The sequence below is a fragment of the Hordeum vulgare genome, chromosome 3H, assembly GCF_904849725.1.
Source record: "Hordeum vulgare subsp. vulgare chromosome 3H, MorexV3_pseudomolecules_assembly, whole genome shotgun sequence".
Taxonomy (NCBI): Eukaryota; Viridiplantae; Streptophyta; class Magnoliopsida; order Poales; family Poaceae; genus Hordeum; species Hordeum vulgare.
The window spans coordinates 196,190,915-196,263,003 of record NC_058520.1 but is presented as its reverse complement, the minus strand read 5'-3'; the positions used below and the strand labels follow the sequence as shown (position 1 = coordinate 196,263,003).

The 72,089-nt window shown below is 44.6% G+C and overlaps 1 protein-coding gene and 1 long non-coding RNA gene across 3 annotated transcripts; one reads left to right on the top strand and one right to left on the bottom strand.

The window, feature by feature from the left end:
* The first annotated feature begins 40,949 nt into the window (after positions 1-40,949).
* On the top strand, positions 40,950-44,804 carry LOC123443498. 2 transcript variants are annotated; one of them, XR_006630685.1, is made up of 8 exons: positions 40,950-41,738; positions 42,154-42,254; positions 42,340-42,963; positions 43,036-43,319; positions 43,406-43,609; positions 43,709-44,005; positions 44,088-44,168; positions 44,262-44,804. It is a non-coding gene; the product is annotated as an uncharacterized LOC123443498 (long non-coding RNA). The 2 variants fall into 2 exon arrangements; XR_006630684.1 differs by having other exon boundaries at positions 40,951-41,738; positions 43,047-43,319.
* A 3,786-nt stretch (positions 44,805-48,590) lies between these two features.
* Positions 48,591-50,659, bottom strand: LOC123443497 (phosphatidylinositol 4-kinase gamma 1-like). The gene is made up of 2 exons (XM_045119882.1): positions 50,109-50,659; positions 48,591-49,997 (listed from the first exon to the last, which is right to left on the bottom strand). The coding sequence occupies exon 2, from the start codon at positions 49,955-49,957 to the stop codon at positions 48,707-48,709; it is 1,251 nt and encodes a 416-aa protein (XP_044975817.1). The 5' UTR covers positions 49,958-49,997; positions 50,109-50,659; the 3' UTR covers positions 48,591-48,706.
* Positions 50,660-72,089: the final 21,430 nt, after the last annotated feature.

Sequence of the window (72,089 nt, the reverse complement as noted above, 5' to 3'; positions counted from 1 at the left end):
TGGAGGCGCCCCATCGCCTATCACGCCTCCCCATTGTGGAAGCGCATTCCATGGGGGCGCCTTCGACGTGTTTAGCATGTCCGCGTGCCCGGTCCGCTGGGCCGACCCATCTGCCTACCAGGCGCCCTCGGCGTAATATAGCCCCTCTCGTATACCCCCATTCCCCACATATTCTTTTTTTGAATATCATATAATTCTTAATGAAATCATATGAGCTCAAAATCAACTTATTCAAAATTATAGGAGTTTCTAAAATCACTACTTATCCAAATATATGCATTGCACATTTTTCTAGAGACCTTTCTTGTAGGGACTAAATCTAAAATTGAATTTTATCTATTCAAACCCCTCCTTGCAAAAATCCCATAGTATTCAAATCAATTCCAAATGGCGTGTTTCCAATTTCTAGATGACTCTAAAATCATTCTGTATTTTTCTAGCCTAGGTCAACATTTTCCTCATACATTATTTCTGCTAGGCCAGATTAATATCACCTATTTCCATTTAATCCATCTTAGTAAATTCATAGGGAATTCACACAAACTCAAAATCCTATGAAACCACTTCCTAATTTTTTCTAAAATCATTCCCTAATTGATAGGGACATCCACCTTTTTTATAAAAATGTTTTCTGTAGACTTCTCATAGAATCACCTATTCCTCCTTTTCCACCATTCAAAATTCTCCGGTGGTCCAAATCTCTCAAAACAAGCTTTAGGAATTTTTCTTATGACCAGAGATGTCCAAGAAAAATAAGACTCCTATTTATTGAACACTTTGTGTTTCTTCTTGCGGTGTGGCTTATCGTGGTTGTTTCCGACGATAATTGACAAAATAGACGTGCTGCTTGGACTGGACTAGGAGCTCATGAAGATCTCAAAGACGTTGCTAAACCAGGAAAGCAACTTTTTGACCATGTCTGAGTAACTCCTTTCATTCATGTCAATTAGTACCTCGTTCTGATGCATTGAATCATGTTGAGTCGGTGACCACCTTAGTGAGTTGTCTCCGGAAGCTCCTTGTTGCTACTTGCACGTGGGAATGACCCTACCTTCCTATGAGGGTTGTGCGTGTGGGAAGTAGTTAGGTTGCAGGTAGTACTACACATGGGATTGGGTACATGCATGAAGACGGTAAAAAGAGGTGATTTCAAATGTTTTGTGAAAACCCCTTCGAGTGCCACTAATGCTCTAGGGTGATGTGTTAAGCTAGGTAACCATGTGACGAGGGAGTGGTATACCGAGTCAGTTGTGTGAGTGGTTTTCTAAAAAAACGAATTAGATTTAAAATTTGTCGACCGTCCCAACCTTACATGTACAACCACAATAACCCTTATGAGACGGGGTTTTGCTGATTACTATGGCCAGTGCTAGTAGGGATCCCGCATTACTAGTGGCGGGAGTGACGTCCTCACTCTCGAGACGTGGTTGTGCCAGGATAAAGGGCGACCATGGGATGTTTTTACAGACACCGGGCACACCGTTGCGTGCCCTCGTGGATGATACACATGACGTATATCATGAGGGATTGTTACCAATGAGTGGACTCTTTGCTAGTATCGTCATGGGAAAGGTGATGTTTGTGTACTTACCTCAGGTATGATAAATATTGTGAGTTGTGTGCTAACACGGAAGTTTCCCAAATCGTGTAGGTAATGCGTGCAACCTGTGTAGAGTGTAAAACTATTCGAATAGTCGTATCCACTATCAAGGACAGTTGGGTGGTGCTGCTTAAACTACGTCCAGGAATTTTTGTACAAACCAAGTGTGTGTGCGAGAGAGTATGGTGGTAGTATGAATGATGAGCTAAGTCAGACGACTTGACATGATGGGTGAACATGGGATGTTTGACCCTCAGTTGACATTGATATATGTAACTTGATCGTATGGATATCGTTACTTGTTGATGCATGTCCTTTCACAAAAGCAAATGATGATCCAACGAATATTCATCTCATGTGATGAATAAAAATGTAGCTCCAAGTAACATACCGATGGATTGAGACGAAAGAGGGGATGCCTTCCCGAGGCATCCCTAAGCTTAGACGCTTGAGTCTTCCTAAAATATTACCTTGGGGTGCCTTGGGAATCCCCAAGATTAGGCTCTTGCCGCTTCTCATTCCTTTGCCCATCGAAATAATACCCAAAACTTGAAAACTTCGTGACATCCGTTAGTATAGGCAACATAATAAACACTTTTAGTTACTATTATAAACTGATTAATATTTTATTTTAGCATAAGGTACTGTATTCTAACTTATACATGGCTTATAACCCCTGATATAATCCATAGCATAATCAAAACAAGCAACCTATGCATGCAAAAGCAGAATCTGTTTAAATTAGAACATTGGGTAGTAATATATATAAAAGAAAACAGTCTATAGTAATATATTTAATTTCCATACTTCTATAACTACAAAAAATCTGAAAAACTAGGCCGTCCAAGGGAATTTGTATATCATTAATGTATAAAACATTCAATTTAAACAGACGTTCCACTAAAAGCAGAGAAATTCTGAACTAGGCGTCAAAGTTTGTGTTTTTGCACTATATCAATTCTACTCATCATGAAAATCACCCCAAAGCATTTACTTGGAACAAATACTAACTAAACATCAAAACACAATCATTACAGAGGCATTAATCATGATATCATACACTAACCGAAAGTAAAGGATTTTTTTAAAGATAACTATTGGGTTGCCTCCCAACAAGCGCTATTGTTTTACGCCCCTAGCTAGGCATATTGCATAGTCTCAAGTGTTGTCATATTTGACATTTAAACCATAAGTGGCCCTCATGATAGATTCATAAGGTCGTTTCATTATCTTTCTAGGGAAGTGTTCCATCCCTTCTTTAATGGGAATTGGAACCATATGTTCCCCTCTTTCATATCAATGATTGCATCTATAGTTCGTAAGAAAGGTCTTCCAACTATAGTAGGACAAGTAGGATTGCAATCAATATAAAGCACAATAAAATATACATGCACATAATTTTTATTTGCAATGATAAGCACATCATTAATTCTACCTAAGAGTTTCTTAATGGTAGAGCCCGCAAGATGCAAGTTAAGGGAACATTCTACAATATTAGTGAGCCCAAGCACATCACATAAAGCTTTAAGTATAGTTGAAACACTAGCACCAAGGTCACACAAAGCATTGCATAAATATTTATTTATCTTATTTTTTATAGTAGGTTCCCATTCATCATGCAATTCTCTAGGAATAGAAACTTCAAGCTCAAGTTTCTCATCATAAGCTTTTACCATAGCTTCCACAGTATGTTGAGTAAAAGCTTTATTTTGTTCATAAGCATTGGATGAGCTAATAATGGATTGCATCAAGGAAATACAATATACTAAAGAGAGATTATCCTAATTAAAGTCCTTGTAATCGAAGATAGTGGACACATCACTAGTTCAAGTTTTAACCTCTCCAAACCCACTTTTTTCAATTTTATCATTAGGATCATCACCCTCCAAGCAAACATGACACTCCTTAACTAAAGTTTACTCATATACAGTCCCTTTATCATTAATATTCAGAGAAGTAAACAAATATTCAAAAGGAGGAGCACCAATCATTTTAAGGTGTTCATCACGATTATGGTGAAAACCTAGTGTAAGAGCCCTTTCTAGGATTTCTGGCTTAGCTTTCAATTTAGCGGTCCTCTCCATACTATCATTGATTGAAACTTGGATAGATTTAATATTCGCATTAAAATCATGCTTGGGCAAAGTTTTACTTTTAAGATTTTCTACATCGAGAGCAATTCTATCCACATTTTTAGCGAAAGTATCAACAATATGCAATTTTTCCTCTACCATAGTATTGAAAACCTTTTGAGAATTAACGTATTCCTTAATTGTGTTCTATAGAAAAGAGGGTATGCTATTAGAATTTGTAGAAGAATTTCCATAGTTGTTGGAAAAATTACCTCTATAAGCATTGTTGTTAAAATTATTTTGAGAGACAAAGTTAACATCTATAGCATCAATATTTTGTGTAATCAAGGTATACAAAGGCATATAATTGGTGTCAACATGAGTATTTTTATTGGCAACCAAGTTCATAAGAGCATCCACTTTTCACTCAAAGTAGTGATTTCCTCAATAGAATTTACCTTCTTACCTGTTGGAGCTCATTCGGTATGCCATTGAGACTAGTAGACCATGATGTTATCTAGAAGTTTGGTGGCCTCTCCTAGGGTGACCTAGATGAAGGTACCACCTGCGACAGAATCTAGAAGACTTGTGGATGAAAAGTTTAGTCCCGCATAGAAATTTTGGATAATCATCCATAAGTTTAGACCATGAGTTGGACAATTTCTTATCATCAACTTCATTCTCTCCAAGCTTGAGCTACATTTTCATGTTCTTGCTGTTTAAAATTCATTATTTGATTCCTTAGGGAGATGATCTTAGCAGGAGGAAAATACTTGGCAATGAAAGCATCTTTACACTTATCCCATGTTCCAATACTATTACATGGCAAAGATGAAAACCAAGCTTTTGCTTTATATCTAAGCGAAAAAGGAAATAATTTTAATTTCACAATATCATTTTCCAGGTCCTTTTTCTTTTGCATATCACAAAGTTCCCATGACAAGAGGATCCTCATTAGAAGTTCCCGAAAATTGATCTTTCATGACAAGATTTAGCAGTGAAGCATTAATATCAAAAGCATCTGCACTAGTGGTGGGTGGTATAGGAGCACTGATAAAATAATTATTATAAGTAGTTTAAATTTCACACAACTTAGTAGTATCTTGAGATATGGTGACTACCAGAGCAAAGTAACAAGTGTAACAAGCAAACTAGAGAGCGAAGATGCAATCTAGTGACAAGCTAAGAAAGAAGATAAATATTTTTGTGTTTTTATTTATTATAGGAGATAAACTAAATATACAAGAAAATAAAAGAGGAACAAGTGAATGAAATTTTGTGTGGATTTACTTGATAGTTGGTGATGATATTCCCCGGCAACGGCGCCAGAAATCCTTCGTGATACTCGTGATGTGCTTTGGATTTTTCTTGAAGAGGAATGGGTAATCGCAGCACAAAGTGGGTGAGTATTTACCTCAGTTATGAAACCAAGGTTTATCGAACCAATAGAAATATCAATCCACAGGCGTCTTCTGCGGCTACTTCAAAAGAACAAACAGCTTGCAACCAACGCGGGCAAGAGGATTCTCAATCCCCTTGGTCTCGTTATGTGCAAGCGAACGAGGTGTGTAGATGATTGTAGATAATTGTAAAATGCAAAATAAAATAAAAGCAAATAAATGTTAGCAATGTATTGGAGGTTTTAGAAATATGTTTCGAATAGGCTCCGGGGCCATAGCTTTCCCTAGTGGCATCTCTCATGAAAATAAGCATATGATGGGTAAATACATTATTGTTGGGTAATTGATAGAAGAGCAGACACTTGTGCAATTTTCATGACAATGCTCATGTAAATATAGGCATCATGTCCATAAACAAATAGGACGATTCCTGCATGCACATATTACTATAACTTCACTTCAAGAGCGCTTCTATGCTTGCCTCTCTATGTATTAAGTTCATGACAAATGAAGTAATGCTTGGAGCAAGATGACATGATGTAGACAAAGTAAACTCAACTAATATCAATAAAACCCATTGTTTTACCCTTATTATTAGGAGAAACACAAAGAAGCAACGTGTCCCCTTCTATCACTGGGATATAAAAACTCACCAGGTAGAACCCACTACAATGCACCTCTCTCATCGAAGAAATATCAATCTAGTTGGCCAAACTATTTCAATAGATCGGAGAGAATTACGAAGCTATAATAATCATGCACATAAGAGTCATATTATATAATAGGAGACTCAAATATTTATCATGAATAATCTGAACATAAACCCACTATTCATCGGATTCCAACAAACACACCATACAAAAGAGTTACATCATATAGATCGAAGAAAAGATGCGATGATCATTGTATCAAAGATCAAAGAGAGAGAGACATGCCATCGAGGTACTACTATGTACCGGTAGGTGTGTGGCAAACAACTCACACATCATGATGAGGGTAGCAAGGTTGATGAAGATGCCCTCCATGATCGATCCCCCTCTGGCAGAGTGCTGGAATACAGCTCTAGATGGCCTCTCATCAGAACAGAGACTTGTTGTGGCGGAGAAATTGTTTTGGGACCTCCTCTGCAGTTTTTTAGGGTAAATAGGAATTTATTAGCAAGATAACGGGGTTGGGAGAGCCACGAGGCGGGAACAAGCCATCAGGTCGCTTCCCCCGAGGTCGCGGCCTGAAGGCTTGTAGGGGTCTCGTGTGCCTCTCGGGCTTCTTACGATGCTCCACAGTCTTCAATTGGTACATAAAAAATTCACAAATTTTTTCATGTCAATTAGTCTTTATTTGGCATTGGAACCTGAAAAGTTAAAAAATAAGCAAAAAATAGCAGCTGGCACTGGGCACTGGGTCAATAGGTTAGTGCTAAAATATAATAGAAATTGGTAGATAAGTGCCTAAAATGTGCTCTAAAATGATAACATAATTGTTTGCAACAATAAATAATTATAGATACGTCAGAGATGTATCAATATTTAAACCAAAGGACACATAGTCCCAGGACACACAGTCCTTTCCGTATTCTCCTTGAGCTAAGGTCACACAAACCTTGCCCAACACTCGTGGTAAGTCTTCAGGGCAGACTTCCAAACCCTCACAAACTCGTTCACCGACAATACACAATTTCCTCTTGGATGCTCTAGATCATGACACTTAACCATGTGGAAGATACATCTTCAAAGGTAATAAGCGTCGGTTCCACGCAGGAAATATCTCTTGAGTGATACTCAATTACTTTAGTTTTTTAGGTGCTTGGGTTTTGGGTTTTTCCTCACTGATGATTTTCTCTCAAAGTGCTCGGAGGATGGGTTTCTCTAAAATGACACTTCTTAAGTTCTCTCTTGGAGGAGTCAACCAGCCAGTGCTTATGGGGTGTGGCTATTTATAGCTAGGGTGCAACCCGACATGATATGACATAAATGCCCCCAATTATATAACCTTTATGTGGATAAGATATTTTGGGTGAGCTGGCGCTAGGCACAACAACGGTCGGATTTTTGAACAATGAAAGTCCTTGGGGCTATCATAATCCTCACTCTGGGCAATTCGCACTAGCAATACCCTAACTCCTCAGCGAGACCAATTTCCTCAGAGACCAAAAGAACATCGTCTCTGTCATTGAAGAGTTTGACTGAATTGTAAGAGATTTCCAAAGGCTTCACTCGAAGAATTGGATATGTATAGGCTTTGAGATGAGCATCACTTTGAAAATTTTCCTTAGTATTTCCTCGACCCCCTTTAACAGTATGGTGTTCCTATGACTCAAAAGAAAGGAAATCAAACTATAAAACATAAGTGTTCACACTCCATAGTCCTTGCATCAATATCTTCAAGGACACACCAATTTCCTCACTTTAAAAGTTTTCGGGAAAATAATAAAGTCATTCTTCGGATATATCAAACTCCCGACTGACTTTTAGAGCATGTGTGCACTCACAAACACATTAGTCCCTTAACCTATAACTCTTCAATACACCAAAATCCCTAAGGGGCACTAGATGCACTTACAATTTGTTGCTCTAAAGTTTCCTTATTATTGAAACTACCAATCTGCTTACAATAAGTTCTATTTTGCAAGAATCCTATTAACCAATCCATGCCTCCTTTGAATTTGTGCCAATGTAGTAAATTGAAGCATGTCATGTCTACTTGCAGGTAGTATGTTTGCCATTCTAGGAAATCCATGTTTAGCCATTTATTTCTTGCTGTGAACAAGCTTACCCAATGTTCCCGATTTTGGGCTCTCAAAATATTTCAACTCTGAAACTGTTTTGATGCTAGCCATGTTCATGTACATATTTTGATCATGCTCATGTGGAATGAAGTGAAGTCCATTATGTCAACTACCATGATGTACATTTTCATGCCATGAAATGTTCTGTAGAATTTATATATCTTGTTGTGAATATGCCCTCAGGTTAAAACTATTTGTGAAAAATTGTGATCTTCACTAAGTCCTAATCTGCTATATTTTCTAGACATGTTGTGAGCGTCCTAGCAATTAATCCATGACTCTTTTCACCATGATTCCTTTTGTTGAAATGAAATGCATATAACATACTACTATCCGATGTCTTGTTTGTGCATTTTAGATTCCTATAGATTGTTTTTTGATGATTGCAATTTGCTATGTTGCTGTTCTGCACAGATTATAACTAGAACTCGAGTTGATTATATTTGTTGAACCGTTGCTCCGATTTGAACATGTTTTACATTAAACTTGATTAGAATTTCATGTAGTTTTATAACTTGCATCCAATATTTAAATGTTTGTGGTTGTTGTTTGCATGCGTTTTACATTCATGACATATTATCTTGTGTTGATCATATATTTTAGGTCGTAGCTCCATTTTAAATGATCAATATATGTAATCGCCTAGATTGATGGGTAGAATCACATGGTGAATTTTATTTTCCTGTTTAATAAATAAAAAATATTGTTAGTTTAGATCTAGACCAAATGCTAAATTTGCATATGGGGTCGCTTTGGAAATGCTATAAGTTGTTTCCGACCTCATTAAAATGCCTAGATAAATAGTTTACTCATGCTTCACATGCTGCCATGATAACCAAAATTAATACTTGTTGAGTACATATACTAGAGTGCAATAAATAATTCAAATGTGGAGTTTCATCAATATGCAACCAGTTGCATATTGAACTTCACTTAATGCATAGTAGTTGATAGTTGTGCTTTTCCATGTCTGGCATATTTAAATGGACACACATCATCCTTGTTTGTGCATCATGTCAAGAATATGTTTTGGTGTTTACTATGTCATTTGTTTGTTTCCAGATTTGCTCCTCCTCGCTGAAGTTCCGAAAATATTTCGGAATGTGAGGATCCATTCGACTACGTTGGTTTGTCTTCTTCACAGATTCGTTCTTCTTCCAAGTGGGATCTCATGCAAGATGATCATTTCCTATAACTCCCTCAAATTTTTAATTTGGATTTTTCTGATGTTAATTATTTTTCAAGTGGTTTTCCAAAAAAATTGACAGAAACTCCAAATCAACTTTGGTTCTGGTCTTCAAATATTTATATTGGAGTTTCTTGCCTACAAAAATTCTCCTTGGCATTTTCATTATTTTATGTGAGTATACCTTGGAGGAATTATTTTCAATTATTTTGCTTGAGAGCCATATTTATCCTTGGCTTTCCCAACATTTCGAAACCTTCTTCTCTAAAGTTTCTATCTCTAACCTAGGATGGCAATCCAACTTTTCTCAATAGTGCCCAACTAGGAAAAATATTTTTCTTCATAAAATATTTTAAAAACTATTTCTGCCTTTTATTTTGGGGTCTCAAGATTTACTAAGGTGGTACCAGATTTCTTTTGATTTTGACCTCAATTTTTTACCACTAGTACACCTTAGTACCCACATCCCATTTATGCAAAAACTTTCCGGTCCATAGTTCAAAAGTTTCAAACTGCTTTCAAAAGAAAATTGGACTAGAAATCCTTTCCTTGCTGGTTACTCTTCGTGCCTTGCTTCAAAAATTCTGAGATACTTCAGGGAACCTCTAGTAGCCCCAGTAGATAAGCACTCCAAGTTTCAGCCCCAGGAAAATTATTATGAGCCCTCTCGCATTTCGACGAACACCTGGCATGCACTGTTGCATCTTAAGTTCACACTTTTAGAGTTTTCAGAAAAACTGCAGTGTCAATCTCAGCAATAGGAACAGTGGCACTTTCCACACTGTGCTTTCTTCCTATCCTCAGTGCCACACGATTGTGTGGCCACTTGTGGGTGTCAGTGGTGAGCTGGCACGCCGGCCTCGACCTCTTCCTGGCGGCCGAGTCGTTCGCTACACCCGCCAAAGAGCCTCGTCGTAACACAACAACGACCAGCACTTCCCAAACCTCTAGGAGATTATGCGTGGCCGTCCCCCACCCTACGCACGCTGTAGAGCTGTCGGCGTGGCCCGAGCAGCACAGGGCACGGTCTCTGCAGCCGCCGTGGCCACAAGCCGTTGTTCCGTCGAGCCAAGCCACCCGTGCGTCAACAACACGGGTTAGTGCAAAAATGGAACCCCGACACGTGCAGTTGGCTGCCTCACCCCCTTAAACCCTTGATAACCCTCGCCATTCCCGTAATCCGCACCGAAGATTAGCTCCATCACGGCAACCACCTCGAACCCCATATAAATAGGAGGCCCCGAGCAGCTAGGGAACACAACACCACTCCGACTCCTCTCAGAGCCACGCTCAAGCCAGCGGAGAGCCTCGGGGAGGTCTGCTTGCCCGACTCCGGTCCCGATTTACCCTCCATTTTATTTTCGTTTGGATATTTCGGAAGGACTACTGTTCGACTTACCTATTCTAGCCTAACCGGTTTTAACTTTTCTTATCATGATAACTATGATAATTAACTCTGTATATTAAATTACTGCATTCATCTTATCTTTTGTGCAAAATATTTGCGAGTAATTTTTGAAGTACTCACTGGCTTGTTGATGTGGCCAGATATGGATGAAGGAGACCTCATGGATGAAGAGTACGATAGAGAGTCCGACACGTAGAGGAGTACCTATCAGTCTTGTGATCATAGACACCGTCGTTGTATTATTTCACCGCTTACGCCACCATGAATAAATCGTCAAGCCTCACTCTGACGCTTGGCGCGTATATAGTAGTACTTATGACATGTCATTTCACTTTGATGTGACATGCCTACTTTATTGCGAACAGTAGAGTTATTCCATGACCGTTGTAATATATCCGTCCTTATGATACTAGGGATGTGTTGTAATAAACTGTAGAGCGACCTCCCCTCTACCCTGTTTATTATTAAGTACTACTGGTTTCTGTATAAAGATTGGTCTATCGGTGGGAAATATTTTTCTACGCTGGTGACATTCGTGGCTGTTCCAATAAAAATGTTTATTTGGAAACCGGTCCTGACAAACTTGGTATCAGAGCCAGGCTTACTGCAAGAAACCACTAGGTACGAGCGGTAACCGGGTTAGCTGTTTTTATTTTAGTATTCTGCATACTATAGATATTTTTTTGTTAGTCAACATAAATTTATGTTATGACTATCTCGATTTTTTTGTCAATTGTATAGATGGCTGGAAACGGTTGTCCGTCACATGTCTTCACCAACGAGCCGGTAGGATTTTTGCGACTCCACTCAGTTATTGCCAGGATCACGATTGGACCAACGACTCGCACCGAGTACACGTTCCACCGCCACAAGATCATCGACACTCTGACTCTGCATAAGGCCTCAGTGTATTTTATTGGTGGGAAAGTTGAGACCCGCCGTCTTCGCTTCGTCGGGAGAGCCATGCCTACGGAGAGGTAGGCTATGCAGATGGCTGCCACGGAGGCGATTGCCCTTCTTCGGGACACCCTTCCAGTGATGAATACTTGTCCTTATCACTACCTCCCGTTCCACGTTCCATACTGCAGTCACTATGCTTTAGCTTGCCTCGGAGGAGAGGATGATGAGGCCATTGGGATGCTGGTGCAGAACCTCATGGCCCTGGAGTCAGCCTTCGACGACTTAATGGATGACTTGGCAGCAGCTTGTATGGAGGCTCATGCACGTCCCCCTAACAGGTCTGAGCTTCTTCGTCCCGCACAACCCCGACCATGTCCTTCCTCCTCAACTTCATGCACCCTGTCAGCCTAGCCAGTTCATTGCCAGCTGCCTACACTCGAGGAGTTCAATCAAGTCATTGCTCCTACCCCCATCAGAGCTACCAAGCCTGCTATCCTAGTGCGTGCTTCGCCACCCCGCGCCGTCCGCCTAGAGCCCATGCAGGAGGAACTTGAGTCCCCAACACCTCGTCTAGGACTTACCCTGGGCCAGCCAATCTAGGTTCCTTCCACCTCCACCTAGAGATGGTGCAACGGTACGTCAGGACACTTGTATGATATATATGATACGTATGATTGTGTGCTCTTAGACTGAAGAGAAGTAGTCGTGTTGCATCATGTAGGATCAGGAGAAGTGCACTAGCTTTACTAACATGTCAGACATGCATGAGTATATCCTGAGTGATATATTGTATAATTATGCTCAATGTAAGATATGTACCGCAGTCCTTCTTCAAACACGATAGTTGTTTTATGAAAAATATTTGGTGTTTTCCCTTAGGTGAGAATTTTTTATTTTTCTTTAATACTTAGATTTCTCATTTGGTTTTTGCAACATTAACCCAGAATTGGGAAATGAGTCGTCCCCGGACACGCTCCATGCCAAGACTGCTGTAACATAATCAGACTGCTGAGACAGGTAATGACTTCACTCGAGGACAGTCAATCCAACAAGACAGCAACACAATGTTTTCGTAAGTTTGTCGCCTATATGAGCAGAGTCAACAACAGCATCAAGAAATGACGAGTCAACTCATGAATATGGAAAATCAACGTGGACCTCACCAGCAGCACTCCACATTGGTTGAGTTACAGAAGACTCGTCCACCGACTTTCTCACACACTGGTAAACCGATGGAAGGCGATGATTGGTGATGTGATATTGAGAGGAATCTCATTATTGCCTAATCTTCCGACCACGAGAAGGTGCTCTACGCACCTCATTATCTAACTGGAGTCGCAACCCCGTGGTGGGAAAATGTCCTCCGCGTGCATCCAAACGAGAACAACATCACGTGGGCTGAGTTCAAAGAAAGCTTTCATGGGGTGCACATTCCCAATAACGTCATGATGATCAAGAGAAGGGAGTTCGAGGACCTTAAGCAACAGAGTTCCACTGTAATGGAATACCTGGACCAATTTCATCAACTATATCGCTATGCAAGTGACGACTATAAGACAAAAGAGAACATAATGGAAAAATTCCTTGATGGACTCGCTCCTGCATTGAATTGCCAACTGGTTGTTCACACCTTCCCAGATTTGAAAACACTTGTGGACAAGGCCAATATGCTCGAAACCGAACGCCGCAGCCTGGACGACATTCACAAGCACTGTCATAATATTTTGGCACAAACTCGCAACACCAGGCACAAGACCGAGGACACGAAGAATTCAACTCCCCGTACTCCAACCCCCACTTTTATGCAAGGAACAAGGACTTTACTCCCCGCCCTGACATCAACTGTTTCGCCTGCGGAGAGGCTGGACACTATGCCAGACAGTGTCCAAAGACTGGAAATGGTGCGCAGAAGCGAAACAACTCCAACAATAAATCATCACCAAGACACATCAACTTCAATCCCAACAACAATCACAGGAAAGGTCATGTGAATCATGTGGACAAGGAGGATACTATGAATGCGTTGGAGATAGTACTCGGTAAGTTCCCTGTTAACAAAATTCCTGCCATGGCTTTATTTGATTCGGGAGCTTCCCGTTCGTTCATTTTGGAAAAGTTTGCCTTCAAACACAATTTTTCAGTCCTCCGTTTCAAAAATTTGATGACCATCAAGTCCCCGGGAGTACATCAAGTTACAGAAAAGTATTGCAAGAATATTACCATTGAAATTAAAGGTTTGACATTCTAGGCAAATATAATTGTGATAGAGAGCAACAATTTGGATGTCATTTTGGGAATGAATTGGCTGAATGCATACAAAGGATTTATTGGCTGTTTCAACCGGTTTGTAACGCTCTCCCATCATCTAGGAAAAATAGTAAAAGTTGCAACTTTGGAGAGGACCAAACCAAATCAATCCCGACTGAATAAAATTGACATCTCTGAGTGCAAGGATGTTCCGGTGGTTTGTGAATTTTGGACGTATTTGTTGGGGAACGTCGCATGGGAAACAAAAATTTTCCTACGCGCACGAAGACCTATCATGGTGATGTTCCTCTACAAGAGGGGATTTCCGATCTACGTACCCTTGTAGATCGCACAACAGAAGCGTTAGTGAAAGCGGTTGATGTAGTGGAACGTCTTCACGTCCCTCGATCCACCCCGCGAACAGTCCCACGAACCGTCCCGCGATCCGTCCCACGATCTAGTGCCGAACGGACGGCACCTCCGCATTCAGCACACGTACAAATCGACGATGATCTCGGCCTTCTTGATCCAGCAAGAGAGACGGAGAGGTAGATGAGTTCTCCGGCAGCGTGACGGCGCTCCGGACGTTGGTGATGATCTTATCTCGGCAGGGCTCCGCCCGAGCTCCGCAGAAACGCGATCTAGAGGTAAAACCGTGGAGATATGTGGTCGGGCTGCCTTGAAAAAGTTGTCTCAAATCAGCCCTAATTGCTCCATATATATAGGAGGAGGGAGGGGAGGCTTGCCTTGAGTCTCAAGGAGACCCAAGGGCTGCGCCACCAAGGGAGGAGGAGTCCTCCTCCAATCCTAGTCCAACTAGGATTGGAAAGTGGAGTCCTTCTCTCCTTTCCCACCTCCTTTTTTTTCTTTCTCTTTGATTTTCTATCCTTGGCGCATAGGGCCCTCTCGGGCTGTCCCACCAGCCCACCAAGGGCTGGTGTGCCACCCCCAAGGCCTATGGGCTTCCCCGGGGTGGGTTGCCCCCCCCCCCCCCCCCGTGAACACCCGGAACCCATTTGTCATTCTCGGTACATTCCCGGTAACTCCGAAAACCTTCCGGTAATCAAATGAGGTCATCCTATATATCAATCTTCGTTTCTGGACCATTCCGGAAACCCTCGTGACGTCCGTGATCTCATTCGGGACTCCGAACAACATTCGGTAACCAACCATATAACTCAGATACGCATAAAACAACGTCGATCCTTAAGTGTGCAGACCCTGCGGGTTCGAGAACTATGTAGACATGACCCGAGTGACTCCTCGGTCAATACCCAATAGCGGGACCTGGATGCCCATATTGGATCCCACATATTCTACGAAGATCTTATCGTTCGAACCTCAGTGCCAAGGATTCATATAATCCCGTATGTCATTCCCTTTGTCCTTCGGTATGTTACTTGCCCGAGATTCGATCGTCAGTATCCGCATACCTATTTCAATCTCGTTTACCGGCAAGTCCCTTTACTCGTTCCATAATACAAGATCCCGCAACTTACACTTAGTCACATTGCTTGCAAGGCTTGTGTGTGATGTTGTATTACCGAGTGGGCCCCGAGATACCTCTGCGTCACATGGAGTGACAAATCCCAGTCTCGATCCATACTAACTCAACGAACACCTTCGGAGATACCTGTAGAGCATCTTTATAGTCACCCAGTTACGTTGCGACGTTTGATACACACAAAGCATTCCTCCAGTGTCAATGAGTTATATGATCTCATGGTCATAGGAACAAATACTTGACACGCAGAAAACAGTAGCAACAAAATGACACGATCAACATGCTACGTCTATTAGTTTGGGTCTAGTCCATCACGTGATTATTCTAATGACGTGATCGAGTTATCAAGCAACAACACCTTGTACATAATCGGAAGACCCTCACTATCTTTGATCAACTGGCTAGCCAACTAGAGGCTTGCTAGGGACAGTGTTTTGTCTATGTATCCACACATGTATATAAGTCTTCATTCAATACAATTATAGCATGGATAATAAACGATTATCTTGATACAGGAATTATAATAATAACTATATTTATTATTGCCTCTAGGGAATGATTCCAACAGTCTCCCACTTGCACTAGAGTCAGTAATCTAGCCCTCACATCATCATGCGAATTACATTGTAATAAATCTAATACCCATACAGTTCTAGTGTTGATCATGCTTTGCCCGTGGAAGAGGTTTAGTCAGCGGGTCTGCTACATTCAGATCCGTGTGCACTTTGCATATATTTACGTCCTCCCCTTCGACGTAGTCGCGGATGAGGTTGAAGCGTCGTTTGATGTGTCTGGTCTTCTTGTGAAACCGTGGTTCCTTTGCTAAGGCAATGGCACCCGTGTTGTCACAGAACAAGGTTATTGGATTCAGTGCGCTTGGCACCACTCCAAGATCCGTCATGAACTGCTTCATCCAAACACCCTCCTTAGCCACCTCCAAGGCAGCCATGTACTCCGCTTCACATGTAGAATCTGCTACGACGCTTTGCTTGGAACTGCACCAGCTTACCGCGCCCCCATTAAGAATAAATACGTATCCGGTTTGCGACTTAGAGTCGTCCGGATCTGTGTCAAAACTTGCATCGATGTAACCCTTTACGGCGAGCTCTTCGTCACCTCCATACACGAGAAACATCTCCTTAGTCCTTTTCAGGTACTTCAGGATATTCTTGACCGTCGTCCAGTGATCCACTCCTGGATTACTCTGGAACCTGCCTGCCATACTTATGGCCAGGCTAACGTCTGGTCTAGTGCACAGCATTGCATACATGATAGATCCTATGGCTGAAGCATAGGGGACGGTGCTCATATGCTCTCTATCTTTATCAGTTGTTGGGCACTGAGTCTTACTCAATCTTGTACCTTGTAAAACTGGCAAGAACCCTTTCTTGGACTGTTCCATTTTGAACCTTTTCAAAACTTTATCAAGGTATGTGCTTTGTGAAAGTCCTATCAGGCGTTTCGATCTATCCCTATAGATCTTAATGCCTAGAATGTAAGCAGCTTCTCCTAGGTCCTTCATAGAGAAACTTTTATTCAAGTAATCCTTTATGCTCTCCAAAAACTCTACATTGTTTCCAATCAGCAATATGTCATCTACATATAATATTAGAAACGCCACAGAGCTCCCACTCACTTTCTTGTAAATACAAGATTCTCCAACCACTTGTATAAACCCAAATGCTTTGATCACCTCATCAAAGCGTTTGTTCCAACTCCGAGATGCTTGCACCAGTCCATAAATGGATCGCTGGAGCTTGCACACCTTGTTAGCATTCTTAGGATTGACAAGACCTTTGGGTTGCATCATATACAATTCTTCCTTAAGGAAACCGTTAAGGAACGCCGTTTTGACATCCATCTGCCAGATTTCATAATCGAAAAATGCAGCTATTGCTAACATGATTCTGACGGACTTAAGCATCGCTACGGGTGAGAATGTCTCATCGTAGTCAACTCCTTGAACTTGTGAAAAACCTTTTGCCACAAGTCGAGCTTTATAAACGGTCACATTGCCGTCAGCGTCCGTCTTCTTCTTAAAGATCCATTTGTTCTGAATTGCCTTGCGGCCCTCAGGTAGTACTTCCAAAGTCCACACTTTGTTTTCATACATGGATCCTATCTCGGACTTCATGGCCTCCAGCCATTTGTTGGAATCTGGGCCCACCATTGCTTCTTCATAATTTGCAGGTTCATTGTTGTCTAACAACATGATTGACAAAACGGGATTACATTACCACTCTGGAGCAGCACGTGGTCTCGTCGACCTGCGTGGTTCGATAGGAACTTGAACCGGAGTTTTATGATCATGATCGTTAACTTCCCCCTCAACCGGCGTCGCAACGATAGGGGTTTCCCCTTGCCCTGCGCCACCATCCAGCGGGATGAGAGGTTCGACAACCTCATCAAGTTCTATCTTCCTCCCACTCAATTCTCTCGAGAGAAACTCCTTCTCGAGAAAAGCTCCGTTTTTAGCAACAAACACTTTGCCCTCGGATTTGAGATAGAAGGTGTACCCAACTGTCTCTTTTGGGTAACCTATGAAGATGCACTTTTCCGCTTTGGGTTCCAGCTTTTCAGGCTGAAGCTTTTTGACATAAGCATCACATCCCCAAACTTTAAGAAACGACAACTTTGGCCTTTTGCCATACCACAGTTCGTATGGTGTCGTCTCAACGGATTTTGATGGTGCCCTATTTAAAGTAAATGCAGCTGTGTCTAATGCATAACCCCAAAACGATAACGGCAAATCGGTAAGAGACATCATAGATCGAACCATCTCTAATAAAGTACGATTACGACGTTCGGACACACCAGTACGCTGTGGTGTTCGAGGCGGTGTCAACTGTGAAACAATTCCACATTGTCTTAAGTGAGCACCAAACTCGAAACTCAAATATTCACCCCCATGATCAGACCGTAGGAACTTGATCTTCTTGTTACGATGATTTTCAACTTCACTCTGAAACTGCTTGAACTTTTCAAATGTTTCAGACTTGTGCTTCATTAAGTAGACATAACCATATCTACTCAAATCGTCAGTGAAGGTGAGAAAATAACGATATCCGCCGCGTGCCTCCACGCTCATCGGACCGCACACATCGGTATGTATGATTTCCAATAAGTCACTGGCACGCTCCATTGTTCCGGAGAACGGAGTTTTAGTCATCTTGCCCATGAGGCATGGTTCGCACGTGTCAAGTGAATCAAAGTCAAGTGACTCCAAAAGTCCATCGGTATGGAATTTCTTCATGCGCTTTACACCAATATGACCTAAGCGGCAGTGCCACAAAAACATGGCGCTATAATTGTTAACTCTAACTCTTTTGGTCTCAATGTTATGTATATGTGTATCACTCAAGATTCAATATGAACAATCCTCTCACATTGGGTGCATGACCATAAAAGATGTTACTCATAGAAATAGAACAACCATTATTCTCTGACTTAAAAGAGTAACCGGCTCGCAATAAACAAGATCCAGATATAATGTTCATGCTCAACGCAGGCACTAAATAACAATTATTCAAGTTCATGACTAATCCTGATGGTAACTGAAGTGAAACTGTGCCGACGGCGATTGCATCAACCTTGGAACCATTTCCTACGCGCATCGTCACCATCTTTCGCCAGCCTTCGCCTATTCCGCAGTTCCCGTTTCAAGTTGCAAATATGAGCAACAGAACCGGTATCGAATACCCAGGCACTACTGCGAGAGCCGGTTAAGTACACATCAATAACATGTATATCAAATATACCTGATTTTTCTTTGGCCGCCTTCTTATCAGCCAGATACTTGGGGCAGTTGCGCTTCCAGTGACCCATACCCTTGCAATAGTAGCACTCTGTTTCAGGCTTAGGTCCAGCTTTGGGTTTCTTCGCCGGATTGGCAACAGGCTTGCCGCTCTTCTTTGAATTGCCCTTCTTGCCTTTGCCGTTTCTCTTGAAACTAGTGGTCTTATTCACCATCAACACTTGATGCTCTTTACGGAGTTCAGACTGTGCGACTTTCAGCATCGGAAACAACTCGCCGGGTGACTTGTTCATCCCTTGCATGTTGTAGTTCAACACAAAGCCCTTATAGCTTGGCGGCAGTGATTGAAGAATTATGTCAGTGGTAGCCTCTTGCGGGAGTTCAATCCCCAGCTCAGCTAGACGGTTTGAGTACCCACACATTTTGAGCACATGTTCACTGACAGACGAATTCTCCTCCATCTTGCAAGCATAGAATTTATCGGAGGTCTCATACCTCTCGATCCGGGCATTCTTTTGAAATATAAACTTCAACTCCTGGAACATCTCATATGCTCCATGACGCTCAAAGCGACGTTGAAGTCCCGGTTCTAAGCCATACAAGACTGCACATTGAACTACTGAGTAGTCCTCCTTACGTGTTAACCAAGCGTTCTTAGCATCCTGGTCAGTCGTAGTGGGTGGTTCATCTCCTAGCGCAGCATTAAGGACATAATACTTCTTCCCAGCTTGTAGGATCAACTTAAGATTACGAGCCCAGTCTACAAAGTTGCTTCCATCATCTTTCAACTTAGCTTTCTCTAGGAACGTATTAAAATTCAGGGTGACTGTCGCGTGAGCCATGATCTACAACACAAATATATTAAAAGTGGACTTAGACTATGTTCAAGATAATTAGAGTTTAACTTAATCAAATTACTTGCTAAACTCCCACTCAAAAAGTACATCTCTCTAGTCATTTGAGTGGTTCATGACCCACTTACACTAGCTCAAGTCCGATCATCACGTGAGTTGAGTATAGTTTCAGTGGTAAGCATCCCTATGCTAATCATATCAACTATATGATTCATGATCGACCTTTCGGTCTCATGTGTTCCGAGGCCATGTCTTCACATGTTAGGCTCGTCAAGCTTAACCCGAGTGTTCCGCGTGTGCAACTGTTTTGCACCCGTTGTATGTGAACGTTGAGTTCATCACACCCGATCATCACGTGGTGTCTCGAAACGACGAACTGTAGCAACGGTGCACAGTCGGGGAGAACACAATTTCGTCTTGAAATTTTAGTGAGAGATCACCTCATAATGCTACCGCCGTTCTAAGCAAAATAAGGTGCATAAAAGGATTAACATCACATGCAATTCATAAGTGACATGATATGGCCATCATCACCTGCTCCTTGATCTCCATCACCAAAGCACCGGCACGATCTTCTTGTCACCGGCGCCACACCATGATCTCCATCAACGTGTCGCCATCGGGGTTGTCGTGCTACTCATGCTATTACTACTAAAGCTACATCCTAGCAAAATAGTAAACGCATCTGCAAGCACAAACGTTAGTTTAAAGACAATCCTATGGCTCCTGCCGGTCGCCGTACCATCGACATGCAAGTCGATATTATCTATTACAACATGATCATCTCATACATCCAATATATCACATCACATCGTTGGCCATATCACATCACAAGCATACCCTGCAAAAACAAGTTAGACGTCCTCTAATTTTGTTGTTGCATGTTTTACGTGGTGACCATGGGTATCTAGTAGGATCGCATCTTACTTACGCAAACACCACAACGGAGATATATGAATTTCTATTTAACCTTATACAAGGACCTCCTCGGTCAAATCCGATTCAACTAAAGTTGGAGAAACCGACACTTGCCAGTCATCTTTGAGCAATGGGGTTACTCGTAGCGATGAAACCAGTCTCTCGTAAGTGTACGAGTAATGTCGGTCCAAGCCGCTTCAATCCAACAATACCGCGGAATCAAGAAAAGACTAAGGAGGGCAGCAAAACGCACATCACCGCCCACAAAAACTTTTGTGTTCTACTCGAGAAGACATCTACGCATGAACCTAGCTCATGATGCCACTGTTGGGGAACGTCGCATGGGAAACAAAAATTTTCCTACGCGCACGAAGACCTATCATGGTGAAGTTCATCTACGAGAGGGGATTTCCGATCTACGTACCCTTGTAGATCGCACAGCAGACGCGTTAATGAACGCGGTTGATGTAGTGGAACGTCTTCACGTCCCTCGATCCGCCCCGCGAACCGTCCCACGAACCGTCCCGCGATCCGTCCCACGATCTAGTGCCGAACGGACGGCACCTCCGTGTTCAGCACACGTACAGCTCGACGATGATCTCGGCCTTCCTGATCCAGCAAGAGAGACGGAGAGGTAGATGAGTTCTCCGGCAGCGTGACGGCGCTCCGGAGGTTGGTGATGATCTTATCTCAGCAGGGCTCCGCCCGAGCTCCGCAGAAACGCGATCCAGAGGTAAAACCGTGGAGATATGTGGTCGGGCTGCCTTGAAAAATTGTCTCAAATCATCCCTAATTGCTCCATATATATAGGAGGAGGGAGGGGAGGCTTGCCTTGAGGCTCAAGGAGCCCCAAGGGCTGCGCCACCAAGGGAGGAGGAGTCCTCCTCCAATCCTAGTCCAACTAGGATTGGAAAGTGGAGTCCTTCTCTCCTTTCCCACCTCCTTTTTTTTTCTTTCTCTTTGATTTTCTATCCTTGGCGCATAGGGCCCTCTTGGGCTGTCCCACCAGCCCACCAAGGGCTGGTGCGCCACCCCCAAGGCCTATGGGCTTCTCCGGGGTGGGTTGCCCCCCCGGTGAACACCCAGAACCGATTCGTCATTCCCGGTAACTCCGAAAACTTTCCGGTAATCAAATGAGGTCATCCTATATATAAATCTTCGTTTCCGGACCATTCCGGAAACCCTCGTGACGTCCGTGATCTCATCTGGGACTCCGAACAATATTCGGTAACCAACCATATAACTCAAATACGCATAAAACAACGTCGAACCTTAAGTGTGCAGACCCTGGGGGTTCGAGAACTATGTACACATGACCCGAGTGACTCCTCGGTCAATACCCAATAGCGGGACCTGGATGCCCATATTGGATCCCACATATTCTACGAAGATCTTATCGTTTGAACCTCAGTGCCAAGGATTCATATAATCACGTATGTCATCCCCTTTGTCCTTCGGTATGTTACTTGCCCGAGATTCGATCGTCAGTATCCGCATACCTATTTCAATCTCGTTTACCGACAAGTCTCTTTACTCGTTCCGTAATACAAGATCCCGCAACTTACACTAAGTCACATTGCTTGCAAGGCTTGTGTGTGATGTTGTATTACCGAGTGGGCCCTGAGATACCTCTCCGTCACACGGAGTGACAAATCCCAGTCTCGATCCATACTAACTCAACGAACACCTTCGGAGATACCTGTAGAGCATCTTTATAGTCACCCAGTTACGTTGCGACGTTTGATACACACAAAGCATTCCTCCGGTGTCAGTGAGTTATATGATCTCATGGTCATAGGAACAAATACTTGACACGCAGAAAACAGTAGCAAGAAAATGACACGATCAACATGCTACGTCTATTAGTTTGGGTCTAGTCCATCACGTGATTCTTCTAATGACGTGATCCAGTTATCAAGCAACAACACCTTGTACATAATCAGAAGAACCTGACTATCTTTGATCAACTGGCTAGCCAACTAGAGGCTTGCTAGGGACAGTGTTTTGTCTATGTATCCACACATGTATATAAGTCTTCATTCAATACAATTATAGCATGGATAATAAACGATTATCTTGATACATGAATTATAATAATAACTATATTTATTATTGCCTCTAGGGCATAATTCCAACAGTATTTCCTGAAGAATTACCAGGTTTGCCACAAGACCGAGAGATAGAGTTTGTCATTGAACTTGCACCGGATACAGCCCCAATATACAAGAAGCCTTACTGTATGGCACCTACCAAATTGATCGAATTGAAGAAACAAATAAAGGAACTATTGGACAAAGGGTACATCAGCCCAACTTCTCGCCATGGGGATCGCAAGTACTATTTGCCAAGAAGAGAGATGGAACACTAAGGCTATGCGTCGATTATCGAGCTCTCAACATGGACACCATCAAGAACAAGTATCCTCTGCCCCGAATAAATAATTGAGTCGACTAACTAGCACAAGCAAAGGTCTTCTCGAAGATTGACTTGCGGTCAGGGTATCATCAGCTAAAGATATGCTCGGAAGATATTCCCAAAACAGCTTTTACATCCCGATACGGACTGTACGAATTTACTGTTATGCCTTTTGGAAAAACAAATACCCTGGCGTATTTCATACATCTAATGAACAAGGTCTTCATGAAGTACATGGATAATTTTGTCGTGGTATTCATCGAACACATACTTGTCTACTCCAAGAATCCCCAAGAGCATGCACAACAACTAAGGATTGTATTAGGTGAGCTGTGTAAGCATCAGTTGTACGCCAAATTCAGCAAATGTGAATTTTGGCTAAAAGAAGTTGGATTTTTGGGCCACGTGATGACCCAAGAAGGCATAGAAGTGGATCCCGAGAAGGCCGTATATGCATGGTCGCAACGAGCCAAAATGACAGATGTGCGGAGTTTCCTCGGAATGGCGGGAAATTACCAAAGGTTCATTCAAGGTTTCTCCACCATTGCCAAGCCCATGACCCAATTGCTCAAAAAGAACAAAAAGATTGAATGAACTGAAGCATGCGAGAATAGCTTCCAAGAGCCGAAGAAGAGACTGACAACTTCACCAGTGTTAATCGTCCCTGATCTACACAAGAATTTTGAAGTATACTATGACGCCTCAAGGAAAGACCTCAGATGTGTACTCATGCAAGAAGGAAAAGTCGTGGCTCACGATTCAAGGCATTTATGGCGACATGAAGAAAATTACCCCACTCATGATTTGGAATTGGTTGTTGTGATAAACGCGCTCAAGGAATTGAGACATTTCCTACTTGGAAATCATTGTGAGATATACAGAGATCACAAGAGTCTCAAGTATATTTTCACTCAGCAAAATTTCAACCTGCGGCAACACCGTTGGTTAGAATTGATTAAGGATTATGATGTGGGTATTCATTACCATACCGGTGAAGCCAACATGGTAGCCAATGCTCTCAGCAGGAACCTCACTCAAGACAATGGCACTATGCAAAGTTTAATACCCGAGTTCATCTAGGAGTTCGCTCGGCTAAACCTGCTTCTTGTTCTAGAAGACACTGTGGCACAACTAGAAGTACAACCCACTCTAGATGAATAGCAAGAAGGCTCAGAACAAGCACCCCAGTATTGAAGGCATAAAAAGAAAGGTGTGCTTAGGCAAGGCCCCCGACTTTATTATTGATGAACAAGGGATATTATGGTACTGCGACCAACTATGCATACCAGACCAAGAAGACCTCAAAGTTCAAATTTTGGAATAGGCTCACAACGTGCCTTATTCAATCCATCCAGGAGGTACAAAAATGTACAAGGAGCTACACACAAAATATTGGTGGCACGGAATGAAGAGGGATATCGCTTCTTTCATTGCATTCTGTGATTCTTGCCAGCGAGTCAAAGTAGAGCACCAGAAGACAACCAAATTATTATAGCCTATGAAGGTACCCAAATGGAAGTGGGATGAGGTCGGCATGGACTTTTTTGTCGGACTACCCCGGTCGCGACACAGACACGACGCTATATGGGTTATCAGTGATCGACTCACCAAGGTGGATCACTTCATTCGAGTAAAGACCACTTACTCCACCCAGAAGCTACAGAGGTTTTACTTCGCCCGTATTGTCTCCTTACATGGGATCCCGAAAACCATAGTTTTCGATCGAGGCACTCATGTTACATCAATGTTTTGGGATAGTTTACAGCAACCCTTGGGAACACAATTAGTGTTCAGCATAGCATATCACCCTCAAACTGGAGGAAAGACCGAGCGTGTGAACCAAATTCTTGAGGACAAGCTTAGGGCATGTGTACTAACATATGGGAACAGTTGGGAGGATAGTTTGTCTTACGCCGAGTTTTCTTACAGCAATAGCTACCGGGCAAGTCTGCAAATGTCACCTTTTGAAGCCTTGTACGGACGAAGGTGGCGTCGTAGACCACTAAGTTGGTCAGAGACCGGAGATAGCTGTATATTTGGCCCACAAATACTTCAAGAGGAAGAGGAAAAGGTAAAACTCATCAGGGACAGACCCAAGACAGCCCAAATCCGTCAAAAGAGCTATTACGATAAAAAACACCGTGATGTCGGCTTTGAGCCAAATGATTATGTGTGCCTCAAAGTATCACCAATAAGGGGATTACAAAGACTCAAGGTCAAAGGCAAGCTGGGACCCCGCTTCATCGGACCGTTCTGGATAAACGCTCGAAGAGGCCAGGTTGCCTATCGGCTTGACCTACCCGCAGAATTGTCACACGTACACGACTTCTTTCACATTTCTTAGCTAAGGAAGTGTGTGAGGAATCGAGACCAATAGGTATCCCACAACATCATAGAGGTGCAACCATACCTCTCTTACCACGAACACCCCGTAATAATACTAGATGAAGCAAAATGGAGGACACGTGAGAAGGTCACCAATCTAGCCAGGGTACAATGGAGTAACCATTCTGAGGATGAGGCGATTTGGTAAAGAGAAGACTTTCTATAGAAGGAACAATCGCAACTACTTGAGGACTGGCTCAAATCTCGGGGACGAGATTTTTCTTAAGGGGGTAGGTGTTGTAACACCCTCAAATTTGTTGCTTGAATAGTTTACTACTGTCTCGCTTTTATAGTACTTGAGTAGTTTACTACTATGTCGCTTTTATACATGACATCGTGATTCCGATTATGTCAGCAGCCATGGACTTGGAGTTGGAGAAACTCCGGGCCGAATTGGAGAAAGCCAAGCAGGAGGCCCCTGCTCATAAGATGGTGGCGGGGAAAACCGCCACCGAGCTGGACTCGCCGGAGATCGAGAGAGGCGGTCACAAGTCTAGAGTGTTTGAGGTCCTCCAAGATGCGAGTGCTAAAAACAAGGCCTTGGAACAAAAGTTTAAGGAGTAGGCGACCGAACTCTCCAAGTTGTCCTCCACACTCAAATTGGAGGGGGTAGAGAGGAGCTTCTTCAAATAAGAAGTGGGCCAGATCAAGAAGATTGCAGATGGTAAGCCATACTTGTTGTAAAGTGCCTTTGATGGAAATAGGTTTGACTTTATTGCACGGCTATGGCGTTCCCATGCGCCTTTATGGACCAACTATAGAGTGCAGCAGACGTGGGAAAGCACTACGGGTCCACGACGGGGACGTTGAGCACAGGCTTTTTTGGGCACAATTTGAAGCTCCCGATGCCAACCCCCTTCTTGTTAATCAAATGAAGCAGCTTATGGAGTTGCACAGGATGGCGGAGCCGGCCATGAAGGACCTCTGCATCCGGCTGTGGCCTACTGAGCCTCTTCCGAGTAGTTACTCCGGCTTGGTGCAGAAATTATACGATGTCGTGCCTCATCTTGAAGTCCTGAAGCGCTCTGTATGTATAGAGGGAGCTTGGATGGCTTTCGCAAGGACCATGATGCACTGGCCTGGGGTGAAGCCCCTTACAATGGAAACCGCTCCTCCGCCTGCTAGGAAGGAACATCAGCATCTAGAGCTTTATTTCTCTGCCGCAATGAAGGGTGCTCGGGCGATCGAATCCCAGTGCTCCAAAGATGTAATTAATGAGTAGGGATATTGTAGTGTGCCTTGGAACAATCAATACACTTTTGAATTATTTTTTGACTCATGTTTTGGCCGTTTAATATGCAATTTTCCTGTCGTCAGTTCAACCCCCATGTAGAGACTACAAAGGGTGTTTCGACATCCGAACTATGACCCTTAGCTGATGTATCGGTTCACGGAGGCGGTAGTGTGTGAAGGAAATGAGGCAATCGGACTATTCGGCTTTAGTGCTATCAATTAGCCTTAGGAGCTTGAATGAAGGGGCTAGCCCCCAATTTTGTGTGGTAGTCGGATGAACTGAATTTTTCAAATAGTTGCTGCCAGGTTTGCAATGGTACAAACCTCTGTGTATAACACAAAATAAAACCTCCATGGGTCTTTAGTTTTTAACTCGGATTGCAGTCTAGTTCTCGCTTATTATGACAGTCAGTTTTCGGCTTTCTCCACTCGGGTATTTTTAGCCAAGCTAGGTGGGAATACAATCGCAGTGGTTCTACCACTTTAGCCGAACTATCGGAACATAAGGGGGTAAGCACAGGAGCAGGGCAACCCAACTATCGACCCAAGACATAATTCAGAACCGATGCATATAAAGCAATATCCAAGAAACCAAACACTAAAAAAGGTAGTGATGGGATAGTGCTTGGGGCGGTCTTTATCCAAGCCCCCAGTCTATTAGCCAACTGCACTTGATACTTATTAAACAAATCTACCCTTTGGTGCTGATGAACAAAACATATATATATGTAAAGATATTGTAAAAGAAGTATATGAATAATATTTATTATAGTTCATGGCGCAAAGGCAGCTGTTACACGGAACTATTGTTCGGATCAACATATTTCAAGGCAACCTTTTCTCCATGGCCTATCATGGGTGACTTGACATCTGCCCTGCTTCGAGCTGCACAGTTTCTCCTATGCTTCTTAGAAATGAGGGGCAGTATCCTGTAAAGGTGGTTTATTGTCGGCAGGCGAACCTTGAATAGGGGGTCTTGAGAAGCTGTCGTGCTATCAGTGAGCTTGACGCTTGAGAGATCCTTAACGACATGTCGTTCTTGTCTGTGAAAACATGTGGTCCATAGTTCAACCGAACCGAAATTATGGTCCTTGGTTGTGGATCCCCAGAGCTACCCGTGGTATTTTGAGAATGAAATTGTGTCTACGAGGGACATACCTTAGGGGTGACCGGGATGTACCATGGGGAGTGTATCCCTATTTGTTTTGGGCCGGGTACGTCTTCGGGGGATATGATCGAGCTTGGGCTAGCTTGCCCGCTTGTCGTACCTCAGTGTTGAGCTTGTTGCCTGATGCTTCGGGGTTGTATTGGCACTCGGCTACCAAGGACGTTGTGTGCTCCTCGGTCCAGAGGGATTGCTTTGCATTGCCATTGACGGTGACAACACCTCTGGGTCTGGGCAACTTGAGCTTTACGTAAGTGTAATGAGGCACATCATTGAAGCGGGCGAAAGTTGTGCGACCGAGTAGGGCGTTCATACATCTCCATCGTATCTACTTTTCCAAACTCGTTTGCCCTTGTTTTGGACTCTAATTTGCATGATTTGAATGTAACTAACCTAGACTGGCGCTGTTTTCAGCAGAATTGCCTTGGTGTTATTTTTGTGCAGAAATCAAAGTTCTCCAAACGTCCTGAAAATTTACGGGGAGCAGTTTTGAAAAATATCAAAAATATCTGCGCCAAGTTCCACCTCAGGGGTGGGCTAGTGGGCCACAAGCCCCTGCTCCGCCACCACCCCCCTAGTGGCGGTGGGCAGGCTTGTGGGGCCCACACGGCTCTGCCGCCCCCAATGCCAGCTCTATAAGTTGCCTTTCGTCCCAGAAAAAATAAAAAAGAGAAGTTTTCGCCGCGTTTTCGATACGGAGGCTCCGCCACCACCTGTTCTTCATCTGGAGGGCAGATCTGGAGTCCGTCTTGGGTTCCGGAGAGGGGAAATCGTCGCCATCGTCATTATCAACGTTCTTCCCTCTCCAATTCCATGAAGCTCTTCGTCGTTTGTGAGTAATCTATTCGTAGGCTCGCTGGGCGGTGATGAGTAGGATGAGATCTATCATGTAATTGAGTTAATTTTGATGGGGATTGATCCCTAGTATCCACTATGTTCTGAGATTGATGTTGCTACTACTTTGCCATGCTTAATGCTTGTCACTAGGGCCCGAGTGCCATGATTTCAGATCTGAAATTATTATGTTGTCACCAATATATGTGTGTTTTAGATCCGATCTTGCAAGTTGTAGTTACCTACTATGTTTTATGATCCGGCAACCCCGGAGTGACAATAATCGGAACCACTCCCGGTGATGACCATAGTTTGAGGAGTTCATGTGTTCACCAAGTGCTAATGCGTTGGTCCGGTTCTTTATTAAAAGGACAACCTTAATATCCCGTAGTTTCCTTTTGGACCCCACAGCCACGGGAGGGATGGACAATAGATGTCATGCAAGTTATTTTCCCTAAGCACGTATGACGACACACGGAATGCATGCCTACATCACATTGACGAATGGGAGCTAGCCACATATCTCTCCGTGTTATAGTTGTTGCATGATGAATATCATCCAAACAAATCACCGACCCATTGCCTACGAGTTTGTCCTACTGCTGTTACTTGTCTTGCTCTGCTGCTGTTGCTATTGTTGTTACTTGTCTTGCTCTCCTGCTGCTACTACTGTTGCTACTGCTGTTACTTGTCTTGCTGTGCTGCTGCTACTACTGTTACTACTGCTGTTACTTGTCTTGCTCTACTACTACTGTTGCTATTATTGTCGCTTGCTACTGTTGCTACTTGCTACTGCTGTCACTAGTGTTGTTCCTTGCCACTGCTGTTACTCGTTACACTGCTGCTACCTGCTACAATTTTGGTTCGCTGGACGTTGATGGGAACTGACAACATCCATCAACATGACAACGGAGGCGCCATTGATACAATTGTTAGGAATAGTCTGTCGTCAACAGATCATTTCTGACACCGTTGTTATCATATTACTTTGCTATTACTACTGTGCTTGCAGATACTAATCTTTCAGGTGTGGTTGAATCTGACAAATTCAGCTGCTAATCTTGAGAGTATACTCTCACCTCCCGTCATGCAAACCAACAAATTTGGGTCGAATACTCTACCCTCGAAAACTGCTGCGAACCCACGCGTTGGTGGGCCATCAACAACATTCTTCTATTTCCGTTGCCGGGGAGTGCTAGCAGCATTCTTCTGGTGCCGTTGCAAGAGAAGGTTTGTTGTCATCAGGCGTGGTACCTACTATGGAAAGGGACGATGTCAAAGATTAAGTCCTTGCTGCGGAAGTTGTCGGGTGAGCCGAACACAAGCTCCAGCGTTACCATGCTAGAGCAGCAAGATTCAATACCTGGGATCACTCCTTTAAAGGTAGTATTGCTGGGTTTAATTCTTGATGGGTCTATGCCCATCTTTTTCATCGTATCTAAGTAAATCAGATTAAGGCTACTTCCTCCGTCCATAAGGACTCTGGTGAGGTGATACCCATCTATGATGGGGTCTAGGACAAGGGCGGCCACCCTCCATGATGGATACTGGTCGGGGATCCCTACGGTCGAAGGTAATCGGGCAAGGCGACAATGGGTTGCACTTTGAGGCTATGGGATCTATGGCGTGTACCTCCTGAAGGGCTCGCTTCCTGTCTTTCTTTGGTATATGAGTGACATATATCATGTTCACTCATTTCACTTTTGGGGTGAACTATTTCTGGTCCCAGTGTTCGGACCACGGGGCTCTTCATCGTCCTCGCTTCGTTGGCCCTTGCCTTGTTCCTCGACATTTAAGGCCTTGTCATCGGTGTCACCATTACGGTGGCTGAGTTTGATCTTGTTTCGCCTTGGCTTGTCGTTCCCATCCCAAACTTCAGAGGTACCGGGATCGTCCGCATTATGTCTGTGCCGAGCTACACAATTATCCTCGCCCGCGAAAAAGCGGGTCATGAGGAAAGTGAGGGCACACATTGTTCTCGGCCTATCTTGGCCGAGCTAGCGAGCCAGCCATTCGTCACGGATGGTGTGCCTAAAGGAGGCTATTGCATCAACATGTGGACATTACACTATGTGGTTCTTATTGTTAGGAACCTATTCCAGAATTCTCTAGCTGACTCGCCTGCCTTTTTGATGGCGTTGCTGAGGTCGGAGGAGTCTGGGGGCCGGACGCAGGTTCCTTGAAAAATACACAAGAAGGCTTACTCGAGCTCTTCCCAACTTCTGATAGAATCTTTGGGTAAGCTATTTTGACAGTGTTTTTCTGCCCCTTTTAGCTTTAAGGGTAGGTACTTGATGGCGTGTAGGGCATCTCCCCTAGCCATATGGATGTGGAGAAGGAAATCTTCTATCCACACGGCCGGCTCCGTAGTACCGTCATATTGCTCTATGTTTACGGGGTTAAACCCTTCCAGGAATTGGTGCTACATGACCTCATGTGTGAAGCACAGTCGGTGAGCAGCGCCTCTCACCCGGGCTATTATGTGCCGGAGATCGGCTGTTGGTTGTACCCGGTATGATTCCCGATCTCTCTTGCTGCGGTACACCAAGGTTGGTCTCCATCCCATCGGGTGGGAGAGTGCCTTATGGATCCATAGATGGATCTGTTGTGACCTGTTCTGTTGTCTAAGTCATGACGTAAGTCGTGTTTTCCCCTGGGATGTGTTGGAATTATGCCCTAGAGGCAATAATAAATGTAGTTATTATTATAATTCCTGTATCAAGATAATCGTTTATTATCCATGCTATAATTGTATTGAATGAAGACTCATTTACATGTGTGGATACATAGACAAAACACTGTCCCTAGCAAGCCTCTAGTTGGCTAGCCAGTTGATCAAAGATAGTCAGTGTTTTCTGATTATGAACAAGGTGTTGTTGCTTGATAACTGGATCACGTCATTAGGAGAATCACATGATGGACTAGACCCAAACTAATAGACGTAGCATGTTGATCGTGTCATTTTGTTGCTACTGTTTTCTGCGTGTCAAGTATTTGTTCCTATGACCATGAGATCATATAACTCACTAACACCGGAGGAATACTTTATGTGTATCAAACGTCGCAACGTAACTGGGTGACTATAAAGATGCTCTACAGGTATCTCCGAAGGTGTTCGTTGAGTTAGTATGGATCGAGACTGGGATTTGTCACTCCGTGTGACGGAGAGGTATCTCGGGGCCCACTCGGTAATACAACATCACACACAAGCCTTGAAAGCAATGTGACTTAGTGTAAGTTGCGGGATCTTTTATTACGGAACAAGTAAAGAGACTTGCCGGTAAACGAGGTTGAAATAGGTATGCGGATACTGACAATCGAATCTCGGGCAAGTAACATACCGAAGGACAAAGGGAATGACATACGGGATTATATGAATCCTTGGCACTGAGGTTCAAACGATAAGATCTTCATAGAATATGTAGGATCCAATATGGGCATCCAGGTTCCGCTATTGGATATTTACCGAGGAGTCTCTCGGGTCATGTGTACATAGTTCTCGAACCCCCAGGGTCTGCACACTTAAGGTTCGACGTTGTTTTATGCGTATTTGAGTTATATGGTTGGTTACCGAATGTTGTTCGGAGTCCCGGATGAGATCACGGACGTCACGAGGGTTTCCTGAATGGTCCGGAAACGAAGATTGATATATAGGATGACCTCATTTGATTACCGGAAGGTTTTCGGAGTTACCAGGAATGTACCGGGAATGACGAATGGGTTTCGGGAGTTCACCGGGGGGGCAACCCACCCCGGGGAAGCCCATAGGCCTTGGGGTGGCGCACCAGCCCTTAGTGGGCTGGTGGGACAGCCCAAGAAGGCCCTATGCGCCATAGGAAGAAAATCAAAGAGAAAAAAAGGAGGAGGTGGGAAAGGGAAGAAGGACTCCACCTTCCAAACCAAGTTGGATTCGGTTTGCAAGGGGAGACCTTCCCCCCTTGGCTCGGCCGAAACCCTTAGGGGTCGTTGGACCCCAAGGCAAGGCTCCCCCTCTTCCCCCTATATATACGGAGGTTTTAGGGCTGATTTGAGACGACTTATCTACGGCAGCCCGACACATACCTCCACGGTTTTTCCTCTAGATCGCGTTTCTGCGGAGCTCGGCGGAGCCCTGCCGAGACAAGATCATCACCAACCTCCGGAGCGTCGTCACGCTGCCGGAGAACTCTTCTACCTCTCAGTCTCTCTTGCTGGATCAAGAAGGCCGAGATCATCGTCGAGTTGTACGTGTGCTGAACGCGGAGGTGCCGTCCGTTCGGCACTAGATCGTGGGACTGATCGCGGGACGGTTCGCGGGGCGGATCGAGGGACGTGAGGACGTTCCACTACATCAACCGCGTTCACTAACGCTTCTGCTGTACGGTCTACAAGGGTACGTAGATCACACATCCCCTCTCATAGATGGACATCACCATGATAGGTCTTCGTGCGCGTAGGAAATTTTTTGTTTCCCATGCGACGTTCCCCAACAGTGGCATCATGAGCTAGGTTCATGCGTAGATGTCTTCTCGAGTAGAACACAAAAGTTTTTGTGGGCGGTGATGTGCGTTTTGCTGCCCTCCTTAGTCTTTTCTTGATTCCGCGGTATTGTTGGATTGAAGCGGCTTGGACCGACATTACTCGTACGCTTACGAGAGACTGGTTTCATCGCTACGAGTAACCCCGTTGCTCAAAGATGACTCGCAAGTGTCAGTTTCTCCAACTTTAGTTGAATCAGATTTGACGGAGGAGGTCCTTGGATGAGGTTAAATAGCAACTCATATATCTCCGTTGTGGTGTTTGCGTAAGTAAGATGCGATCCTACTAGATACCCATGGTCACGACGTAAAACATGCAACAACAAAATTAGAGGACGTCTAACTTGTTTTTGCAGGGTATGCTTGTGATGGGATATGGCCAACGATGTGATGTGATATATTGGATGTATGAGATGATCATGTTGTAATAGATAATATCGACTTGCACGTCGATGGTACGGCAACCGGCAGGAGCCATAGGGTTGTCACTATACTAACGTTTGTGCTTTTAGATGCGTTTACTATTTTGCTAGGATGTAGCTTTAGTAGTAATAGCATGAGTAGCACGACAACCCCGATGGCGACACGTTGATGGAGATCATGGTGTGGCGCCGGTGACAAGAAGATCGTGCCGGTGCTTTGGTGATGGAGATCAAGGAGCACGTGATGATGGCCATATCATGTCACTTATGAATTGCATGTGATGTTAATCCTTTTATGCACCTTATTTTGCTTAGAACGACGGTACAGCAGAACACTCGGGTTAAGCTTGACGAGCCTAGCATGTGCAGACATGGCCTCAGAACACATGAGACCGAAAGGTCGATCATGAATCATATAGATGATATGATTAGCATGGGTATGCTTACCACTGAAACTATACTCAACTCACGTGATGATCGGACTTGAGCTAGTGCAAGTGGATCATGAACCACTCAAATGACTAGAGAGATGTACTTGTACATATCTCTAGTCATTTGAGTGGTTCATGATCCACTTGCACTAGCTCAAGTCCGATCATCACGTGAGTTGAGTATAGTTTCAGTGGTAAGCATCCCTATGCTAATCATTTGAGTACATCTCAATAGTCATTTGAGTGGTTCATGATCCACTTACACTAGCTCAAGTCCGATCATCACGTGAGTTGAGTATAGTTTCAGTGGTAAGCATCCCCATGCTAATCATATCATCTATATGATTCATGATCAACCTTTCGGTCTCATGTGTTCTGAGGCCATGTCTGCACATGCTAGGCTCGCCAAGCTTAACCCGAGTGTTCCGCGTGCGCAACTGTTTTGCACCCGTTGTATGTGAACGTTGAGTCTATCACACCCGATCATCACGTGGTGTCTCGAAACGACGAACTGTAGCAACGATGCACAGCCGGTGAGAACACAATTTCGTCTTGAAATTTTAGTGAGAGATCACCTCATAATGCTACCGTCGTTCTAAGCAAAATAAGGTGCATAAAAGGATAAACATCACATGCAATTCATAAGTGACATGATATGGCCATCATCACGTGCTCCTTGATCTCCATCACCAAAGCACCAACACGATCTTCTTGTCACCGGCGCCACACCATGATCTCCATCAATGTGTCGCCATCGGGGTTGTCGTGCTACTCATGCTATTACTACTAAAGCTACATCCTAGCAAAATAGTAAACGCATCTGCAAGCACAAACGTTAGTATAAAGACAACCCTATGGCTCCTGCCGGTTGTCGTACCATCGACGTGCAAGTCGATATTATCTATTACAACATGATCATCTCATACATCCAATATATCACATCACATCGTTGGCCATATCATATCACAAGCATACCCTGCAAAAACAAGTTAGACGTCCTCTAATTTTTTTGTTGCATGTTTTACGTGGTGACCATGGGTATCTAGTAGGATCGCATCTTACATACGCAAACACCACAACGGAGATATATGAGTTGCTATTTAACCTCATCCAAGGACCTCCTCGGTCAAATCCGATTCAACTAAAGTTGGAGAAACTCACACTTGCTAGTCATCTTTGAGCAACGTGGTTACTCGTAGTGATGAAACCAGTCTCTCGTAAGCGTACGAGTAATGTCGGTCCAAGCCGCTTCAATCCAACAATACCGCGGAATCAAGAAAAGACTAAGGAGGGCAGCAAAATGCACATCACCGCCCACAAAAACTTTTGTGTTCTACTCGAGAAGACATCTACGCATGAACCTAGTTCATGATGCCACTGTTGGGGAACGTCGCATGGGAAACAAAAATATTCCTACGCGCACGAAGACCTATCATGGTGATGTCCATCTACGAGAGGGGATATTCGATCTACGTACCCTTGTAGACCGCACAGCAGAAGCGTTAAGAAACGCGGTTGATGTAGTGGAACGTCCTCACGTCCCTCGATCCGCCCCGCGAACCGTCGCGCGATCAGTCCCACGATCTAGTGCCGAACGGACGGCACCTCCGCGTTCAGCACACGTATAGCTCGACGATGATCTCGGCCTTCTTGATCCAGCAAGAGAGACGGAGAGGTAGATGAGTTCTCCGGCAGCATGACGACGCTCCGGAGGTTGGTGATGATCTTATCTCAGCAGGGCTCCGCCCGAGCTCCGCAGAAACGCGATCTAGAGGTCAAACCGTGAAGATATGTGGTCGGGCTGCCGTGGCAAAGTTGTGTCAAATCAGCCCTAAAACCTCCGTATATATAGGGGGAAGAGGGGGAGCCTTGCCTTGGGGTCCAAGGACCCCCAAGGGGTTCGGCCGAGCCAAGGGGGGCAACCCTCCCCTTCCAAACCAAGTCCAACTAGGTTTGGAAGGAGGAGTCCTTCCCCCTTTTCCCACCTCCTCTTTTTTTTCTTTCTTTTCTCTTTGATTTTCTTCCTATGGCGCATAGGGCCTTCTTGGGCTGTCCCACCAGCCCACTAAGGGCTGGTGCGCCACCCCCAAGGCCTATGGGCTTCCCCGGGGTGGGTTGCCCCCCCGGTGAACACCCGGAACCCATTCGTCATTCCCGGTAACTTCAAAAACCTTTCGATAATCAAATGAGGTCATCCTATATATCAATCTTCATTTCCGGACCATTTCGGAAACCCTCGTGACGTCCGTGATCTCATCCGGGACTCCGAACAACATTCGGTAACCAACCATATAACTCAAATACGCATAAAACAACGTCGAACCTTAAGTGTGCAGAACCTGCGGGTTCGAGAACTATGTAGACATGACCCGAGAGACTCCTCGGTCAATATCCAATAGCGGGACCTGGATGCCCATATTGGATCATACATATTCTACGAAGATCTTATCGTTTGAACCTCAGTGCCAAGGATTCATATAATCCCGTATGTCATTCCCTTTGTCCTTCGGTATGTTATTTGCCCGAGATTCGATCGTCAGTATCCGCATACCTATTTCAATCTCGTTTACCGGCAAGTCTCTTTACTCATTCCGTAATACAAGATCCCGCAACTTACACTAAGTCACATTGCTTGCAAGGCTTGTGTGTGATGTTGTATTACCGAGTGGGCGCCGAGATACCTCTCCGTCACACGGAGTGACAAATCACAGTCTCGATCCATACTAACTCAACGAACACCTTTGGAGATACCTGTAGAGCATCTTTATAGTCACCCTGTTACGTTGCGACGTTTGATACACACAAAGCATTCCTCCGGTGTCAGTGAGTTATATGATCTCATGGTCATAGGAACAAATACTTGACACGCAGAAAACAGTAGCAACAAAATGACACGATCAACATGCTACGTCTATTAGTTTGGGTCTAGTCCATCATGTGATTCTCCTAATGACGTGATCCAGTTATCAAGCAACAACACCTTGTTCATAATTAGAAGACCCTGACTATCTTTGATCAACTAGCTAGCCAACTAGAGGCTTGCTAGGGACAGTGTTTTGTCTATGTATCCACACATGTATATAAGTCTTTATTCAATACAATTATAGCATGGATAATAAACGATTATCTTGATACAGGAATCATAATAATAACTATATTTATTATTGCCTCTAGGGCATAATTCCAACAGGTAGGCCGTAAAAGTCCTTGTAATCCGCATCTGGACCGGTCCGAGTATAGCTTAGGTATGTTCCATCCGCGATTTTCAAGATTGGATCTAGTCAAGCGCCTCATTTAATATCGAGAAGATCGACATCTTGATATTTTTTGTATTTGACCTCCGTAGCTTCCGTGGGGGATGGGAGTTTGGCAATAGCTTTGTGCAGTTGTCCGGGCGTAGAGCTCGGATCTGGGCTCGAGGCCAACTCTTCAAAGAGGGAACCGAGATCATTGCCGGATAAGAGACCCGAAGTCAAGGCTTCGGGATTTCGGAGCTCATCGGGCAAAACTGTGATCTTAACAGGGGGAGATTGCTCCGGGTGTCAGTGGAGAACTCGAGGGTCCTAAAACTTATCTCCTGGTCGGGGACGATACATTCGATCTGGCCGAGGCGGCCGGTCGAGTCGGCTCGTAGGGTGAACCTGCCGAACGTAAGAACCTGCCCGAGGAGGAAGATGTCCCTGTTGCTGATTCATTCGCTTACGATTAAGCGGGCCATCAATCCTTCTAGTGATCCAACAACGGAACACTCAATGAAAGCACCAATGTCAGTGTCAAAACCGGCGGATCTCGGGTAGGGGGTCCCAAATTGTGGACCTTGGATCGATGGGTTGCAGGAGATGAAGGAGATAATATTTACCCAGGTTCGGGCTCTCTTGAGGAGGTAAAATCATACGCCGTGCTTGATTATATTGATGGTGTATGAGGATTACAGAGTTGATCTACCTCGAGATCGTATGAGCTAAACCATAGATGAATCAACTTGCCTATGCATATGAAACCCTCTCGTTTATATAGATACCATGGGTTCCTAGGGTTACATACAACTGACCTCCAGCAAGGGATACATGCGCCAATCTAGCCTACTAAACTTGGACGACACGCCAGTCTTTAGAGTTTTCCTTCCTGAATACAAAGTCGTCATCCAGTCCAGTCTTCAATAATACATCCCATACGGCCGGCCTCTAAAAGATGGGTCGGCCACCAGAGGACCTCTTAATCCAGGACTCCCCCACGCGTGGCTTATATAGAGTGCGCCACGACTGGCCGGGCCTCATTACAAGGGAAAATTAATGCAAATAACTACGGAAGTTACTAGAAATGACAGCTCTAACTTCACTTCATGTGATAGTTACTCGTAACACACGTCTTCACTTCACTTCATGTGATAGTTTAAGTATGTAGACGTTGTAGTCCCTTCGTTGCCAATGCCTTGCTGCAGTCCGAGTGTCGGGGCACATCCAACTGACACGACACGATCCGAGTGACCGCGTGCGGGATGAGTGAAGATACGCTTGCTCGAGTGAGGTAATGACTGCACTGGTGGCTTTTGGGATGCTGATATCCATGTAGGGTCTTGGGGAGGCCTAGGGATGCATGCCCATAGGACTACCATAATGTACAACCCCGTCATGCATTAAATTCCTCACTTCTCCTAATATTTGTGAGGAAATATGGAATCTCAATCCTTAGCAACAATCGATCATTTTTTGTAAAATCCTCAGCATAAATTTTAGCAAGTCTAATAAGTTTGTCAATGTTAATTTTTGAGAAATTGTTTGTTGAATCAAGACAAGACATGCGGTCCACTAACTCAGTGTTAACCTCATTGAATCGAAGGTTCATCTCAGCGATAGTTGCATCAATAGAAACATAGAATATCCTAACCATGAAATTTTGATGTCGAGATACCTTGTTCTTGTTGTGAACTGATTGACCCACAGCCCCAACAAGATCATCCATACTTGGCACATTAGTGCCATGTTCCACAGAGAGGGTTTCAGCTTGGTTGCACAATGACTCATACCCATTGTCCCTCATATCTTGCAAACCTTCTTTCACATCCAAGATCAAATGCATGGCCTCAATAACATCTTGATTCTTCCTCTGCAAAGCTTGTGATGGCATGTTTGTGGTCTTCAACAAGTTTATCAAGAATAGCATAATGAACACAAATTCAAAGCACTCCATCTTCGTGATCAAAACCTGAAGCTCAACCTTGACAAGTGTGTTCCCGATCATCGTCAACTATGATTGCTAACACATCCACCAATGCATCCCACATTTTGAAAATACGAAGCAAGGTTCTAAGATGTGAGCCCCAACGAGTAGCTCCTAGCCTAGCTAGGTTACTTTCTTGATGTAACACAATTCCACCTAAAATCTTACCATTCTCCATAAATTCTATCAAGTTATCATGATAGTTTGCAAGCAATGCATATTTTCTCTGCAAGATGAAGACACCCGAGTCACTATCAATGGAAGATAGTTGAAGAAGTCTCCAATGAATATATATCATTGAGCTACTGTGACGACAACAAGTGCAATTGATGGGTAAAACAATGGATGAAGAAAGCATATTGACTCTCATCTCTAATCAACTTTTGTAGACCATTGAATTCCACTCTCATATTCCAAGCTTTATCATAACCTTGTCCGTAAAGCCTAGAAATAAGCAACCCATGCTTATCAAACACACCAACCAAAGCTTCTTTAATTCCAGTGGATGTACACTCTAATATGTGCTTAATTGCAAGAAATCATTCTTTAAGCTCCCCATGATCATCCAAAAATGTGCACATTTAGGTAGTTACAAATTAGAACACAATCAAACAATAATGAAAACGTAAAAGAACAATGCAAATTCCAATGCATTACCTCAGAATCACTGCAATTTTCTCCTTTGTTGAGCAATCTCTAGCCTCGTCAAGAAGCACCAAAAATTGCTTAAGTCTAAGCTCATCCTTGATGACTTCTGTAACCTCCATTGCGCAACATTCAGAAAGGTCCTTCTGAATTTCTCAACATATCATAAGTGCATTTCCTTTACCTTTATCAAATGCCTCCTTCACATCATTCCTTTTGTCCTTGTACCAGTCCAAGAACTCCGTGAAATTGCCTTTGTTGATGGAATTGGAGGATTCATCATGTCCATGAAATGTTTCCCCTTGTGATATGAGATACCTTGCACAATCCAATGACGCACTCAAATGGATTTATAGGCTATGTCAACCTATTTATTGTAAACAGCTGGTAGCCACATTTTCCCTTTGATTATTGAAATCATCACACAATCCTTTACCAATGTTGTGGTAACTCGAAGGCCCACCAACATGTTTATGGAAATTTTCCAAAGCTGATTTCCAACGTTTGTAACCATCTAGTGTGAATACATCATTTCCAAATGTAACGGCTTTTGATTGTTTCTTGAAAAGGTAACAACAAAATCAGAAGGTAGCCTCCTTTTTCACACTATATCCAAACCAATCAAACCTATCTAGCCATTGTGGTTGAAAAGATCTCCAAATTTTGCCATCCAATTTGGCCTCAAATTTATGCCCCTCTTCTTTGTTTCTCCCTTTCAATACACAGGTTCTCCTAACTTCACTTCGAACTTCTGGGGCATAACTTTCTATTGGTATTCGATCTGTCGGATCACGAAAATTTGACTTGGATGAAATTCTTGTACAAGATGCCTAGGTGCTAGTTCGTTTATGCTCTCATTAGTCGGGGGATTAATACTCTCACTTGAGGGAGGATTAGCTCTCTCCATTTGAGTAGGAATATCTAAGTTTACAATGGGGGCGGGTTCGGGTTGTGTGCGTTCAGGTTTAGGTGGAACAGGGGGGTTGTTTGAACTACTAGCAAACCAATTGTGCAGATTTTTTTTCTTCATTTGCAAATCTACAATGAAAAATATTCATGGATTAGATGTTTATAACTAAAATATACCATTGAGATGAGTTGAACACTTAAATAAATATGTTAAAGAAGGGCAAACCTCTCGTGTGATGTGGCTTCTCGCATCCGCGCCTTAGTCTCTAGGAAGGGGCGACTAGCGCCCTGGATCTGGCAATCCGACGAGGGGGCGAAGGTGGGCTATTGGCCGACACACTTGAATGAGGGGTGACCATCGCCCTAGCTCTAGCAATCTGGTGAGGCATCGACCAGGGCGAGACCTACAACTTGGGAACAACCGAACGGGGCAGGGCGGGATGGTGGACAACAACAAGCCAAGGACATGGGAGGGAGGGAGGGACGAAAGTGCGCGGTGTCCGACGGAGAAGTGTGGGGCAGCCAGCTAGGGTTCCTGGACGAGGAGAAGTGAGAGGCGGCCGGTGGCGCGGCTACTGCCTAGCTGCCCTCGCTCGATGTTGTTGGCTATGAGCCCTACGACTAAACATGTGCAGGGATAATGCGGTAGCTGGGATTGGGTGGTGGGCTGGATTAGAGTGGTAGTAAAATTATTGTCACTTTTGCAGGGGGGATCGAACTCGTTGAAGCCCCCGGGTGGATTCGTCGTTGCGGTAGGTTGTGCAGAAGTTACCTTGGCCTGTGGCGTTTGGGGGGGCACCCAAACTCGATTTCTTCTACCTCTCGCGCATGAACAGAGGCTGGCGGTGCCTTTCCCCTCCGCTGAATCCCCATGTTTGATCTCCTTCATCCGTCCACCATTTTAGGGGATTTTTGGGGCAAAACGAAGAGGAGGGTATGCTCATCCAATCCCTCAAACTATTTTTTGCAATACCGTTGTATTTTTTACGTATTATTTGGCACTAGGTGCAACCTAGGTCTCCCTCTTTTTTCAAATTTGCTCAAGTTTGAAGATGTTCAGTATGATATGATGGAGTATATTGGTGTCTTGATGAATATATGAGAAGATTGTATGGATATGATGGGAGTGTTGTTAATCTTTATGGATGAATAATTTCTATGGCCTATGTTTTATTATTGTTCTATGTGTACTCAAATGATATGTGTATGAAATGTGGATGTTGAATGCATATGTTTGTAGAGTGCAAAATCTTTGTTATTGGGGTGTATGGAAATCCATCGTTTTTATTCCGGTGCCATATGTATTGATGTAGCTTTCATTAATATGTTTGCCATTTATATTGTGTTAGGATGGTAGATGATGAGGACAATGGGCGCGTGTATACGGGAGTTGACATTGCTTTCAACAAGGACCATCGTGCCCACGCTATCGAGCGTGGACAGTTAACAAGTGAAGCCATAATAATTTTATGTCATTCTTTCTTAAAGAAAATATTGTTCTAACATATTTGTTCAATTTTGACACACACTTACAGTCATGCGAATGAGGAGTCACACGTTAGCTTGCCAGATGGCATATGACATGTGCTATGAGCCCTTCTTCAAGTGTGTCGAGCTACTACAAGTTGTCCTTCAGTTCAAACGTGTTCCGCCGGTGATGAACCATCCAACCCTCACATCATTGCTTGATCATTGGCGGCCGGAGGCACACAACTTTCATCTCCCTTGTGGCGAGATGAATGTGACGCTCAAGGACTTTGCCATGATCACAAGGCTTCCCATCGACGGCCACACTCTCACTGAACGAGTGGACAAGAAGAACTGGCGACACAGGGTTATCTCTCTCATCGGGGACTGCTCTACCTTTCTTTCTGAACAGGGAAACACTCACAATAGGATAAACAGTGTTCCATTCGCCTGGCTCGAGACCCATAGGTCCTGATGCCCGCAAGGTCCGAACAAGGAGACAGTGAAGAAGTATGCCCAAGCGTAGGTGTGCCCGCAAGGTCCAAACAAGGAGAAAGTGGAGAAGTATGTGCAAGGTCCTTTTTGGAGATTGCTTAGGAGACGTTGCTCCTTAGATGTATCTTGACTTCTTGGACAACTCGGACGAGCATTACAACTGGGGGTCTGCTGGGATCGCCTACTTGTACCATCATGTAAGTGCAGTACTCATTAACTAATTATGCTAGTTCATCATAAACTTTGCTATGCTAACAAGGAATGAAAAGTTGGTTTGCAGCTCGACGATGCTTGTAGGAAAACAAGCCAGAAACCATGCATGGGTGGATGTATTTGGGGCCTATCTATTTGGATGTGGGAGCATTTTCTACTTGGACGTCGTGAAAGGGATCATGATTCACCGATACCGTTGGTAGGCCTTGACAATGTACAAGATGTTTTTCGACTCCCTACCGTGGCATTCTCATGGGATAAAGTTAAAATATTTTGGAGAAATAAGGAGTCCTTGTACAAGAGCTTCATCAATGAGATGGACAACCACAAATATCGTCTGGTATATATATCCATCATTTAACTTTCTATTAGCTTTCTATCAACTTTTCATGGAATACATCGGATCAAGTAACTACCTATTTACAGGTTAATTGGAGGACTTACGAGGCACAAAGGGGTTTTATGTTGGACCAGATGTGTACGAGGGACATCCATCTTTGGCGGATCAGGTGCCCCCAGATATGCATTTGCTGTCGAGTGGCATCTACAACATCGAGTGGCATTGAAATTTGGTAGGCGACGACTCACCCCACCGGTGAATTCAAGCACAACTAGATTCGAGCTCCACAAGTGAGACGCATAACCGAAGCTCTTTTAACCAATGCTTTGCTGCCTACATTTGTTTCTTATGCTTTGTTGTTTTTTGTTATATGCAATGTGAGACGACAGAGTAATCAGAGTGTGACTGAGTGGGGACAACACCATTCTAGTTATGTCTAGATGTGGATAGAGAGGCTAGGTTCCATAGAGAGTGCTATGGTATTGTCGGATATGAGGGAGTTCAAAGAGACACACCTGAAGTCGTATGAGAATGGAAGGCGATTTTGGTTGCGTTTGAGACCGAGGTGGACCAACACAGATCTCGTTGAAGCTCACGTAAAGACTGACTTGGAAGATGAGTACAACACCATGGTGAGAAGTACACAAGGTGAATATAGAGAGTATGCGCCAATGACTGATTGAGTGGTAAGTATTTTTAAACTATGTCGGGAATGGTAGTGATCTCATGTACATTATGCCCACTTTTGACCTTCTCTTGAATTTACAGACTTATGAGCTCAACAGAAGTATCATCGAAGGGTCAAACACTCTCATGGATCCCGAGACAACACTAAGGGACGCTATGAAAGTACGCACTCGGACTCCTTACCATATTGTTTAGTTCACAAATGTTTATCCTTGCATTCAAAAAATATGTATAACTTTGTAGTTGTCATTACAGTGCTCCATAACATGCTGTCGGAAGCTAGTCACCCTGCTTGATTGCGCAACCCCTGCCAACATTGATGTGCATGCTCCTGGAACATCGATGCCAGCAAGTGGAGCTCGCGCTTCTTCTAGCCATGCCGGTGGATCTTCTACGCATATCAAATCTGACGAAGAAGCGGAGGACTCGTAGGATGCGGGCCTGCAGGAGATGAATATCTCACAAATGATGGATGCACCACTGGTTTCCCAAGAGAAAAGGGTTTCTCACCCTCATATGGATCTACACTCCTCGAGTCCATTTCAGAAAATGGTGCCTCGTCGCTGCAAGAAAACCTGAACGAGGGGCGCCCAAAGAGAGGAAGAAAGTGATGCCGGCACTTGATAACAAAGTAGTGATGCGGGCACTTGATGGATAAGTACTTGGTGATGTCGAACTACTATTTGGTGACGTTGACTTTTTCTGTTTCGTCATGTCAAATTTGCAACTATTATTTAGCTCGTTGTTTAACTTTTATGGTGATGTTTAACTTTAATGTGAAATGGTGAAATTGAACTATATATTCCTCTCAATTATGATGCATATTTTCTGCTGTCAATTATTTATCCCTAGTTTTGAAAAATTAGTGTTGGTTTTAGATTTTTTTTGCTTTTATGGTTGTAGATGTGCATAATATTGTGCCAAGTCTATGGATCTGAAAGAGAATAGCGAAAATTAGCTTTGTGTTTAGGGTTTTTGTTATGGTTAGGTTAATGATAAGTTAATTCTAACAACTAGGATTATCATTTAATTGACGGTAATTATGAATTATCGAGCTATAGGATTCCTATTGTTTTTTGGTGTGAGAAGACCAAAGAGGTGGTGGACAACCTTGAACGTCTAGCCATCAAGGAAGTCATGGAAAAGTGGGTTAGAACTTTCAATGACGTGATTGCAGCTGGGAAGGAATTTCAGATGTTCTTTTTGTAAAGATGATGATTACCCAGAAGAGTTTTTACTGGAAAAAGAAAAAGACTCGCGTGAGCTATAGAGGATCGAAAAGATTTGTAGAGGTGATGTACCAAGGCAAATTGCATTTTGCGTGAATGAGGAAGAATTTAACCAACTCAACTTAACAAGGCCTGGCCAAATCATTGACTCGGAAATCTAGGAAGGAGTGTCGTCGATTCCAAGATAGACTGTTCGTTGGGCTTCAGTACGTGATGTGGAGGGTATCATGGATTGCGCTTGGGGAACATCCAATGATATTGAACTAGATCCTGTTGAAGCTTTCATTGGCCAAGATAATGGATGCATTGTGGACTGTTCCAAGACAAAATGTAATGGGAAGTTTGAACGCAGGAACAATAAGAGGGGTTGAAATCTATGAGATCATTATGTTATATGTATCATATATGTCATGTTTTTGTAGGCCAATTGAACTCATGTGGGATGAACCAACCTGCCAACCTTCACGAAGCATATGAGTGGGCCAAAGAAAATCACCATCGTAATATGAAGACTGACTTCACTCGATGGATTAAGAGCTGCAAGGAGGCAAATGCAGCTATCAGGTACTTTAATTCTTATCCCTTTCTTAAGTACCCTGAGAAAGTACAAGAAGAAAAGGCGAGAAAACTTTACGAGCTCCAAGAGAAGGAAGACAACTATATACACGACGTGGCAATGAAGATTGTAATTTCTATTTTCATCGATGAATACCCAGAGTTGGACTTAAAAAGGCCCGGACATGTCATTGGTTGTGCAATTAAACAAGGAAAGTCATCTATACCGAGCCGTGTTGCTCGTTGGGACTGGGTAAGCAAGATGAAGAAATTTGTTATTCATTGAACATGATCCATTGTTTTTCTAATGAATCTAGTGCCATTGCGTGATCAAGAAATTGCATGTGTTAGACTTTTCAGGGGTCTTACGCAATTTGAAGCGTAATGGGCTCATGTGTGTCATTTGAACTATTGGTTGTTGTATGTCTTTCGAACAAGCGTATTTTCATTTGGACTAATTGATGTGTAATTTTCATTGGACAAGTTGATGTGTAATTTTCATTTGGACTACTTGCTTTGTAATTTTCATTTAGACTACTAATGTGTAATTTTCATTTGAACTATTTGTTGTATAAACAACAAAAAATAGCCATTTTTCATACCCTACCACCATTGGCTAAGGCGGTAGGCCGCCATAACCCACTGCAACTGGCAATGACGGTAGACTACGGAACGCTTACGCAGATGGCCAGACATGTGTCTGACGGTGCACGCCACTCCCTACTAGCGCTGGCTATGGCAGTAGGCCGCCATAACCTACGGCCACCCAACCATATCTTGAACTCTTCTAAGCAACCAAACTTGATGCCTTTCTTCAAATGAGCATTCTCCTACTCATCATTGGGTTAAGGGTCACCGACCTTCGGTCATGGTGTTGGTTCAAGCAACCCCAATCTCATGCCACCATCAACAACGACCTTGTCGGAAGACTAAGATCACGAAACAATGGGGCACCTCTTTCCTTCCCCATTACCTTCTTGAAAATTCCATTTTCTTAGGAAGTGAGTATATACTCGTCCAATTCCTCCGTCGGACCCTCGTCATCCGAGTCATACCCATACATACAACTATAGGGGAGGCCGTGATCCATGTCTTGCTGGTATAGAACCACATCCAACTTACCAAGGGGATTATAATGAATCTCCTCAGCTTCCTCATAAGCATCAACATGGGCATCATCATCATCAACATCAGCAAAGTGAGCTTCAACATGAACCTCTTCCTCTTGAATTACCATGGCTCTAACATTCATCTCCACTTCATTCAGTGGTTGACTAGAAGAATTTGGGACATAAACCTCCACCCTCCATCATGTATTGGGGAGGAGGCACGTCGGTTCTAGTCAATTTGTAGAACAGGTAGCTCAACCTTGGTGGCAAATAATTCAAGTGATTTGTCTTGTGATTCAAGTACTTTATCCTTGTACACCTTCCAATGCAAGTTTGAGGTGATAGACGCACTCTTCAATCTAGACTTCAACCCCACTCCAACATCGTACCTTCCAATAAGTTTAACTTCATCATTTGGGTCAATTCAATGTAACACACTTCTAATGTTCACAACCACCTCCTCATAAGTTGGGCTTGAGTCAAAAACCATGGCTTCTTCCCTTTTGTCGGCATTGCCTTAAATAAATGTCTTCTTATCCAAGTAATGTACATTCACGAGTCTATCCATCTAAATACATTGTAAAAAAGGTCAATGATAGGCCGACAACATAATATGGACCAAATAACTACTAAACATTCATGGATCAGGAAAGATCTATGCATTAAATTCAAACAACAACACAAATAACAAAATATCGTTGCTTAACCCTAACTATTTACTAATGACATTGCCTGACCTTAACCCTAAACCTACAAAAAAATGCCTAACAATAACTATAGATTGGTTTTACAAACATGATGATTAGGCATACTACACATATTCAAGTATAAAAACAACCGTATCATCCCTCAAATCCATTGATTTCACACCAAAATGACCTAAATAGGGTAAAGAATCCCACCAAATGAGATGATTCGAACCAATCAAAAAGAAAAGAATGAGTGAGGTACCTTGAGTGATGAAATTGGGCTCGATCCACCGAAGAAAACTCAAGCAATGAAGATGAATTTGATGGAGGCAAGAATGAGAGAGAGAGAGAGAGAGAGAGAGAGATGGCATAGGAGCACGGCTCGGGGAAGAAGATTTGAGGGTGAATGGGTGGTCGTTGGGACCCACCAAACCTCCTCTCATTCATTTAATCAGACTGAGTATCCTACCACCATCCGTTGTGGCGGTAGTCATACACAACCTATTGTCGTCGTGTGTGACGGTAAGAACTTATCCAGATCAGCTGAGCAGACGGTGCCGTGTACGTTGACCGTGACCCTATCGTCGTAGGGAATGGTGTTAGTCTGTGTTAGCCTACCTTCACAACGGTTGACGATAGGAAAATGTTCACGTCCCAATATTTTTCGCACTTAGTGTTAGATTTGGCTGAGCTTTACCACAAGGGTTAAAATAGTGAATTTTACCGCTAAAGGCACCCAGCTACCGTCCGGCATGAGCAGTTATAACTGTCTTAAATAAGCAACCATTTTTGTTTAAAGAAAACAAAAGTCACCCAGCTAGTTCAATGAGTAACGTTTTGTTGTCCAATGCATTGCGTTGGCATCGGTACAACGTTTGGTCTCAGATTGCAGCTTCTTCGGAAGATGGTTCCAGAGCTGCATGCTCCCCATAGCATGTCACGGCACAAGCTCACGTATACGTACGGGCGGTACGGCCTCGCCAATGTACGCACACAGACATATACGAAGTAACTCTCAAGGCTCCTCTCTTGGTTAAATCACCACTAAACACGATGCATACATGGACACCCAGCGTGCAGATGGTATGTATGTTTCATCACATGCACGGTTGTCGGAGTTAGTTCAGCGTGACGCTAGCCCCGTGCTTTTTGTCCTCGAACGCGGGCGGCAGCAGCTGCTCGAACTTCTCCATGAACGCCGCCCACTCCTCGCCACCCAGCTCCCCGAATGACACGCGCTTCGGCGACTGGGTCTCGATGGAGTCCACGGCCTTCTTGCAAAGGGCCTCGAGCGCGCTCAGCCCCTCCTCCGCCGACGAGAACTCGCGGGTCATCATGTCGCCGATGTCAGCCAAGCAGAGCCCCGCCGCGGCCGCGCGCTGGAGGAAGACAGTGCACATGGTGAGGATTCGGATGGCCGGCTCCGTCAGGGACGGCAGCTCTTCCCGGAGCATCTCGGCATCCTTGAAAGGGTCCAGCGATGCGATGTAGTCGAGCTCGGCGCCGGAGAATGGTCGCGACGACTGCGGCCAGTGCAGCCACTCGAAGTACGGGTCGTCGAGTTCCTCCGGGAGGCAGAGGCCGTGGTCGATGGGCACGAGCTCCAGCGGCGCAGCCGACGTGCTTCCGTCCGCGGCGCAGCCGCTGGTGGGCGGATTCTTGACGAGGATGTTGCCGGCGTGGCGGTCGATATTGAGGAGGCGCACGTCGAGGATTCCGACGCGGTGCACGGAGGTCACGGAGAACCTAGACGGGCCGAGCTCGCCGGCGTCGTAGTGGTGCGCCACGAAGCGCTGGATGGACGCCACGGTTGTCTCCATCTCGGGGCGGGATATCTTGATCAGTGCCGTCGGCGCGACGCTGGCGAACCCGTCGTGGTCGAGGAGGTATGCGGCCACCTCCCGCAGCACGGCCTTGCTCTCGTAGCCGCCTCCGCCGTTGGTCGATGGAGATGAAGTGGCGTCGTCGAGCGGCTTGATCACCGCCACGTGCTCGCCGGACCGGCCGTCCTTGAGCATGAAAGCCCCGCCGAGGCCGCTCTGCGCTGGCACAAGCCGCGTCCCTGACGCGATGGCGCCCGCGGCCTCCGCGATGAGGTCGTGTACGCCGCGGGCGTGGCGACCCGCGACGATCTCGACACGGGGCATCTTCTTGTCGTCCTGGGTCTGGGCGTCGTCAGAGGCGGGTTCGGCCACGGTGGTGAAGCACGGGGAGGAGAGACACCGGCGCTGCGGTGACAGGGCATTCCGTTCCTGATTGTCGCGTTCGAGCAGCGACCGGTCGAGCTGGGTGACGGAGTTGGGTCGGTAGTGCCGGCCGCGGACGGTGGGCGGCTTGAGGTCGTGGCAGTGGCCGACCGCAATCGCCATCAGGTGATGGTGGTGGCAGTAGCCCGTGGCAAACGGCCGGCTACTCACAGATTCGATCCATGCATGAAACCAACTTGCTCAGATCATATAAGGCGCATGCGCACTGTAAATTAAATCAAATCAATGGCGACCGATGACAGAAACGACGTACCTCGGTTTGTGTTTCTGGCTTGTTACAACATGTCAATCGAGAGCTAGCTAGCAACTACATCCAGGTCGAGTCAGTAGCAGCCGTCGTAGCCGGGAAGGGACGACAGTGACGACGGCACGGCGGCGACGGCGGGGGCAGGCGAAGGCATTGGCAGTACGGAATTGATACTCTTTCCCTCCACGATCAGAGGAGAAGAGCCGTACCGAATGGATCGATCAAGGCAGCTTGCAGAGGGAGAAGGGGCGTGTGCTGCGCTTCCCCCGCCGGCCAGCCGGCCACCACCACCACCCACACCGTCCCTCGCCGCCGCCCTCTCCCGGCCCGATCTTTGATTAAAGTGTTAGCTATACACCAATCTACGCAGCTTTAGTTAATCCTTGTTCCTTCCCCTTCCTTTCTTATCTTCCCCTTCCCTCCGCTGCGTCTGGGGAAAGGAAAGGAAAGAGAAGGAGCTCTATTTTTGCAACCGGGGGAGCCTGGCGATGTATATAGATCGACCATCGTGCTGTTGGGTTTCTGTTTCGGCCATGGCTAAATTTGGCGATGGCTTACCCTGTTTGGCCCGTACGAGCTACCCAAGCCACGGACGCGGCGGCGGCACAACCGTTGTGAGGGTTTGAACTTGGAAGGTCGATGTCGCGATCGAGTCGAGCGGCGGCAGGAGACGGGGAGCCTGTGGTATGCCGGATCTTGTGGAAAGTTCCACAAGTTCTCAAGTATACTCCACCAATCTTCTTCCGTTACTATTTTAACCGGCCAATCAAGGTTCATTACTTCATTCTATTCTAATAATCGGGAATGTCTAATTTACGGACACCCGCTCGGCTCAACAAGAATATGAACTTTCAAGCAAAAAATGCATCAGAATTTTCAACCAAAACCAACAGACTTTCAACCAAATCAAACAAACTTTTCACTTACCAAATTTAGAGCATGTCTAACAGCGCCGGAAAAGTTGTGTTTTTTGCACACGCGCAACCGCTTCACGCGCTTCAGCGGAGACGAAAATCCACGCGTGTGACATAAGTGGTTCAGCGCGCGGCACGAAATGGCATCACACATCGCTTATTTCGTGTGCCCGCTCCCGCGCGGTGCACACTCGCGCGCCCGCGCCGCACCCTCTTCGACCGCGCCGCTTTTGACCCGCCCGCGCCCCCGCCGACGGATTCGCCCAATGGACGGTCGCGCCGACATTCCCCTCACCCCTCCGTATGCCCACAACCCGGCCGCCGCCTCTGCCGCTGGCGCAAACCCTAGCGCGGGGAGCTCTAGCTTCGCCTCCTCCGGTGCATGGCGCCACGAATGACCTCGGCGGTGGGTGGCGCCGCGACGGCACCCGCCGTGAAGCCACGTGCCCCCTTCTTGAAGCTCCCAAATGCGGCGGTGGCAAAGAATGGCAAGGTGTCCGGGAGGAAGAACAAGGCGGCGGATGGCTCCACTAGACGACCGAAGAAGAGACTTGCAGGGCGTGCAAAGGATGTATCGGCGATCGAAGCGCCTCCGAGCTCCCGATGATGATGTGGCGCGCAACGATGAAGAAGAGGAGGAAGAAATGTCTTCAGATGAGGAGGAAGAATCGAAGGAAGAGGAGGACGAAGATGAGGGAGATGCGGCATGATTGTTGATGTGCCATTTGTTTATGTGAATTTTTATGTCGTGAACTTGGTTGGGTGATTTTGAACTTGGTAGGATGATGATGTGATGTGGCATGTCTTCGAACTTTTATGTCATGATGAACTTGGTTGGATGATTTTAAACTATGCTATGTCTTGTTTTGATGTTTGAAATATCACCATATTGTCAAAAATGAATATATTGCAAGCGTCGGTGGTCGCACACGTTGTAATTTAGCGCGCCTGCTGGAGCGGCTAGCGCGGCTATTTTTTGCGGCGGCCGCTGAAGCCAATGCTCTCCAGCGCGTTAAAAGCCGCTATTTCGACGCTGTAAAATGCTTTTAGCGCGCGCGACGGTTGTGCGGTTGTTGGAGATGCTCTAACACGTTCAACTTTCGACCCAAAAATGAATTATTTTTTTGATAAAGGATGACCCGAATATTAAAGGGGTTAATCTAAGTTATGACGCCGCTCAATGGCCTTTCCTTGCAGCGGGATCGTGCGCACTGTATTCCCACTTGATCGCTGTCGCGCTACAATACGTCGTATTATTACGACACTATTTTTCTATAGGAGAGCTATATATCATGGTTTTTCAAATATTGGCGTGAGAGCTGCCAAATTTATTGATTAGAAAGAGGTATTACAAGAACACCTCCAAGAAGGAATGCACCGCAAAAGAGCGAGTGCCAAAAAAGAATAAAGGAAAACATGGTTTATTCAAGGGAAACCGGGCAAAAATCAAAGCAACGCCTAGGTAGGCTAGGACTAAAGCACCACAACGCATACAAGACGCGAGAAGGCCAACACCCCGCAACACACACGGCCGGGCACTCAGCGCTTTCGCCGCTACCAGAGTACACACCGAAAACCATCGTTTTATCCAGACTACCACGAGCATATGAGCAACTCTCGACAACACGGGAGAGGAACGATATGTCCGATAGAGCGAACCTATGCCGCTCCGATCCTTCGAGAATGGCTAACATAGCTTGCCTGGCGCTCCTTGCATGTGTGGGCGCTCGTGCTGCTCACCACGTTGATCAAGCGACCAACCCCACATGGATGCACCGCAAAAGCAACTCCCAGCTCTCCAAATCACTGCCCTCTCCTGATCAACCACATCACAGCCAACCTGATGCTCTCATCGCATGACATACCTCAAGGAAATGCTTCCAACAAAGTAATGACATTATAGATGCCACAATTACACACGGTTTTCACAGGGAGAAAGCTTAAGGTCGAGGTAGGGGTCAGATCTCTTTGATGACACCTCCGACAAGAAAAACCACACCCGGAGGCATTGTTCGTCACCAGCCGGACCGAAGTCGAGCAGAACTTTCGTCTGAAGATCCAAACACCCGTGTCCGGAGCAACATCCCTAGCACACCTCGTGTTGGAATTATGTGTCGTGCAACTATATTCAAATAATAGAAATTGCTAATATTCAGAATACCTCATTATGGAATTATACATGTATTTATACATGGAATTACTTTACATGATTATCGTGGAATTATTACTTGTTGGAACATACTTAAGTTATATACTTAAGGAAGCTGGTCGATTATCACTCGAATACAATATATTATTTATATTAGAAAGACTACCTGGGTACAGTGATAATCGGAAGGAGATAGATCGTATAGTTAGATTACAGCTCTAATGTTGATCTACGTAATTAGAGGAATTTACACTCTATTACGGCGCGTTGCTCACAAGCATGTGCTCCAGGGACATAACGGGTAGAATCCGTTAACGACAAATATGATTGTGGTTGGTAATTTGATCTCGACTCTATCCCGGAAACTAGTGGAAAATACTAGGAATCTTATATCTGTATAAGAGGAGGACTCTTTGTAAAGACAGTATAAGAAGGTCCCTACCCCCTAGCCTCAGATATGCGATTGTGAGCGGCACCACGGATAAGCGCAGAGGAATAGGGGCTAGACCACAAACCCTAAATTTCTAACATTGGCATCTAGAGCTAGGTTCGTTGGTCGACAACTGCGTTATCCGGCTGTCGCCTACGCAATCGCTAATCCGCTACGTACTCTATCACCGATCGACTCCGCTTCAAATCATGGATGTGCGCCACCACGTATCAACCCGTGTGGCACGTTTGCTCGCATTGTTTTGTCGCCGGTCGTCTAGATTGGGCTGCCGAGTCTATCCAACCAAGGTGCTTCCGCTCCGTGCCGCGTTGCTCGTGTGGTTGCAGGACGCGGGATGCTGATTGCCTAATACACCGAGTGTCTCCTGTTATTCTTGGTCCACGTACTGCCTTTGCTCCTGTATGGATCAAGGAGGAAATCCTTCACTATACGTGAACCGAGGAAGTCCATGCAAGAGTAGTAGGAGTACTACTGCTTGACGTGGGATCTGCTACTAGTGCAGATGTTTTCTCTCTGCCCACTGCTAAGTGCACCGGAAGATCATCATATTACTTTTCTTTGCACGGGAGACAAAGAAGAACTAGTGCAACGTTTAAGCCGGACAAGTTGGTCGGCCCTCTTGACCTCGCACGGAGGAAATCGAGGCATCATTGCTATGTACAAGCTATACAGGAATCAATCAGACTATCTATTATGAGCATCGTTGTCGATGCTTTGCTTCGGAATTGAGCCCACAAACAAAGCTTGTTGACGAATCCTCCACACGCGACGACTCGCCAAGCTGAACGAGCTAGCTGCTCGGAAATTGTATGTCATGGCCCATGTCTGCTGCCGCTGCTCCAAATTTCTTATCGTAGACTTGGCAAGTCGAACGAGCAACTGCTCGGAAACTGCAGGTCTCGCCCACGCCTGCTCCCGCTGCTGCCTACTTCATACATCATCAAGAACACCGACTGCACGGCCAACCGGGCGGCCAGAAGATCAACATGCAGCTGTACACGCATGCTACAAGGGAAGGGATGCTAATTATGAATCCCAATTATCTGTGAACTTATTTATTTTATCAGATTGTTGATGAAGGGACTAACTTGTTTGATTGCTAATCTACTGCATGTACGTCATAACAAGGAAAATACTTCTACTCCTTGGAAGAAGTTAAGGAGGACTCTGGATTAAATGTGTGGATGTGCTGTACAGAGTAAATGATTAGATATTGAAAATCCCAATGGTTGAATTATTATGTAGAAAATTATGCATAATCTAGAAGAGATTTCAGACAACTGTTATTATTGAGCATCACTTGTGTACGGAGGAATATAAGAGTCACTCCGAGGATAAGGAAATTTGTTTTCATTTGCCGGAAAATTGATGTGTTTTGGTATTGAAGGAAAATTATTGTCGGTGGAAATATTGTCCGGAAAATTACATGTAACCTGGAAAGGGATTTCAAAGAAGCATTATTATTGAGCATCATTTGTTTGTGGAGGAAGATGAGAGTCATTCTGAAGACAAGGAAAATAGCTCTTCATTTATCGGTATGCCTGACGATACTTTATGTGCACTATATTTATTTATTTGGGGCTATGTCTTATTGCTAGAATACAATAGCAATTGTATTTGGCATGCTAAAAGTTTTAAAGGAAATTATATATATATATTGTTGTGACAGCCCGATGCCGACGTTCCAGAAGATTCCCCCTTTATTCCGTTTTCATCGTGTGACTTATTTTATTTGTCGCATCATCACCGCATCATGCACATCATCAGCATTGCATCGACATCCCGTTGCCGTCCGTTTTCAAAACTTGCATCCGTTGTTAGTTGTCGGTTCCCGTCGTTGTCCGTTCTAAGCCCGACCTCACACGCACGCGCCCGCGGCATCGTCAAAACCCTGTTTAAAAAGTGTGTTGAAAACCTTCTCTGATCGAGGTGCAACTTGGCATGCGATCGTAATTAGTTATAGCTAGGCCGCCTGTCGAATTTCGTCGCGATCGGAGTTTGTCTGGTACCCGAACAGTCGACCGTAGCGGCACCGTATTCGGTCTATCGTCGGACGTGTGTCGGTGTTTTAAAATTCGTTGCCGCGCCGCCCGTTTTCCCTCTCGTCTCCGGTAAACTACTCTTCACAGCCACTCACCCGTTCCCGCGTGCGGAATCGTTCGATTCCGACCGCACGGTTGGATCCGGAACGCGATTCCGGTTAACCTAGCCTCCCTTTGCCTATAAATAGACCCCGTGCTTATTTTTAGACAACCCCCTCATCTGCCTCGGGATCCGTGCCACCAACCCCCGAAACCCTAGCCTCCCGCACCCTCTCTCCTCCCCCAGCCGCCGGGCCCGCCCGAGCTCGCGCGCGGCCCACCCGAAGCCCATCCGACCGCCACCCGTTCTGCCCCGAGCTCCCGAGCTCCCGTCCATGGCACCCGAGCCCGAGGCAGCAGCCCCGAGCTGCCGTGCCCCGCCGCCAGCGCCGCCGGCCGCGGCCAAGATGCTCCTTCGCCGCCGCCTTGTGCCCCAGCTCACCGGAGAGTCCGAGCGCCGCCTCCCCGTCACCGGAGGTTGCCCGCAGCCCGGAGCTATGCCACCGCCACCTCCCGTCGCCAGATCCGGGCCGGCAACCCCCGGATCCGGCCCCCTCCGGCCAGCCCGCTTCTTTGCGCTCCCTGGCGGCTCCCCCTCGCCGGAGGCCCTGTTGCCGGCCGCCGCAGCAGGTCCAACGCTGCCGTCTCCTCTGGATCGAGGAGAACGACACAGTGACGCCCGATCGCCAGCGGTTGGCCCTGTCCTGGGCCTCCCAGCGCCCCAGAGGCCCAGCTCCAGCGCGCCGCCTCCCTCCCACGGCCCAGCTGCCGCCTGGCCCAGTTGGCCCCGAGCCAGGCCGAGGCCTCCCGCTCCCTCCCGGCCAGGCCGGCCCAGGAGCGAGGTGAGATCCTCCCCCACCTGTGCTTTTTTTTGTTAGATTGCGTCTGTTAGGTCCATGTAGCTTAGGATTTCCTGAGATTATATTATTATTGAGGAAAATAGACATATATTCTATCGTACGTCTCTTTTATTCCGTAAATCAGATTGGAACGTGTAGTATATGGTTTTCGTGTAGTTTTACGCGTAGATTACGTTTGTGCAACTTGCATGCATGTTTGAATTAGTTTGACGTGCCGAGTGCCTAGTTTAGCATGCTGTCCTATTATGTTTTTGTCCCGTTTTAATTCTCGTGCGTGTCCGGATTGTTCAAACCCCGTAGGTTAAATGCCCATGTTTTAGGAACCATTTTTCCATGTATTTTAGAGCGGTCATTTGTATTTCTGCGTGTAGGGTTTGCCACTAGTTTATTTTCCCATGTATAGATTATTTTCTCCCATTTACGTGTGGCAATATTTTTGTTGCGCAACCCCACATGTTTTATATGTTTTCAGGGTTTCTGTGCAATTAGTTTTAGCTTTAGAGCAAGTTAGTTCGCGCGATATTTTGTTATGTTGCCCTCTTGTCTTTTTCGTAGGATTTATTCCGTGCTCCGTTTGATTAAGTTGTCAACTAGGGAGTTGTTCTTTGATGTTTAGTATAGCCCTGGTAATTTTGGTTGCAATAGAAATGCATGTTTAGGTGTGGTTTGCTTGCTCTCAAGTTGCTAGAAATAGTGCTGATTTTGGAGGTGCTGAAATATTTCTAAGTCTGAGATTTGTTATATTTTGTTGCTGTCTTGTCTTGCTTCTATCTTGTGATCTGTAGCTCTTTTGAGGTTGGTCCAATGGAGTTAGTTGTAAACCTTGTGTTTCTCTAGCATGATGTGAATTTTCATGATATTTGGAGTCCTGTAGCTTATGGTTTTGCTGTTGTCAATATGGCTTCAGATCGAAAACTGCACTTTCATGAGGTGTAATTTTCACTAAGTCTGAAACTGTGTGTGAGATGCCTTTTTGTGACTTCTTTTCCTAGTGATCCATGCTTCCATGCTAGTTGTTGTTAGTTGTTTGTGGTAGTGCTTCTTGCCCTCTTTCGTGACATGCCTTGGTTGATTATATTTGAGTTGTGTAGCTCGTGCTTGTGGGGTGTAGAGAATGCTATGTGGATGATTTTGGTAGATTGTAGTGATTTCTTGTTTTGCTCGTAGCTTTTGAACCGTAGCTCCGATTTGATCGTGTCCTATATGAAACTTGCTTAGAATCTCGTTTAGTTTCATTTTCTCTTGCTGGTTGTATGTTTTGAAGTGCTCGTGACCGTCGTTGCACACATATTGCATTCATGCCATCATATCTTGCGGTGTCCGTATCTTTTGATCCGTAGTTCCGTTGGAGATGTTCTCTATGTGTAAATTGCTTGTAACGACCCGTAGAATCACGTGAACCTATTTGTTTTGCTGTTAACAACTAATTAAATGTGTTAGTTCAGATCTAGACAGAATTGTAAATTAACTTGTGAGGTCGTTCCGGAGATGCTATATGTCATTTCCGACCTCATTTAAAATGTCTAGATAGGTAGCTTAATTGCGCTTCACCTATTGCCATGTTTAACCAAATGTAATATTGCCATGTATCTAATCGGGATAGAACTAAATAAATAAACGAGGAGTTTCATCAAATGCAACTCGTTGCATATTGAACTTCACTTAATGTGTAGTGTTTGATTGTGTGAATTGTCTTGCCGTGACTTGTTTGCATTCAGCCTGTCCATGCATCATATGTGTTGTGCATCTTGTGGTGAATATCGTGTGTTGATGCTTGTTCGGGTTTTCCCCGTCTCGATAGAGTTCCGCAAGCGTGTCGGATGTGAGGACCCGTTCGACTACATCGGTTCGTCTGCTTCACGGAGTCATTCTTCTTCCAAGCGGGATCTTAGGCAAGATGACCATTTCCCAGATACCATTACTATCATTGCCATGCTAATTTTACCGTTGCTGTCATTTCTGTCTCGTTGCCTACCACATGTTAAATATCAGCCTCTCAACATTGCCATGAAACCTTCAACCTGTTCAACCTAGCAAACCACTGATTGGCTACGTTACCGCTTGCTTAACCCTGTGTAGCATTGCTAGTTGCAGGTGCAGTTGCTTCCATGCGATAACATGGGTTCCTTGTTATATCACCATATTTAAATGCTATTTAATTTAATGCACCTATATACTTGGTAAAAGGTGGAAGGCTCGGCCTTTCTAGCCTGGTGTTTTGTTCCACCTTTGCCCCCTTAGTTTCGGCTACCGGTGTTATGTTCCATAAACGAGCGCTCCTAACACGATCGGGGTTGTTATGGGGACCCCCTTGATAATTCGTTTTAGATTAAAGCTGGTCTGGCAAGGCCCAACTTTGGTACTACATTTGCCTAAACACCTAATAAAATTGCATAGGGACTTTCCGGACCCCGAGGATAATTTAATCAACCCCCGGGCCAGTGCTCCTCATGAGTGTTGGTCCCACCTGAGCGATGTCCGGCGCCCCTCTGGTCACCCGGAGGTTTAGCGATCCCGACGTCTAGCTCATCCGTCGTGTCCTGAGAACGAGATAAGCGGCTCCCATCGGGATCGTCGACACGTCGGGCGGCCTTGCTGGATTAGTTTTACCTTTGACGAGATATCTTGTGCATCGGGATTCGGATGATGCTTTGGGTAATCTCAGAGTTGAGGTTTTCCACTAGGGAATCCGACGAGATCGCGAGCTTCGTGATTGAGGATTTCTATGCGGCTTTTGGTAATTTGTGATGGACTAGTTGGAGCACCCCTGCAGGGTTAAATCTTTGGGAAAGTTGTGCCCGTGGTTATGTGGCAACGTGGAAACTTTGTTTAACACTGGTTCTAGATAACTTGAAGTTAACTTAATTAAAATATGCCAACTGTGTGCGTAACCGTGACTGTCTCTTTCGTGAGTTCCTTCTCCGATCGAGGACACGGTGGGGTTATGTCTGACGTAGGTAGGTGTTTAGGATCATTCATTTGATCATCAGTAGTTCACGTCCGTTATGCGTAGATCTCCCCCCTCTTATTTCTTGTACTCGTAAGTTTAGCCACCAAGTATATGCTTAGCCGCTGCTGCAACCTCACCACTTATCCATGCCTCACCCATTAAGCTTTGCTAGTCTTGATACCTTTGGAAATGAGATTCTGAGTCCCCTGTGGCTCACAGATTACTACAACACCAGTTGGAGGTACATGTAAAGGTTACTTGACGCGAGCGCGTTGATTGTTCATTTGGAGTTGCTTCTTCTTCTTCTTCTTCTTCTTCTTCTTCATCGATCTAGGATGGGTTCGAGGCCGGCAGCCTGCGATAGCAAGGATGGACGTCGTTCTTCTTTTCTCGTTTGTTTTCATCCGTAGTCGGACCCTGCTCTTACTCTTGATGATTATGTAATGTACATATGTGACTCTGATGTAGCTTGTGGCGAGTGTAAGCCAATTCTATATATATATATATCTTCTTTTCAGTACATGTACTTGTAACGATATCCATTCTTGCGACATGATGAGATGCGCTTCTATCCCTGACGAGGCCTTCGTGCCAAATTGAGGATAGGGTCGCATCTTGGGCGTGACAAGTTGGTATCAGAGCAGTACCGACCTAGGAGCCCCCTTGATTGATCGAACTTGGCCGAGTCGAGTCTAGTGAAAAACTACTTTGAGTCTAGTTATATATCGGAGAGTAGGATTCTTTTTTCTCCTCTTCTATGCTCTGGGAATGAATCTTGACGTAATAATTTAATTCTACTCCTCTTCTCACTAAATTTTTTTTAGGATCACGCGGATATTTTTGGAATCTATATGATGCCGATGTGACGGAGTTCTGTCTTGGTGCCTCCTATCTGCTTTGAGTTTCAGGGGAGTTGTGCTCCAGGGGATTCTTGCGCACATCGCCATCATTCAGGTTTCTTGGTATCTCAGAATGAAGGATGTTCGTAATTGCTTCAATACTAGTAGTGGCGAGATAACCCCGATGTCTCCAGTACTGGTGCAGATTGTTCGGGAGTACTGCCATACTTTGTATCGTTGTGATCACGAGGGTCTGTTGTAGATGAAGGTCCGAGATTCTGGTTGTGTGTTGACGGATGTGATATAGGTGACGGGTTAGTATAGGAGTTGTGTGAATATTACTCCCAGTATCCGTGTACCAGATTGCATGACCAGATATTTCGGGAATTCATAGGTGGGAATTCAAGTAGTTACTTATAGGACGATCTTCCAATAAATTCGTGTTGCTTCGATGTCAAGTGGTGATTTCAGATCTTTTCTAAGAGGTGTTCTCATATTTTTATGAGAGTATTAATTCTTTTGCGCTATCAATTGTCTTATCAATTCCTTTCAACCGGAGTCATCGTATCAATTCCATTCAACTGGTGTGTTTCTCTCCAATTTTTGCAAGACCATTCTCTCATTTTGTCCGGAGTTCATCTCATGTGTCCCAGTTGTCTTTGTTTTTTCCCGCCCTCCCTCCCTTTTCTTCAGTGATTGGATTTCATCCAAGTGCATTTCATTTCTTTATAGCTTCCGTTGTCTGTCCTTTCTCTCTTACCCGGTGATTCGTTGTGAAGATTATCAGGAGCTTAGTGCTCATCTTTATTCAATCTTGTTATCTTTTCCGGCCAATCCAATTTAATTATCTGTGTCATCTTATCCATTCATCCTTGTAATTCTTTCCTATGTTGGAAATTCTTTCAGCCAATCTTGTTTATTAATTCCTCTCTCTTTCTATCTGGAGTGTTAAAGATATTTCAGAAGTTCTGATTTTCAATCCTTCAGTTACTTCGAGGTGCTAACCTCATCTAGTTTTCTTATACCGGTGCAATATCTCTCGTTCTAGCAATTGTTTCAACGGTGATTTCTTTGAGTGGGCCCATAACCCACAGGTTTTCCTAGGATCTTGTGTGGCTCTTGTAATCATCCGGAGATCTTTAATTCTTTTCAACTATGACGTAAGTTTGAATTTCATCAGTCATATCCCTTCTCCAAGATCTATTGGAATTTATTTCTCATATTGGCTCAACCTTTCATTCTTCATTATTCTGGAGTGTCTGAGTAGTTCTTGGTGTTGTTTCTCGTCATCATTCTCAGCTTGCTATCCGAAGGAGTGTTTCTCTCGAATCTTGGTTCATTCTCTTGAAGATTTATCTTTTCAGCTTGTGCCATCATCTTGAATTGTTCCAATCATGAGAATCCATTTCTGGCTATCCGGTGCATTTCTGAGTTGTTTTTATTCTCGATCCTCCGAAGGCCATCATCCAGATGATTTTGTTCATTCTCAGCTTGCAACTTTCATTCTCAAATTCTTCTCCATTGTTGTCTCTTCGTTCGTCTCTCATTTATTCCGGTGCCTTATTCAAGTTTTCTGTTAGGTGGCTCATGATCTTTTCATTCTCTTGTATATCCATTAATTCGTGGTGTTCCCATTCAATTGTGAATTCTTACCGGTGCTTCCTTCAATTTTGCTTCAAGTGGTGTTTTTCTCTCTGTTTCTCCAAGATTCATTTCTAGAGGAATAAGTTGTATGTTTAATCCTTTGCTTGTCATCAATTTAATTTGACGAAGGATGAGCATAACATAATTCTTATTCTTGTTCATAGTAACCTGAATTCTTCTTCCGGAGGGGCTCATGGTTTCAATTCTTTTCTCTAGTGCCTATCTTTCTTTTCCAGAGTTCCAAGTTCTTTTAAGTATCCCTTTGTGAAGCTTCATCTAAATCTTGGCAAGGTCATAATCTTATTCCTTCTACCTTCATATCTTTGCATCATTCATTTGTATATGGAGGTCCTTCATGGTGGTTCTTCAAGGTTTCGATCCATTATCAAATGTTCTTCAAGATTCTTGTTGGAGAACCTCAAGTATCCTTTCTCTTGCATTTATATGCGCAATTGTTCTTCCTTTATCCTTTGAGGTGGTACTATAGCATTCTTGTTAGTGTAGGAGCCTCGAAGAGTTTTCTTTCAGGAATGAGATAATTAAACCCACCAATTCTATGGTCATGAGATATTTCAACCCATGATTTCTTCATTGAGCTATCTTGGTTTGGGTTCACCTAAAGATTTTCCTATGGATTATTGCTATCATGGTGCTTGTCATTAATCCAAGTTCTCAATGTATCCTCTTGGTGTAAGAAATTGTTCATATCTTGTTTCTCCCAATCAACCCTTGTTTCTGTTAGTGGCTGGTTGTCACTTGATTAGTTTGAAAGGTTTCCATAAGCCCACTACTATCTTGTTCTTTTCATTGTTGTTTTTCCAACAACTCCGTCCAATTCTTCTTGCAAGGATGCTTGCCAAGTTCATTTGGAGTTAGTAGTTGTCATTCTCTTCTTCCGTATGAGTTAGTACCTATTCTATTGTTTCAGAGGCATTGTGATGTTGCTCTTTTGGGTCTATGTTGTTGTTCTACCAAGATCATGGTGTTCCCTTGTTCTATTTACTTGTTTGTTATGAATATTGTCTAATTCTTTCTTCTTATCGAAATTTTTTGTCCCATTTTCCTACCGAAGTGCTGCCGAAATTTTCCGTGAATTCTTGATTGTTTCTCATATCATTCCTCATCGTTTGGCAACCTTCAAGGATCGTTGGTTTCACTCTTTGTCAAAGAAGCGACTAAATTTTACCTCTTGTTCTTTCTCTTCCTCTCCCCCTTTCATTCTTGGATCTCGGGGCAAGATCCTCTTGTAGTGTAGGAGAGTTGTGACAGCCCGATGCCGATGTTCCAGAAGATTCCTCCCTTTATTCCATTTTCGTCGTGTGACTTACTTTATTTGTCGCATCATCACCGCATCATGCACATCATCAGCATTGCATCGACATCCCGTTGCCGCCCGTTTTCAAAACTTGCATCCGTTGTTAGTTGCCGGTTCCCATCGTTGTCCGTTCTGAGCCCGACCTCACACGCACGCGCCCGCGGCATCGTCAAAACCCCGTTTTAAAAGTGTGTTGAAAACTTTCTCTAATCGAGGTGAAACTTGGCATGCGATCGTAATTAATTATAGCTAGGCCGCCTTTCGAATTTAGTCGCGATTGAAGTTCGTGTGGTACCCGAACTGTCGACCGTAGCGGCACCGTATTCGGTCTATCGTCGGTCGTCCGTCGGTGTTTTAAAATTCGTTGCCGCGCCGCCCGCTTTCCCTCTCGTCTTCGATAAACTACTCTTCACAGCCACTCACCCGTTCCCGCGTGCGGAATCATCCGATTCCGACCGCACGCTTGGATCCGGAACGCGATTCCGGTTAACCTAGCCCCCCCTTTGCTTATAAATAGACCCCGTGCTTATTTTTAGACAGCCCCCTCATCTGCCTCGGGATCCGCGCTACCAACCCCCGAAACCCTAGCCTCCCGCACCCTATCTCCTCCCCCAGCCGCCGGGCCAGCCCGAGCCCACGCACGGCCCGCCCGAAGCCCATCCGTCCGCCACCCGTTCTGCCCCGAGCTCCCGTCCATGGCACCCGAGCCCGAGGCAGCAATCTCGAGCTGCCGTGCCCCGCCGCCAGCACCGCCATGACGCTCCTCCGCCGCCGCCTTGTGCCCCAGCTCGCCGGAGAGTCTGAGCGCCGCCTCCCCGTTGCCGGAGGTTGCTCGCAGCCCGGAGCTATGCCGCCGCCAGCTCCCGTTGCCAGATCCGGGCCGGCAACCCCCGGACCCGGCCCCCTCCGACCACCCCCGCCTCTCTGCGCTCCCGTGGCGGCTCCCCCCTCGCCGTAGGCCCTGTCGCCGGCCGCCACAGCAGTTCCAGCATCGCCGTATCATCTGGATCGAGGAGAACGACGCGGTGACGCCCGATCGCCACCGGTTGGCCCTGTCCTGGGCCTCCCAGCGCCCTAGAGGCCCAGCTCCAGCGCGCCGCCTCCCTCCCGTGGCCCAGCTGCCGCCTGGCCCAGCTGGCCCCGAGCCAGGCCGAGGCCTCCCGCTCCCTCCCGGCCAGGCCGGCCCAGGAGCGAGGTGAGATCCTCCCCACCTGTGCTTTTTTTTGTTAGATTGCGTCTGTTAGGCCCATGTAGCTTAGGATTTCCTGAGATTATATTATTATTCAGGAAAATAGACATATATTTGATCGTATGTATCTTTTAGTCCGTAAGTCGGATTGGAACGTGTAGTATATGGTTTTCGTGTAGTTTTACGTGTAGATTACGTTTGTGCAACTTGCATGCATGTTTGAATTAGTTTGACGTGCCGAATGCCTAGTTTAGCGTGCTGTCCTAGTATGTTTTTGTCCCGTTTTAATTCTCGTGCGTGTCCGGATTGTTCGAACCCCGTAGGTTAAGTGCCCATGTTTTAGGAACCATTTTTCCATGTATTTTAGAGCGGTCATTTGTATTTTTGCGTGTAGGGTTTGCCGCTAGTTTATTTTCCCGTGTATAGGTTATTTTCTCGCATTTACGTGTGGCAATATTTTTGTTGCGCAACCCCACATGTTTTGTATGTTTTCGGGGTAGAAAAATCTATGGGATTTTTGTGTGCAATTAGTTTTAGCTTTAGAGCAAGTTAGTTCGCGCGATATTTTGTTATCTTGCCCTCTTGTCTTTTTCGTAGGGTTTGTTCTGTGCTCCGTTTGATTAAGTTGTCAACTAGGGAGTTGTTCTTTGATGTTTAGTATAGCCCTGGTAATTTTGGTTGCAATAGAAATGCATGTTTAGGTGTGGTTTTCTTGCTCTCAAGTTGCTAGAAATATTGCTGATTTTGGAGGTGCTGAAATATTTCTAAGTCTGAGATCTGTTATATTTTGTTGCTGTCTTGTCTTGCTTCTATCTTGTGATTTGTACCTCTTTTGATGTTGGTCCAATGGAGTTAGTTTAGTTGTAGTGTTTCTATAGCATGCTGTGAATTTTCATGCCATTTGGAGTCCTGTAGCTTATGGTTTTGCTGCTGTCAATATGGCCTCAGATCGAAAACTGCACTTTCATGAGGTGTAATTTTCACCAAGTCTGAAACTGTGTGTGAGATGCCTTTTTGTGACTTCTTTTCCTAGTGATCCATGCTTCCATGCTAGTTGTTGTTAGTTGTTTGTGGTAGTGCTTCTTGCCCTCTTTCGTGACATGCCTTGGTTGATTATATTTGAGTTGTGTAGCTCGTGGTTGTGGGGTGTAGAAAATGCTATGTGGATGATTTTGGCAGATTGTAGTGATTTCTTGTTTTGCTCGTAGCTTTTGAACCGTAGCTCCGATTTGATCGTGTCCTATATGAAACTAGCTTAGAATCTCGTGTAGTTTCATTTTCTCTTGCTGGTTGTATGTTTTGAAGTGCTCCTGACCGTCGTTGCACACATATTGCATTCATGCCATCATATCTTGCGGTGTCCGTATCTTTTGATCCGTAGTTCCGTTGGAGATGTTCTCTATGTGTAAATTGCTTGTAACGACGCATAGAATCACGTGAACCTATTTGTTTTGGTGTTAACAACTAATTAAATGTGTTAGTTCAGATCTGGACAGAATTGTAAATTAACTTGTGAGGTCGTTACGGAGATGCTCTATGTCATTTCGACCTCATTTAAAATGCCTAGATAGGTAGATTAATTGTGCTTCACCTCTTGCCATGTTTAACCACATTTAATATTGCCGTGTATCTAATCGGGATAAAAATAAATAAATAAACGAGGAGTTTCGTCAATATGCAACTCGTTGCATATTGAACTTTACTTAATGTGTAGTGTTTGATTGTGTGAATTGTGTTGCCGTGACTTGTTTGCATTCAGCCTGTCCATGCATCATATGTGTTGTGCATCATGTGGTGAATATCGTGTGTTGATGCTTGTTCCGGTTTTCCCCGCCTCGATAGAATTCCGCAAGCGTGTTGGATGTGAGGACCCGTTCCACTACATCGGTTCGTCTGCTTCACGGAGTCATTCTTCTTCCAAGCGGGATCTTAGGCAAGATGACCATTTCCCCAGATACCATTACTATCATTGCCATGCTAATTTTACCGTTGCTGCCGTTTATGTCTCGTTGCCTACCACATGTTAAATATCAACCTCTCAACATCGCCATGAAACCTTCAACCTGTTCAACCTAGCAAACCACTGATTCGCTATGTTACCGCTTGCTTAACCCTGTAGCGTTGCTAGTTGCAGGTGCAGTTGCTTCCATGCGATAACATGGGTTCCTTGTTATATCACCATATTTAAATGCTATTTAATTTAATGCACCTATATACTTGGTAAAAGGTGGAAGGCTCGGCCTTTCTAGCCTGGTGTTTTGTTCCACCTTTGCCCCCTTAGTTTCGGCTACCGGTGCTATGTTCCATAAACGAGCGCTCCTAACACGATCGGGGTTGTTATGGGGACCCCCTTGATAATTTGTTTTAGATTAAAGCTGGTCTGGCAAGGCCCAACTTTAGTACTACATTTTCCTAAACACCTAATAAAATTGCATAGGGCCTTTTCGGACCCCGAGGATAATTTAATCAACCCTCGGGCCAGTGCTCCTCATGAGTGTTGGTCCCACCTGAGCGATGTCCGGCGCCCCTCTGGTCACCCGGAGGTTTAGCGATCCCGACGTCTAGCTCATCCGTCGTGTCCTGAGAACAAGATACGCGCTCCTATCGGGATCGTCGACACGTCGGGCCGCCTTGCTGGATTAGTTTTACCTTTGACGAGATATCTTGTGCATCGGGATTCTGGTGATGCTTTGGGTAATCTCAGAGTTGAGGTTTTCCACTAGGGAATCCGACGAGATCGCGAGCTTCGTGATTGAGGATTTCTATGCGGCTTGTGGTAATTTGTGATGGACTAGTTGGAGCACCCCTGCAGGGTTAAATCTTTCGGAAAGCTGTGCCTGCGGTTATGTGGCAACGTGGAAACTTTGTTTAACACTGGTTCTAGATAACTTGAAGTTAACTTAATTAAAATATGCCAACTGTGTGCGTAACCGTGACTGTTTCTTTCGTGAGTTCCTTCTCCGATCGAGGACACGGTGGGGTTATGTCTGACGTAGGTAGGTGTTTAGGATCATTCATTTGATTATCAGTAGTTCACGTCCGTTATGCGTAGATCTCCCCCTCTTATTTCTTGTACTCGTAAGTTTAGCCACCAAGTATATGCTTAGCTGCTGCTGCAACCTCACCACTTATCCATGCCTCACCCATTAAGCTTTGCTAGTCTTGATACCTTTGGAAATGAGATTGCTGAGTCCCGTGTGGCTCACAGATTACTACAACACTAGTTGCAGGTACATGTAAAGGTTACTTGATGCGAGCGCGTTGATTGTTCATTTGGAGTTGCTTCTTCTTCTTCTTCTTCTTCTGCATCGATCTAGGATGGGTTCCAGGCCGGCAGCATGGGATAGAAAGGATGGACGTCGTTCTTGTTTTCTCGTTTGTTTTCATCCATAGTCGGACCCTGCTCTTAGTCTTGATGATTATGTAATGTACGGATGTGACTCTGATGTAGCTTGTGGCGAGTGTAAGCCAATTCTATATATGTATCTCTTCTTTTCAGTATATGTACTTGTAACGATATCCATTCTTGCGACACGACGAGATGCGCTTCTATCCCTGACGAGGCCTTCGTGCCAAATTGAGGATAGGGTCGCATCTTGGGCGTGACAATTGTGCTTTGTCATTGCTGACAAATCATATACACTTTGGAATTGGAAATTTTGCCATGAAACTTCCTTGCGAAGGAAAACTATTACTGTTATACAACACTCTGTGCAACTTCCGTAAGAAGGGATTTGGTTTTCTTTTGTCTTGGAATCTATTGATTATGACATACTATTAGGAAAAGGAAGAGCGGAAATATTGCTCAATGGTTAAATTAGTGCATTATGAATTTTCACACAATGGTCTATCTTTCTTGATGTCCATTGGAAGTTGGCAAAAAAAATTGTTTATTTGGAAAAGATAACTCTATATAGAGGAATACTGACAATGGGAACACATGCTTGGAATTTTACTATCTACGTCATCAACGACTTGGTCACATATCTTGGAACTAGATGAATTAGCTTATTGATTCTGGAATTCTAAACTTTAGTGGGAGGACTTTGGTATTTCGTGAAGCATATATACTGGACATTTTTACTGGCACACCTTTTATTAAGGTGGAAGGAGATTACAAAAGGAAACTTCACATCAGTTTTTAATACAGTTGTGGTATTCCTTTCCCACTCCCACTAGAGGCTAGATTACTTATTTTTTTCACATTCATTGATAATTGCACTTGATATGGTTATGTTTATACTAATTGAAATACAAGTCGGAATGCTTTATTGTGATTGTCACATTACGTACTGAAGTGGAAAATCAGTTGATTAAAAGATATAAAATTTTTAACAACTGATTGGTGGGGGATAGGACACTTCAGGAATATGCCAATTGAACATGAAAAGAGCATGGAACTATTCACCATTGTAATAGACCGCACACTCTGCAATTAAATGGAGGAATTGAATACTTTTACAACCATTTGTTTTTTTGGAAGAAGCTTCGCATATATACTGTTGGTTGTCAATATCGCAGACTCACTTGGCAGAGAATTCCTAATTACTACAAAGCACACACCCGGAATTTTTCATGGTTATTCTAGTGGATGAAAGGGTGTTTTCTTTTTATCTGGGAAAGGAAAATGGTGGAAAGGAGGAACACAATTATTTTTATGATCAAGTGGAATTGATAAAATCATACTGGAATATAATCTTGACCCCAAGGAAACTACAAGTGACACTCCCAACACCGACATGCTTAGAATAAGTGGGAGGAATTAACTTGGAATGTCATCAATGGATAATTGTTATGTGTTTTGGGGGAAAACTCATTCTATAGTTTGGAGGAAGTCTCTTGAGAAGGCTCAATTTTTTTGTCAATGTCAACTATGGGTGGAAGTAATGAGGGAAGGAATAAACTCATTGAGGAATTATATAGTTTAGGAATTTATTATCATACCATATATCGCAAGCCCATTGTTTGTAAATGTTTTTTATTCTTTTGTGAGGAAATTTGACTCACTGGAATATTATAATGTCACTCTTGTTATTCACTTCTTCACACAAAGGGAAATATACTTTGTGGAAACTCTCTCTCCTGGAATTTTGGGAAAGAGGAACTAAATCATAGTTTGCTAATTGAATACACTATTGTATCATGTTATAACAAGCTTCACATCAATGGAATAGCTGGTCATATGGTTTTCTAAATGAAGCAAGGAGGTCATCTACAAATGTAAGTGTAAACTATTTTACATTATTATTGTATACATTAACATTGTTTTGTTGTTTGCAATGATAAAATCACATTGATGGAAGTGAAAGCTTGGTCATGTTTTAACTTTCATATGAAAGGAATGTTTTGAAGCTTCCTATGTTTTGGGAGTGGAACCACATAATACATGTTTTTGAAATGTTTCTATGGAAAATTGCAAACTTGTTGAAGTACCTGAAACCAAACTCGGTGAGGAATTATGTTTGAACTCATGAGGAAAAAGGGATAATACATGGTGTTAAAATTTACTATATCTTTGTTATACAATCGTACCTTAGCTTCCGGAATTTATGTTGCATTCAAGTAGTGGAAGGAAATAAATGAAGCTAAGGGAATGTCACACATCATATTAGATTGTGGAAAGTGCATCAGGACAAGTCACTTTTTAAAATACATTGAGGAAGCAATTATCGTATCTACGAGATGAGAAATAAGTCTAGGTACGCATGTTCAATTTTATTTTTTGTAATACTAATACGGTGCAGGTTCACTGACTAAAGTCAGGAATTTCATTAAAACAAGGTTACTTATGGAACTTCATTTACTGATTGGATTTGATATTTACGTGGTTTTGAAAATTTATTCATCATGATTATTATATATTTTGACTTAATCTGGAATTATTCATAGTATTGATATATGTGACTAGAAATAATTGATGCGGAATTTTACTTGAGGAAACAAAATACTCAAGGTGCCTCTAAAGGTGGAATTGCACTCGAGGAAATAATACTCGAGACGCCGAGAACAGCTATACTGGAATAATTAGGCGGAAACTAAGGTCTCTAGTAATCTTAGGGGTCACACAAGAAAACATATTGAGGGAATATATCACAATATATATATTTATGGAGTTTTCAACATAGTGTTAATATGATTGTTGGTTCCTTGACTAGGCTTCTTAGTCAGGAGGTATTTGGCAAGCATGTTAAGGCTATGGATTTACGAATATTTGAATGATCGTTTTGGACAAGTGGGAGATGTTGGAATTATGTGTCCTGCAACTATATTCAAATAATAGGAATTGCTAATATTCGAAATACCTCATTATGGAATTATACATGTATTTATACATGGAATTACTTTACATGATTATTGTGGAATTATTACTTGTTGGAACATACTTAAGTTATATACTTAAGGAAGCTGGTCGATTATCACTGGAATACAATATATTATTTATATTGGAAAGACTACCCGGGTACAGTGATAATCAAAAGGAGCAACATCGTATAGTTAGATTACAACTCTAATGTTGATCTACGTAATTAGAGGAATTTACACTCTATTACGGTGCGTTGCTCACAAGCGTGTGCTCCAGGGACATAACGGGTAGAATCCGTTAACACACAAATATGATCGTGGTTGGTAATTTGATCTGGACTCTATCCCAGAAACTAGTGGAAAATACTAGGAATCTTATATTTGTATAAGAGGAGGACTCTTTGGAAAGACAGTATAAGAAGGTCCCTACCCCTAGCCTCAGATATGCGATTGTGAGCGGTACCACGGATAAGCGCAAATGAATAGGAATAGACCACAAACCCTAAATTTTTAACACCTCCATCAAACCGGAGCCAGCACCTACCACACACTACTCCGTGTAGTTGATTGGAGCACTACCGATGATGCACACCGAGGAACATCCGGAGGCCCCTGCCAAACAAGCATCGTAGTAGTCCGCCATCCCGTTCGGGAGACCCATGCACCCGCTTACAACAAAGTTACTAACGGAGCCTTCGCCGGACTAACGCGCACCCTCACAAGCGCCAGTTCCCAACCTGCGTTGGCCCACATCTAACCCACACGCCCACGGCGGCGCCAGCGCACCAACGCGAGGCAACACAGCGGCTGGTCCGTAGCACCGACGAAGACCTGCTATGGCCCGCGAAGGCCCAGATCGGGCCCGCCCGGAGCTCTCTACATGTTGTCATCCCCAGGAACCTCCATGTGCTGGTAGCGACGCGCCTGCGTACCAGCGCGATGCCTCAGGGAGCCCTGTCGCGCTGACCGTGCCAGGAGCGCACCGACGCCAGCTGCTCCACACTATCGCCGGGCGGAGCCCATGCCCCGCGTCCGCAACGAGCAAGAGGAAGTCGGAGCTCCGCCACCACCTTCCTCGAGGCCGGCCCGAGATTTGCTGGGAGGCACCCTCCGGTGGCGGCGAGACCTTAAGGAAGAGGGGATGAGAGTTGCGGCGGCTAGGGTTTTCACCCCCGAGTCGCGTGGGAGGCGACGCGGGAGTCTTGGTGCTTGCTGATTGATGGCGCAAATTTACTTCGATAGTGAGTTGTTGTTAGGCTGCCGGCTAGAGTTACATATCATCGGCACACATA

Bases quoted from the DNA above. Each gene is read 5' to 3' on its own strand.
- LOC123443497 (XM_045119882.1), bottom strand. From the start codon at position 49,957: ATGGCGATTGCGGTCGGCCACTGCCACGACCTCAAGCCGCCCACCGTC.